The sequence below is a fragment of the Canis lupus genome, chromosome 36 (genome assembly GCF_003254725.2).
Source record: "Canis lupus dingo isolate Sandy chromosome 36, ASM325472v2, whole genome shotgun sequence".
Lineage (NCBI taxonomy): Eukaryota > Metazoa > Chordata > Mammalia > Carnivora > Canidae > Canis > Canis lupus.
This window is the reverse complement of record NC_064278.1, coordinates 6,417,028-6,489,116: the sequence shown is the minus strand read 5'-3', so window position 1 is coordinate 6,489,116 and position 72,089 is coordinate 6,417,028. Positions and strand designations below refer to the sequence as shown.

At 39.5% G+C, this 72,089-nt stretch overlaps 1 long non-coding RNA gene and 1 pseudogene across 1 annotated transcript; one reads left to right on the top strand and one right to left on the bottom strand.

The window, feature by feature from the left end:
• Positions 1 to 35,067: 35,067 nt before the first annotated feature.
• Positions 35,068 to 54,909, bottom strand: LOC112674690 (uncharacterized). The gene is made up of 3 exons (XR_004803539.2): positions 54,703 to 54,909; positions 36,040 to 36,442; positions 35,068 to 35,271 (listed from the first exon to the last, which is right to left on the bottom strand). It is a non-coding gene; the product is annotated as an uncharacterized LOC112674690 (long non-coding RNA).
• Positions 54,910 to 70,259: 15,350 nt separating this feature from the next.
• Positions 70,260 to 72,089, top strand: part of LOC125754413 (actin, cytoplasmic 1-like) — a 9,206-nt pseudogene continuing 7,376 nt past the window's right edge.

Here is a 72,089-nt window from a genome sequence, read left to right as displayed (position 1 = left end):
AATGCCCCGCAGGACCCATCTTGGGACTTGGAAATCTTGGTACAAAACAATTACACTCTGGGCACAGTGTCCTTTCCAGAGCAGCCCTATCAGCATTGTCTTTTCAAAGCATTTATGTAGAGGCAGATGTGAGGGGACGTGCCTAAACTGTCTGGGTTGTATTGGCACTGGGGCTCTCTAGTAGTTGGGATAGTCAGAAATGCTCTTAATTAAGAACATAAGCCCTTGAAGGGGGATGTGAGATTGTTTTCTTCGCTACAGGAATTCCAACTTCTGGGTTCACTCAGTTTTCTACAGTAAGCTAATTAGAGTAAAAATATGAAGAAGTTTCATGTGTCACAAAATATTGTTGTTCTCATGATTCTCTTCAACATTTAGCACTATGAAAACCATCCTTAGCACCATATAAAAACAAGCAGTGGGTCAGACTTGACTCACAGGTCCCAGTTTGCCAAACCTACTGCTCGGGAGTAAAGTCTCCCAGTTGACAAATCCTCCCAGCAGTTGGCTTAAATATGAATGGAAAGCCAGGAATCACTGGACAGTTAAGGAAAATCTCTAAAGGGAGACTCAGAGACCAAAATATAGAAATAGCAAAAAGAAGAATGAACAGGCAACAAAACCAATGCAGAAATCAAGAAAAAACCCACACCTTTTTAAGACCAAGGCACATTGGTCTTAAAAAGGACTCATGAAATAAAATAGAGGGAAAGGCACATACAAAGGACCCACAATCAAAGTGTCATTGGATTGCTCAGTATTAATACTAGAAGCTAGAAAACAATGGAGCAACTCAAATTTTTGGGCAAAAAAACCCTAGAATTAAACCTGTCAATTAAGTGTGAGGATAGAATAAAATCTCTTCAGTCTGTGGGTCTGAGAGACAGAGAATCCAATACAAAAGTGAAGTAGTAGAAATCCAGGATAATGACAAAATAACACTCCTGGCAGCTACGTAGCAGGCGTCAAGAGTCACCAGGCTGTATTGGAACATGAACATGTATTGGTACAAGAGTCACCAGGCTGTATTGGAACATGAACATGTATTGGAACATGTATGAACATGTATTGGTACTAGAGTTCCGAGTTTTCATGGAGAATTAGGAATGTATTAGTAATACATATATAGATAACTAAGCGAACAAAGACTGGGCAATTATTAACAGAGGAAACAAGTCAAACAGGAAAGGAAATACAATAATAGTCTACCACATGACTCAGTTATGACTAAAAATCGCATTCAGAGTAATACAAACCCTGAATTTTGATCTAACTCAAAATTATGATATGATTCCATTAGGAAGATGGGCCAGGGCTGAGAAGAGAGAAAGGGTGGTGTTCAGGAAAGCATGAATTCTCATCATTTCATAGTAAACAGGAAGTCATAAGGTATTATCTGAAACAGAAAAATCATAGCTTCTCAGCCTTTTAGCTAAGATCAAGTGTAATATCTTCTTATCAGTAAAACAGAGAAATTCAAGTTAAAAGGAGTATAAACATGTGACTTAGAAATAGAACGTGAATACTGAACAACTAAAAAGGGGTACCAGTGGTTCCTGCTGGGGACTGAGAACGGAGGAGGAAGAGAAGACAACTCTTTGTTATTAAAATTAGTATAAGAATTGCAGAGTTAGGACCGTCATAATTCTATGCACTTGCATACAAAACTATGCACATGCGCAGCATGGGTGAAACTAAAAATTCACACACAAGATCATATTGGTTGTTCCATATAGAACAGATCGGAAGGAGCAAATGTGAAAGCAGGAAAGCCAGTCAGGGTTATGTCTAAGCAGAAGGTGGTAGCAGTGGAGAGAGGAGTTGATAGACTCAAATGTTCTTTGGAGGTTGACACAGCCATATTTGGTAATGGGTTGACTACAAAGGCGAAAGAAACAGAGCTGTTGAAGACAATTCCCAGGTCTCTGGCATGCACAGCACATGGAGGTATCACTTAATGAAATGTGAAATGTGTTAAAGTTTGAGGATTGCATGAAACTTTCAGCTCTAATATAAGAAAATAACTCCTAAGACTGTATTTTAATGGTGATTGGCTTCTCTGATGTTCATAGGAATTTTTTTCACCCTGCGCATGAATCTAATTCTGGAAAACTCCTGCAAGATTAAATTTCCCAAATAGCAAGGTGAGTCACTTTGTCACTACTCAAAGACAACTATGTAAGTGGTATATCCCAGCGTCATCGGCGTACCACCCACACAGTGCTGTCAACCTGCCTTACATTTTCTATCAGCCCTCTATTTACAAATGACAAGGAAAAATCCATAGAGTGGCTCTGATGTGCTGAAAATATATTAATCTTGTTCCTGAGCAAATTATTGCTGTTTTCATTTGATTTAGCAAATTATTTTAGAATAAACCTACTACTAGAGCCTAATAAACTGAGTGGAAACACTTAAATATACTCCCAGCCAAGCTAAAATCCAATACTCCCTAAAGTTTTGGTGTGGAGAAGAACAGCACCTGTGGCAAATACCCATCTTAGCAATCTTCCCAGAAATACTTTTTGGGGGCATTTTTTGCAGTAGAGACCCTCACTCCTCCACTCAAACACTCTGTAGTAACACCTGAATCACTTCAGACTAACCAGATGCTGAGTCTCTGAGTACCAGTGAACGACAGAAGACACAGATTTAGGTGAAAATAGGAAAGGAAACCAAAAGAAAGAAGCTACTTAGGCAGAAATCCTATGTAGAGAAACAGCTCTATGAGAAAAGACAAGCAAAGTCATTCCATGCGTTGAGCTGACGTCTTTCCAAAGCCAGCCTAGACCTCCAAATGCAAGTTGCATCAGCCTTGACCAGGAATGGAGAGAAAAAGAGGTGGCCCTGAGGTCAGAGTTGTTTTGTTTTGTTTTTTCAGACCTTGTTTTGCCAGCACAAGGGCTGTGTAACTACCCTGGCCCCCACGTGAAGGAACACAGAGCCAATCCGTGAGCAGCACGGACAACATATGTCAGCAGCTTAACAGGTACCAGCCTGCCAGGCCTTTATTACTTCTGACACAAACAATTCTGAATACCACAACTTCTAGAGAAGTGATAAGCTCCAGTGGGTTAGGTTGGTTAGCATTCCTTTCCTGCTTTTCTGGAAGCCTTTTCCATAGCACTTGGGTTTTCTGGGCTGGGCAGTGCCTCAAGTACTTAACAAACAAAGACTCTTGTTCAACAATTAGCTACACAGTGTCTTTTTGTTAGGTGCTTCTCTGTGTATTTTTTTTTTTTTTGTCTTAACTGCATTATCCAGTGAATTGTAGCACTTGGATAGATCTCGCTTTACATCTTTCTAAATCCATCAGATCAACTATTTTGTTCTAAATTTTCTAGACACATCTAGCTAAGCAATTCACCTGATATTGTCTTGTGTTGTCATTGTATTGTTGCTTTATTGTTCCTGATTGGCATATCTTAGCCAAGAATGGGAAAAGGACCATGATAGGCACACCTTCCTACACACACACATTCACGTGCACACCTACAATACTTGCTGAAGTATATGAGAGTCTATATTGGAGTAGATTTTTTAAAAACAGCCTTCCTTTGAAAATGAGTCATTTTTATGTCAAACAACATAATTAATTCAGAATACTTTGATGATTAATTTCAAAAATGCTTATAGTGTTAAATGAAGAGAACTAGATGGTGTCCATTGATAGGCACTGAAACAGAAGGACATGTCTGAGCTTATTCTGTAAAGGAGGTTTGGTAATGTCCTGGTAATTGATGAACCTTTGTGTCACTTAGAAACAGACTTAGAAACAGACTCTTTTATCAAATGGCAAGAAATCTTCCTACCAGTGTGATGGGGCCTTAGTAAAGATTTATGTCTTGTAAGTTAATGAATTCCTTTTAAATACCAATTGTGGATTTCAAAATAGGTAAGTATAGCCTATCAAATTAATTCTGCTAAAGCAAAGGTTATGCAGATGATAAAAGATGGTATCCCAAATCACTGAATATATGCATTCATTTGGGCTACACATAAATTAATGATCATTGCTCAAATTATTAAATTAATATCACCTTTTAGATTAGTGCTTCACCCAGATTGGCCAAAATCACCTAGGTACTTTTAAAAACCACAGATTCCCTGATCTTATTCCCAATGGCAATGTCCAAGACTGAAGTCTGAGCACGTATTTTTAGAAAGAGCCTCAATGATTCTGAGCCAGGTTTGGAATCACTGACTTAAGAAAGCCAAGACAACTGGCTCTTAATTTGTTGTGTCTGGTTACTTTGCCTGTCTTCAAAATCAATATACCTGTCATGTGGTGATCAGTAATGTATATGGTTGAGTCAGTCAATTATTCATGCAAAAATTTCCTAAAATGGAATCTTGAAGAGGTCTATTAATAGTTCTCCAGCCTTCAAACATTGCATTAAAGACTGTTCTCTTGATGTCTTTGTTCAGCTCCAGTCTGCTAAATTTAATTTACTGTCAAGACATAAGGAATCTGGGGGCACTTGGGGGCACCTGGGTGGCTCAGTGGTTGAGCGTTTGCCTTTGGCTCCCAGGGTCCTGGGATCAAGTTCTGTATCAGGCTCCCCACAGGGAGCCTGCTTCTCCCTCTAACTGTGTCTCTGCCTCTCTCTCTGTGCCTTTCGGGAATAAATAAATTAATTAATTTTTAGAAAGACATAAAGAGTCTGGGCAAGTAGTTTAAATTTCACTGGCTAACTTCATGTAGCCTTGTTAACTTTGTGAGTAAATAATAGTGTGGTAGATGACCTTATAGACATTTCCTACTTGCATTTTTCACATTATTTACCCAGTCACCTGTGTCAGGCTCTCCTCCTCTGTAGTTTCATTGCCTGAGGAGGGATGGAGGGGGGCGAAGACAGAGGAAGACCTTCTCCCTGGGGATTTCCAAAGTTCTAACCCCTTCGGAGAATTTACAAGACTTGAGAAAGGGTAAAGGGGACACAAATTTTGAAAGAAGAAACCAAGCAGTCTGGAAAAGAAGGCAGGAGAAAGGGGCCACCTGCTAAAATAGTAAACATTCTCCCAGGACTAGAAGAGGACATGGGGAAGGCAGTACGTCAGGGTGTGTCCAAGCCTTTACTCTGGTCATTGATATATCCGGCAAAAAACTTCAGAGCTTCCTTTCTCCTAAGAAGTACGTGAGTCCCAAGGGTGGTTTTCCACCAGCAGAGACCACCAGGCCTGGGGGGTCAGACAAGCAGGGACAGCAACCTGTTTGTTCAGTGTGTCCAGAAGACCAGAGACCAGATGCCCTGCCACCCCACCCCCCCCGACACCTTGCACAGTGTAAGGACCTGTATCCTTTCCTAGCAAAGCACCATATACCAGGTGACTTAGAATGAAAGACATTTATTACCTCACAGTGCTGAAGGCTAGAAGTCCAAAATCAAGATGTCAGCAGGGCCTCTAGGGGACCTGCCTTCCTCTGGACCTATAGGGGAAAGTCATTCCCTGCCATCTTCCAGCTGCCGGTGGTACTGGCAATCCTTGGTGTTCTGTGATTTATAGATGCAACACTCCACTCTCTCCCCCCATCATCGCATGGCTATCATGGCTGTCTTCACTCAGCATGCTTGTCTTCTCTTATAAGAACACCAGTCATATTGGATTGAAGGCCATATAGCTCCAGTATAACTTTGTCTTAACTAATTATACCCACAATGACCTTATTTTCAAAGTAAGGCCACATTTTGAGGTATTACAGGTTAACACTTCAACATGCTTTTGAGGACAAACAACTCAATCTCTAGCAAGCCCCAACACCTCAGCCTAACCTCAGAGTGAGAAGGAACCCCAGGAATTCCTGAAGTGAGACGCTCCATAGTATCTCCCTGATACTAGTATCAGGACTTGGATACCAAATTAAGCCAACTGAGAGAAAATTGAGAATAAAAATATGCCTGGTGGGCAGCCCCGGTGGCGCAGCGATTTAGCACCACCTGCAGCCCAGGGCGTGATCCTGGGGGCCCTGGATGGAGTCCCACGTCGGGCTCTCTGCATGGAGCCTGCTTCTCCCTCTGCCTGTGTCTCTGCTACTCTCTCTCTCTCTGCATCTCTATGAATGAATAAATAAATAAAATCTTTAAAAAAATATGCCTTGTATACTTGAGTTTATAGACTAAACATTATGTGCACTCTGATTTTCACTCAAATGTTTAATATGTATATGAAGAGCTTCATATCTTAACAATCTGTTGTGTACAATAGATCTGAGACTACTCTGCAAGAGTTCCCTAACCCCACCCTCAGTGTTTTGTACAGTGTAATTACCCATCAAATATGAAATAAATGAATAAATAAATATATCACAGAGGATTCAACAAAGAATATACTATTTACCGCATATTAATACAACCTGATATTTTTCTTTGAAGATATCAAAACTACTTATAATAAAGTCAGTTTCTACTTTAATTTCTGAACCTGATGTTACTTGAATAAGCATTTCAGTTTTTTAAAAAAACGGGTTTCATCAAGGATCTTCTTTATAATTTTTATAGTTACTTTATCTACAGTTTCTTTAATTTTCTTTCTCCTTCAAAAAGTGGATCGCTGGGGAGTTGCAATCCCCCTAAAAATTCTAAATGCAGGTACAACATTTAAAGCTCATTTGATTAAAATCATTCCTTAGAACAGTGGCTTTTTGAAAAGGTTAATTTTCTTCTAATGTAGTCAGATTTTTAAATCAGAATGCTAGTGCTCCAGTAGCTATATTTATTTCAGAAATGTCAACCAAAAATTTAGACTCTAATAACCAACTAGGAAAATAATAGTTACAGAACCCATGTCACTCTTGAATTATAGCAAAAAAGGCCCAATATATTATATAGAAACATTTTTAAAAGATAGGATTTTGATTTAACTGACATAACATATTTAGTGACCTTGTTTCATGGATAAAAATAGGCAAACTTTCCCCTGTGTCCTTCTCATCTTTTTGAGGAAGAAACATAAGAATAAAGTCAGATGTTTGCATTGTTGGGCTTGAGCTCCCCTACAGAGGACATTTAAAGCTTTTTCATAGCCCCTGAATTCAGAATAAAAGACTTATTTTAAAAAAATACTGTGTGTGTGTTCAGAAAAAAAAAAAAAATGTTTGAGGTAACATCAATCCAAGAGACACAAACCCCCTGATCTCTTGCCATGAAGGAGTAATCACCTTTGATGTTACTGTAAAAGATTTCCAGCTGTTCAAAAACAATTCAAGGCCATTAAACTAGTTTAAAAAATTAAATCCTTGTTTTTGAAGTCATAAACATAGATGGAAAGTCTAGCCCACAAATAGATGTGAGTTTAATTTTTGGTATCTGCTCAATCATATCCATCATACCACTACCTTCCACATGTTTTAGTATTATGATGTTAGGATTTAAAATACTTTAGAATCACAGAAAGGTAAGTTTGAAAAGTCATTTATTCATCCATATTTTTTCAAGCTGAAGTCTTAAATTATCCTTAGATATTGAGGCAGGAAGTCTTCCTAAATCATTGTGTAAGTGTATTTTCTTTTGAGAGTGCAATGTTTGGGGGAAACCATGAAAGTATAGTTTTAGAAGTCTTAGCAAATTCTTTGCCTCCCAATGTTGACTGGACAAGGAGATAGGCGAGGAACCCACACAATTTAATCTGTTCTTGACAGAACTCTAGAAGAAATGCTACTGCCTTGGCCTTGACCTAATTCTATATGGCTTAAAGAAATGAAAAGGATTAAGAAAGAAAACAGTGCTATCAAGAAAAAAATTATAGTGCTAAACCAGAGCAGAATTCCACAAGAATCCAATTATTATATCAATTTGATGACCAAGGCCATCCCTTTCAGAAAAAAAAAAAAAAAAAAAAAGATACTAGAACCAAGCAAAAAACTATTTGCCTCAATCTTGTTTGGTCATGACTATGGCCTTGATTAAATGCCCGAGTTACAAAAAAAAAAAAGCCCTAATGAAGTTCTCATATAAAGGAGACAGTTGTGGCTACCATACTATTCCCACTGTGAAGAGAAATTAAGAATAATCTATATTTAGAATACCCTAATTTTTATTTAAATCTTCAAACTCTTTTTGAAATAAAAAAAACTTTGGAGAGGAGAGGACCATAATCAGATAAAATTTTTGAAAGTAGAACTGTGAGGGCAGATTTGAAAATGGTCTTAACATCAGCCATCTATCTATTTAATAAATATGTTAGATGCTAATAACTCCCAAATACTATGCTAGATGTTGGGCATACAAAGATGAAATCTGTCTTCACAATACTTGATGTTTAGTAGAATTTGGCAATAAAAGGAATGAAGTACTAATACCTACTATAACATAGACAGACATTGAAAACATACTGAGTGAAAGAAACCAATCATAAAAGTCCACAAATTATATGATTCTATTTATATGAAATGTTCAAAATAGACAAATCTTTACAAATAGAAATTAGATAACTGATTACAAGGATAGGAGGGAATGGAAAATGGAGGCTTTCTGCTAATGGATAGAAGATTTTTGGGGGGTGGTGATGGTGTACATTGTAGTGATGGTTATAAAACTCTGTGACTTTACAAAGTCAATTTTATAGTGTTTAAATTTAATAGGTAAATTTTATAGTATTCAAATTATATCCTAATAAGTGTTTATAAACATCAGTTGAGAGAGACACACTTAAAAAGGTATAAAAGGTACTATTCTCTCTAAGCTACAAATAACGAAAAAAAGTAGGATGCATTGGGAAAGGGGCAATTAATTTCAAACGTGCGAGATTGATAGTCACTGAATAATCCATGTATGGTAACTCAAAAATAAATTCTACTCTGTGATATAATTTAGTAATTTAGTGTTTCAGAACTAATATGACACTGAACACTCCCAAGTAAGGACAGAAGACTGAACCCATAAAATTATCTCCAAGCATCACAAAAACTTTATGTTTTAAAAGGTTAAAAAGTCATGAAGTTGAAAAAAAAGGACACGAAATGATAATAATGAAGGAATAACGTGAGTACAATGTTGGACTTAACAGCAGCAACACTAAAGATGGAAGACAAGGGGGACAATGCTTTCAAAATTCTGTGAAACCATGATTTCCAAGTTAAAGTTCTATACCCAGCCATGCTATCATTCAAGTTTGAAGCTAGAAAAAGATCTAAAAAATGTATTCTCATAAACCCCTCCCAGGAAGCTAGTGAAGGATGGCCTCAAAAAAAAAAAAAAAAAGAATGAAACAAGGGAAAGGAAAAACATGAGATCCAACCCAAGAGAAAGATCAGGAGATTCTCCATTATGATAACTGTTCAGGAAACTAAAAGAACAGCCAGTCCAGAGAGAAACATGAAATTAAGGATTCCAAGAGAGAGTTTCTGGGAGTGATGTGGTCAGGGGTGAAATTGACAGTTTATTTCATGTGTTTGACCTTATTGGGAAGGATTTTATGTTTTTTTTTTTTCAATTAGAGCTACAACAACAATTTTTTTAAGTGACCAAATGAGCTGTTATTAACTATAAGAAAAAAGTTGTGTATGAAAAAAAGTGTGATCATAATATACTATTTAGTGAATGGTGAATGTATATATAAATATAGTAATAAAAACCCTGAATATTTAGTTTTCCAAAAATTATAATTATCTTAAAAAGAAGGTGAGAAATAGCAGAGGTTAGAGATAATAAGAGAAATAAATTCTCAACCTGAAAGAATTAAAAAATCAAGTAATACTCTTTATATATATTGCATTAAGTAGCTCGACACAAAGCTATAAGACCTGAATAGGATTACCTCTGGGTAATGGAACTCAGGGAAGGATGGAGCAGAAGACTATTATTTTTTTATCTATAAGTCTTATAATAGTATTTGATATTTTCAACTTTATTGATGTATTTTTCTTTTATTTTTTAATTTTTAATTAATTAATTTATTTTTTATTCATGATATACATAGGGAGAGAGAGAGAGGCAGAGACACAGGCAGAGGAAGAAGCAGGCTCCATGCTGGGAGCCCCACGTGGGACTCGATCCCGGGACTCCAGGATCGCGCCCTGGGCCAAAGGCAGGCGCCGAACTGCTGAGCCACCCAGGGATCCCCGATGTATTTTTTCATAAAAACGAATATTTGAAAAAAATATACTCAAGCACTGAAAATACTGCCAAGCCAAGAACATGTACAGTGAAGTGACTTATTCTTCTTTGAGGTTTCCTCACAGCACTAAATAGTGCCTTGAATACATTAAGAGCTCAATAAGTATATACTGTTTAATAATGATCACTCAGATGCTAATTCGGTGGATTTTAGCAGTGGATCCTGTGGGATATAATCTGGAACCTAATTTTCTCTTTATAAAAAGGATCTAGAGGTCAAAATGCGCTGTACAGACCTTGGTCTCAATATTGGAAAGAGAAGTTAAATGCAAGTAGAGGAAAACAGAGCTGATCTTATTTACCATACAACATCTGGCAAACCATAAAGTGCTCAGTCAATTAACCAATACTTTTTATTACAGTCTAACTTAGAGAATCAATAATAAAAACCAGGTACTTCCTTTTTTTCACACTTTTTATGCTCTCTAGAACTTTGTATCCTGTTTCTAAGACTTTCAAAAGGATTTTCTTTTTCCTTCAAAATCAATTTATTTAAGATGCATTTGTTAAGAAGTTATGAAAGATGGCAAATACATGGGGCTCATATCACCTCTGCTCCTTCCCAAGGAAGGTATTGCCATCTAAAGGACATGCTCTATGGGACCCCTGGTGATTCAGTTGCTTAAGCATCTGCCTTCTGCTCAGGTCATGATCCCAGGGCCCTGGGATCAAGTTCAGCATGGGGCTCCCTTTCCCTCTCCCTGCCACTCCCCCTGCTTGTGGTATCTCTCTTTCTCTCTCTCTCTCTCTCTCTTAAATAAATAAATAAATAAATCTTTTTAAAAATTAAAATTTAAATATTTAAATTTTAATTTAAAAAATTAAAAAAAAAGGACATGCTATTTCCTCAAGTAGTAGAAATGGCATGGCATATTCAAGGACAGGGAAGTTGACTGTCTTGTCTGAGCTGAAGCTCACACATTAAGTAATGGAAAATAAAACTCATCACCACGGCAGGAACAGGATGCTAAGATTTAGTGATAGTTGAAGAATTTGAATGGGATTCATTGAGAGTGGAAACCTTTCTGAGCTGGAAAGCAGCTGGGTAAGTGATGACCACACAACAAAGAGGTTCTTAAATTCTATTTATGAAAACATTCATTCAATGGATAGTGGAAACGAAGCAGAGATAGGAAATAGATTATCAAGGCAGAAAAGAATCTGGTGGATTACTAGATGTAAGAACTAAGGAGAAGACAGTATTGTAGATAATGACTAGTAATATCATTATCATTTTTCTTAAGCATTTACTATGGTGCCTGGTTGCTGGGCTAAGCCTTTTCCATACTCCAGTTGGGGAAACTGAGATAATACAAAGTAACTTGCCCCGAGTCCCACAACCAATAGGTGATAAGATCCAAGACTTCAAACCATCAGTCTGTTTCCTGGAATGGTGAATTTGGGAAGGCAGATTGGATATCCAAGTGGAAATGACTAGTAGGTAGATAGAAGTATGGAAAGAGATTTTATGTGAGAAATTAGAGTTTAAGACATTAGGAGGGAGTCAGTACCATTCTGATAAAAGTACTAATTTTGAAAATGGATGAGCACAGGGATAAGAACAAATCCTTGAGCCAATGGCCAAAAGGAGAAAAGGAGGAATTGAAGAGGTGAGGAAAGGATCCCATGTAACAGTCAGAGCCTTGAACACATGTTTAAGGAAAGAAGATAATCAAGCGAGCCAAAGGCCCCCGAGAGATTTAATGGGGGTAATAACTGAGAGGGTGATAAAGGGCTGGTAGAAAAGCACAGATGCAAAACCACACCAGTTGTTCACTAGGAATGGAAACCAGATTGCCAAGGATTCATGAGAATAGGCGATGAAGAAATTAACGCAATCAATAAATCTATACCACCTATTCAGGAATTGTTCAGTGAAAGGTGGTTCTCTCAGAAGGCAACGAGGTAAAGCTCAGCTCTATATCCAAGGCATAAAGGCATAAAGGCATAAAGGCAGGGAATACATACAGGTTTTTTCCATGAAGTCAGTCTTAACTCTAAAGAATACACCTGAAAACACTGAGAAATCCATTAAACTTATCTTTGCAAATGCAGTAGTCAGCCAACATATCATTCCTTCCAGATAACCCTGGGCCTGGAGCCAGGTAAAGTGCAATCTTAAGAAACTCACTAAGAAGTGATGTGCCTCCAACGCCCTGCGACTCCGCCGGGAGAGAAATGCTTGCCAAAAGGGGCCTTTTGAACATTCAGAGGAGGTAGCTGATTCTGCCAGCAGAGGATCAAAGCCAAGAAGCTCACTCCTGGGACTGGAGCAAGGTCAGTGAGGAAACAAGTGTCGGGGTGGGGTGGGGAATGGATCAAACGGAACACTCAAGAGGCAGACATTTCGCAGACGTTTGAGTGGGTGTTCATGTCATCACTTGGCAAAGCTCATAGCAGAGTCAAGACCCAAGTGGCAGTCTGTCTCCACTGAATAGGCCAGCAACTGCCTCGCATGACAAACAGCCCTGCTATCAATGCCCCTTAGACCCATTAAACCAGTTGAAATAGAAGGGCAAAAGCTTGTAGTCAGCCTAAGGTGCCAGTAGACACACAAGTTCGTGCCTTCCAGATACCTAAACCCCCTACATACCTGGAAGGTAAAAGGGGAAACAAATGCACATTTTTCTTTGAAAGAATTTGGAAAAATATTAGTCTCATGCGGAGTTCCTAGTATGACACTAGCTGAAGTTAGACAAGAATCCAGCGTTCTTGTTCCTCTTGTTAGAAATGTTCTCATTAGCTATGCTAACTCTCTGCTCTCTCTGAGTGACCCCCAATGCAACCAATTTGGTTGTTTGACATATATTGTATTTTCAATTTGAATCAGAAGCTACTAATCCAGAGTTAAATCCTTAGGCAATAGGTTTGTCCTTTCTGGGCAGGGTGGTAAAACTCCTCACCTTTTTTGATTGCCCGGAGCTAACAATTAACTTTCCATCTTTATGTCTACATCAAATCTGCCAAAAGGAAAAATCAAAAACACCCTCCGTGAAAACACAAAATTCAAAAGCCAAAAAACATCTTAGGAATTAATCTCTATGCCTTATTCTTCAGCTGGCAGGTTAAAAACTGAATTTGCATAAATCCATAGCAGTCAGCCCTCTCTTGTTTGTAAGAATAAAAGAGGTCTTCACATGCTGAAGGGGAGGGCTGGCTATGCTGTTACAAAGTCATGAAAAATAGTATGAGGGTAGGTGCGATGGAGTCCCTTTAACTGGGACCCTAGGGGTAATTTTAAGACAAACTTCCTACGGGTTGATAAGAGGATAAAAAAAGGTTGACTACCACCCACTGGTATATAGGCACAGTCTAACCCTCAGAGGAAGGGAGAGAAAAAATAAGGTTGCAGTTCAGATGGGAAGTTTACACGGGATAAACTTGCTGGCCCAAGTCTGTAACTCCTCCAGTCTCCAGTAAGTTGTTCACTTGCTCACTCCACCCTACACAATATATCCTAGGCTGGTAGGTACCCTTATAGGTACCACTGGCATCTATGCTGGTTGGCCGATGCCATCTCATTCCTCATGAAATATTTTACAGTTACCCCTGGGTATATCCAAAATTAGACTCATTATCTCCTCTTAAAAGCTAACCTGCTTGCCTCCCTTCTTCAAATTGTTGTTTCTTGTGTGCTTTCTTTCCCTCGTGCCACCTCCACAGTCCTAATCACCCAGTCAGCTTCAGTTAGCTTTTGACTCCTGCGCCACATCTGTCTGCCTCTCCTTCAAATACAAGAAGTTTTCAAACGCAAAATCTTTCTTGAGATTCAGCAGGGTACCGCCAGTTGTTTACTAGAGGGACAGGAAGATCAGACTCAGCATCACTCATGACCACTGGTGCGTGGTTGGGAGAAGAACACAGGTTAGGGGTGTTGTTATTTGCTAGTGGCAGGTGTTCAGCCTAGTGAACAAGTGTGAGATCAAGCGTGCAGAGTTCTCCAACTATAAACCAGGTAGTATACAAAGGTGTGTGTAGCGGGGTGGGTACTCAACAACTAGGAGTTGAGTCATCAGGTGTCTAAAGCAGGTGATACTTGGAAGTTGTCACATGGCCAGTCACATGATTCATAGTTGGTTTATCAACAAGTGGGACGCTAACACTGGCAGATTTCAGGCAGGTCTGGATGGCAGGGGAAAGGGACAGTAAGAGAACGCAGATGAATAGCCCTGTTACATATGGACCGTGTTCCTAAACCATTAGCACAGGAGAAACTCAGAAATGGGGGCTAAGGCAGGAATTCAGTTGTAAGAACTGTGTTATGAAGGAAGGAGGACCGAAGAATAAAGTTGAACAAGAATCAGGAATCTTCGATTATCAGAATTTAACTGTTCAGTAAATATTTTCCACCTACCTACTATGGACCATCACAATGGACGTTGGAAAAGAGTTTAAATGTTATGTGTGATTCAGGATGATAAGTGCCAAATCCAGATTCAAACAAGGTTCAGAAGAATCCAAAGGCGAGGATGGTCCTGTACCACCTGGAAGTGTAGTGCAAGGCTACACAGAGGAGGGATCCCTGGGTGGCGCAGCGGTTTAGCGCCTGCCTTTGGCCCAGGGCGCGATCCTGAGGACCCGGGATCGAATCCCACGTCGGGCTCCCGGTGCATGGAGCTGCTTCTCCCTCTGCCTGTGTCTCTGCCTCTCTCTCTCTCTCTCTCTCTCTCTCTCTCTCTCTGTGACTATCATTAAAAAAATATAAATAAATAAATAAATAAATAAATAAATAAATAAATAAATAAATAAAATAAAGGCTACACAGAGGAAACAGTGCTCAAGCAGTACAATTAAGCCCTGGCAATGTGAAGAGAGAACTTCGGACAGAGAACATAGCAAAGGTGCTGAAGATGAGTGCCTAGAAAGGTGCAATGTAAGTTGCGTTGACAGCAAGGGTGGTTACGGGTGTAGCCATCAGACCCCGCGGTTGGGGTTGGGTAAGCATCTCTTGCATCTGACTGGAAGTGACCCTAGATATTCAAGCAGAGCTGGACTTGGGTGTCAAATTTAGATGGGGCAGAGTGGAATACAAGACCCCTAAGATATATTGAGTGCATCTATCTCCTTTCCTTTCTCTTGGACAACACCCTCCTTCGACCCACCAAAGCCTCTGAACTTTATCTAAACCAATGTAGTGTTCTCTAACCAGCTTCCCCAGTTAGACTCCTCCATTCCTTTCAATCTGCCCTACACACTGTTGCCTTCTTAATCTCCCTAACATACAGCTTTGAGCATGCTATTCTCCTGAAAAAAATTCTTTCAATGGCTCCCTATTGCTGGAAGAATCAAGATTCCTATTTGTATTTTTATATATGAAGTTCTACTGTAGGGCTCAATTAGGTATTTTCTCATTTCTTTTTTTTTTTTATTTTCTTATTTCACAGTATAAGAATAATACAAAAATTTCTGCAGCACAAAGATGTCATTGACAATGGAGATGATGGATGGGAGGTAGAGAGAAGTACAATTAGGTAGAGCAGAAACCGCAGGCTTCCCAGCCCTCATCTTCCTCTGCCCTCCCATCCCTTAGCATCTTTTTTCTCCCTCAGTATTTGGAAGGATGAACACAGAGCCAAGGAGCCACAGCTGATGTGATGACACCTTTGTAGGTTTTGTCATACAATGTCCTCTGTGATACTACCTTGTTTTTTGTTTGTTTCTGTTTGTTTTGATGACTTAGCTCTTATACTTTCTAAATTTAACGAGTACCTATCAGTGTGATTTTCTTATGCTGATTTATTTTCTTTTCTTTTGTATGCCTGTAGAATGAAAGACATTTTGCTTGCAAACTTCACTGGCACATAAAAATAGATTTAGAACAGTATCATGATAAAATGAAGGAAATGAAAGAGGTTAACCACTATTTTCATAATGTCAGCATTTAAAATCTTGACGCTGTAAGTCCAAAACGGCAAGAAGTTACTAATTCCAAAATCTCCACTTTTGTTTGAATGTTAAATGTCCTACACACAAACTGTAACTGCAACTGCAATAATTCATGATTATAGAGAGCCCAAAGTTATCTGTATAAAAGGGGATTAGACTAAATCAAAAAGCAATTTTTGCTATAATAAAAATCAAAAGAAAAGTGGACAGTCGAGATCCACATACCCTCTAATTTATGTTTTACAAATGACTTCTGTGAGTTTCCAAAAATAGAATTGCATCACTTCATAGTTACCACCTTGTTCATAAACACAAATCCTCTTTCATCACAGTATAGTCTAAGGATATGAGCTCAATTTTAGATAATTCTTGTAATGGTGAAAACAATTTATATAAAGGAAGAGGCCTTTATATGTGACATCACTTGCAAAGGACATGAATGGCTCTGTTAATAGTTTGCTTTTAAATTCTATTCCACTCGTATGACTGAAGAGGCTATAGTTTGCACAGGTCATATTCAGAGAAATAAACTTCCCCAAACACCTATCTATCCATGAAACCAAAAGTTCTAAAAAACCACCACTGGTCCCAAACCTGAGACTTTATTACAAATGACACCAGGAATTTGGCACAGGAAGGAAGCAGGATCAGGCTGCTTGATCAGGGATGGCAGTGCCAATTTTTACAGCTTCCACCACCAGTAAGACCTGCTTCCAAGTGCAGCTGGCCACAGCTCTGCTCTAGGCCACCTCCGGAAGAGCTCCAAGAGCACGGCTTACTCTGCCTGAGGTAGTCGGTCACAGCCCCAGGGGCTCTTTTCTAGAAGACTGGGACACCAGTTAGGGTGTTCTGGGCCACAAGGAACACTAAGTGGGGCTGAAACCAAAGAGTTTTAACATTTCACAGAACAAGCTGTGAGGCAGCAGGGGCAGCTCCACAACTGGAGCGAGAACTCTTGTCATGTCACTGAGGACCCCAGTTCTTTTCATCTTTCTGTTCTCCTTACTCAGAGTTTTACTTTTGTCCAAATTCTTTTTCTCTAGTGACTACAAAATGGCCACCTCGGTTCCAGTGTATTCTATCTTCACATAATCAACCCAAAATGTAGAAGAAAGACAGATTTTCCATGCATCTCTTTTTATCTCGGAGGAAGTCCCTTTTCAGAAGCCTCTTGTTCGATGACTTCTGGCTGAGTTGGGTGCATGTTCAAGTCCTAGCTGGAAGGGTAAAAAGCAATATTGGTCATCTCCTTGTCTTTGATTCTTGCCTGTCAAGGTCTGACAGCGAGATACAAGTGGAGGCTGGGGAGGCAGCAGGAGCAGCTATGGGATGCAACTGGGTGGACAGCCAGTCTCACAGCAGGAAGTTAACTGCTTTCAAGGGCAGCTCCTTTTAAATATAAACATTTAAAGTATGCTCCCTTGTACTTACATCCAGCATCCCTTACCAGCATGCACTGCTGTGTTTGCACACTTAGGTAACACATGAGAGGAGCGTTACCACATTCCAGATGCTGCTGATGATGATAAATGCAAGACATACTGGCATTTGCAAAGTATATTTCTAAGTAATGGTCAATAAAACTGGGTATTTCTGAATGGCTGCTTTTTGCTTTTTTCCTTAGATATCAATTAATTTCTTCAGATAAATAAACTCTATGAATCAATGTCCTAATCTGAAGAAAATGGGTATGGCATGAATAGCTCTTGGAGAAGTAGATAGATAGATAGATAGATAGATAGATAGATAGATAGATAGACAGATAGATGATAGTATTCTAAGAATTGTTTATTTATAAACTTGGATAAAGGATTGATTAAGTCAGTTATTGAATCTCTCCCCAAGGGCAGAGTTTGCCTGAGGGCTGCTGTAGGAAGCCCCCCAGTTAGTCTTTGGGAGAAAGGGCATGATAATCACCACACCATTTCAATGGGCTCTGTCAATATTTGTTAGATTTCCCAGAGGGACAGTACTGCCTATTAACAGCTCAATTGCACAAAAAGTTAATCAACATTTTCAACAGGAATATCATGCTGGCACTCAAAACCCACTTTTTATATGAAAGATAGGTTCATAAGAGATGAGCATTCATTAGCCTGCTTTAGGAATTTTGAAACTACAGTGAATTATTTTATTTGCTCGACAACCATACAAGTCAATGGCCATTAGGATATGTGACTTGACCAAAAAAACTTCCTCTTCACTCCCCAACCCCTTATCTCTTCTTACTTACAAATATTAGTCCCTCTTTACAGTTTAAAATTATAAGTGACTCTTCTTCATATGCACAGAAGTGGCAAAGAGAGGGAAACGATAAACTACAGGAAATGATTAAAATGCAAATCTGTCTCCTGAGAAAATCATGAATATCTACTTTTTCTATTCCCACAGTAGCCAAAAACAAGCCTTTGAGGGAATGAGACTAGGTTGGGGGATGGAAGAAGGTAGAGAGGGCAAGTGGTAGAAAGATGGGACCTCCTCCTCGTGTGGAGCTATGGGCCCCAGCCCTGGAGCTCGTTACACATGCAGAAGCATGGGCTCCAGCCCAGACCCACTGAGTCAGGACTTGCATCGTAGCAAGACCCTCAGGGAATTCCTGCACAGGTTTAAATCTCAGGAAGTACTGCTCTAGCCCACCAGGCAGTGCCTTCAGAAAAGAAACCCTGGTATTTGCTCATGTGCTTGGAGCCCTGACTTCTGGGGGCCCTGTAATCGCTGCAAGTGAGGGAAAATTTGGGTGGATGTGACAGGCAAGCCCAAGAGAGGGAAGAAGCTACCAAGAGGGTGACAGTGACAGTGGTGGTGATCGCTAGCTTTAGGTACACACCGACAATGCAGGCACTCTGGTCAGGCTTTTCATGCATTGTTCTGCTCTTCATAACAACCCCACAAGGCGGATAGCATAAGGAAATGGAAGCTCAGGGAGGCTAGCTAACTTGCCTCAGCTTCTGTAGCCAGCAATTGAGGAAATCTGGATTGACTCCTGGGCTTTGGAATTAGAGTTCAAATCCTCTCTCTCATACTGGGTGTGTAACATTGTCAAGTAAGTTCCCTCTCTGTGCTTCTTTTCCTCTTCTGGAAAATTGAGGTAAGAAGACTTATTTAGCTTCTAGGGTACTGTGAGGTTGAAATCTTTTATATGGATATATGTGATATATATTTATGTGTGACAAATACGTGATTATAGTTAGTCACAATATAGATGTGATATATATTTATGTGACTAGAGGTGCTTATCTTTGCATAATATGTAACACATGTGCACTAAATAGTACTAATATGTACTGTTATTACTATTTCCACCAAGAAGGAGGTCTCCAAAAACTGAGCAACTTCTTCACAATTTTGTTCACGTTAGCCCTATTTCATTCAGCACAGTGGAATTGTGAAAAGTGCAAAGATGTGTATGTCCTGCCCTCTTTCAGCTTTCACTTCTGTGATGGATCTTCATTCACTAGGAAAGCCAGTCAATGATTCTTGAAACAAAAATGTTTTAAGTGTCCACCAGGGGCAAATAACAAAAAATGAAATGCAAAGCCCAGCAATGATCCCTGCCCCAAGCAGGTGTTTGCAGCAATGCAATAAATGCATAGGAGAGGCGTGTTCTGCAATGTGGGGTGTGTTATGGGAACTGAGAAGAGGAAGTGCCAGGGACTCTAGGGCCGTCAGGGAAGACCTCATAGCATTGCTGCTCACTCCTTCATGCCATTTATAATGGTTTATTTATCATGTTAAAGTACAATTTTTTAAAGTTTAGACAACATTCCTTCAACTACATAATGAATAGGTCAAAGATTACATTTGGCTCATTAATAAAGGAACCAATGAGATATTAAACCTGGCTCAAATGAGAATTAGAGGAGCAAGTGTTTATAGGCAATTTAATAAAGGAATGTTAGCATAAGATTGCACAGTTATAGGCAAAACTGGCTGATGTCCTACCGGATAACAAACTGTAACCCTTGGGATTATCTTTTTTCACTGGATGGAAATGATCACACTTGCATGAGTGGTGGAAGGGAGGATTTCCTGGTTTCCCAGCCTTACCACTTTTTCAAGAACTGAAAAGAGCTACTTTTAATTATTCCCTATTCTTTGGACTTCAACAGTATTCTTTAAAGATCAAATAAAATGTGAGGTTAGAGAACTTCAGAACTATCTGGCGTCGTATTCTGAGTTTATAACCCCGGTTCTTAGGATGCTCATAACGTTTACCGAAGAAGAACATGAATTCTCTCAGAAGCAACAAGGTGTAAAAAGGAGAGGGCCTGGGAATAGTAACAAACCTGGATCTACTCAAGCTCTGCCACTGAATGTCTGGGTGACCTTCTACAGGTCATTTCCCCTCTCTGGGCCTCAACTTCCTGATCTGAAAATGAGGAAGTGGACTAGATGACCTCTGAGGGAATACGTTTCAAACCTCAGTGAGCTATCAGTGTCCCTGGAGGAAGTCTGGTCAAAAATAAAGTGCAGATTCCGAAACCGCACACCCAGAGAGTCTAGATTAAAGTCCAAATCGCACTCAGATGGGTGCCAGGATCCTGCTGTTGTCACTGTGGCTTTGTTTCCAGTAGCCCAGCTGATGCCACTGCAGGCACAGACCACGCTTTGAGATGCTCTGCTTAGAGATCTCTTCCAGTTTAGCCGCCCACAGCCCCATATCTTGCCCCGTATCCATGTGCCCTGTGCTCAGGATCTGGAAGCCTGGGCTCAGCTGCCTGCTGGTGCTCTTGGCACAAAAAGCTCACGAATATCCATGGCGATTTCCTTTTGTTACCTGTTTCCTTTCAGAAGACTGTGAGGATTAATAAACCAGCATGGGGACAGCATTTAATAGCTCTTGAAAATAACGTACTGTCATTGCAGTGGACCTTTCTGGAAGGCTTTTAGGTTGTATATTGTTGAGCTCTACTTACTATTTTACTTACTTAAGACTTCTGAGTGGTAAATTGGTATATGCATTGTTACAATGTACTATTTTCTCAGCTAATATTATGGAAGGGATTTTTTTTTTTTTTTTTTTTTTTACATCTAACCCATCTGAGCATTTACAATTTTCTGAGAGCTAAAATCATAAACTATCTTGAGTGGGTTTGCCTTTCATCTTTAGTTATATTTTTAAATTGGTTCTTCTAAAATAGCCATTCAGGTCATTTAAGCGTGTATTAACAACATATAAACATCAGTATTAGACCCAGATAAACTTTTATTTGTGCCCCAGTAAAACAAGTTTATTCACTACTTACACAAGTAGAAGCAAGACTTAAATTGACCAAGAGATCAAGAAAACTCAGATTTTGTACATCAAGAACTTTTTTTTATTATCAAAGAAGGAAGGAGAAAATTAATATCCCTCTCTGTTAGTGCATGTACACACACACACATACACACACATATGGTACTCTAATTAGGGGGAAAAAGAAACTGATGGTGAAAACTTGACTGATGTTAAAAGTTACAAAAGCTTATTATTTTCCAAGGCAGAATTTGGGTTTTCTTTTATAGTCTGTTAGCACTTTATGTTATGGCTAAAACACAAGAGTACTTGGAAAGCCAAAATAATAGAACAAGTAAACTAGCTCCTCCTCTCCTGGGGGAAGACACAGTCTTCCTAATGTAAGGTAGATAGGAAATAAACAGATAATCTAGGTTAAAATCTGAGTTAAGATTATTTGACCATCTTCCATCCTCTATGATGGATGATTTCAACCAACTTCTTGACTGCTTTGAGGAACCATTCCCATGCCCCACATCTCAGCGGCATCTCTCTCCAACTGTTACAAAGCTCCAAATGGTGAACGGATAAATTGCTGCAAACAGAGGCCTCACTTCACCCAGAAAGACTCTACCTCAAATCTTTCTTTCCCAATAAGACCAATCTTCCAATTTATCTGTAATTATCTCTCTCTCCTGCTTCACACTACCTTATCCTCTTATACCTCTGCGTGCATAGGATCTGTGGATAAAAGAAGGAGAGCTTTTATTACCCATCTTCCCTTTTTCTCCTTATTGGAAAAGAGTGTCTTGAGTCAACTGAGAGAATTGCTCTTTCTCATTCAAAATCATTCAATATCTTATCTAAGAGCTTCCTTATATCTTTTAAAGTAAACTTTGTGTCAAAGTACAACAAAGGCAAAAAAGGGCACACTATATTCAGCACCAGATCAAGAAATAGAACATAACTACCACTCTAGAATCATCCATTATGTCCACTTTAGTCATTAACTGAAAGAAGACCACTCTCTTCACTTCTAACACCTTGCTTATTTTTGAAATTTATATAAATGATTTCTTGTACTATGTACTCTTCTTTAGCTCAACATTGTGTTTGTGTGATTAATTCGTGTTGCTTGTGTGGCAATAGTTTGTTCATTTGCATTATTCAATTGGCATATGTCAGGCCATTTTATAAATGCACCACAGTGTATTTATCCAGTCTACTCTTGATGAACATTTGGTTTATTTCTAATCTGGAACCATTTTGAATTGCACACAATAACACGTTTAGGATTTTTACTTCTAAATTCTAAGTGCAAGTGGAATATTCGCCAAATTTTTTATGTGCTGCAACATAAAGCAAAGGTTAATAAATTTTAAAGATTTAGTCATTTAGAATATATTCTCTGACCATGGTGGAATGAAGCTAGAAATCAACTAACTAGAAAATTCTCACCTTTTAAAAAATTAAACATTGCATTTCTACATTAAGTCACACATAAAAAATTATAAAATATTGTATACTGAATGATAAGGAAGATCAAAACAATTCATCAAAACTTGTGTGATGCACCCAAAGTATTTGAAGACACACAGTAAAAGGCAGAAAAGGAATGATCTAAGCTCTCATTTCATGAAACTAGAAAAAGAACAGTAATCACCAACAAAATAGAAGAAAATAAGAAAGATAAAACAAATGATCAATGGCATAGAAAACAAACTTACAATAGGAAACAATTTCAATAATACTAAAGTTTATTTGAAAAGACTGATAAAATTAATTAACTCCTAGCAAGACTCTTCACTAAAAAAAGGTACAAATTGCAAATATTAGGAATTAAAAGCAGGCATCACTACAGATTATCCAGACACTAGAGTAATAAAACAAGGATAATTTTACATTCAACTGGCATACAACTTTGTGTCATAAATTTGATGATTTAGAGAAAATCAACAAATTTTCAAACAAATTTAACAATTATATCTGTTACTGAGGACCTTTTAATTTTATTTAAAAATCAAGTCTGTTATTAAAAGCCTTTCCACAAAGAAAACTAGGCATATGTCACTTCAGGGATGAATTATTGTAAACATTTAAGAAGAAATAATACCAATCTTACATAAATTCTTCCAGAACATAAGGAAAAAGGGAGCATTTCCCAACTTGTTTCATGAAGCCACTATAAACTTGTTACTAAGGCCTGGAAAAGAAATTACATGAATAGAAAATTGCAAGCCAATCAATCTCTTTCATGAATTGCACTTGAAAAAATGCGTATTCTGACATTGGTACATTATTCTGTAAATATGAATTAGCTCAAGTTCACTAATTTTATTGTTCAGAACTTCTATAACTTTACCATTTTGTCTATCCAATTACCTATTAAGAAAGGTGAGTGGAAGTTCACTACTATGATTGCAGATTTGTCTGTTTCTTCATTTACTTATATCCATTTTTGCTTTATACTGGGTGGCTACAAATTTAAAATTATGGCATTTTCCTGATGTGTTTTCCCCATTTTCATTATAAAGTATCTCTTTCACTATGTTTTAACACTTATTAAAGAGTAGTTTGCCTGAAATTTGTACATTTCATTTGGTTAGTGTTACATGGCATATCTCTTTCTGTTCTTTTGATTATAACCTTACTGTCCTTACAGTTAAAGTATGTCTTTTTAGTTAGAATATTGTTGAGTTGTGCTTTTATTTTTTTATTTTTTTAATTTTTATTTATTTATGATAGTCACAGAGAGACAGAGAGAGAGAGGCAGAGACATAGGCAGAGGGAGAAGCAGGCTCCATGCACTGGGAGCCTGATGTGGGATTCGATCCCGGGTCTCCAGGATCGCGCCCTGGGCCAAAGGCAGGCGCCAAACCGCTGCGCCACCCAGGGATCCCTGAGTTGTGCTTTTAAATCAAGTTTGAAATTCTTAAATGTTTTGTGATAGTATTTAACCCACTTTTATTTAGTGTAATTATAATAAATTTGGGTTTATAGTTACAATTTTAATTTTTTTATCCAAACTATTTTATCTTCTTTTTTTTCTCTCCTTTCTTTTTGTCTTCTTTCTTTTTAAGATTTTATTTATTTATTTATTTGAGAGAAAGAGAGAAAGGGAGAGAGAGAGAGTGTGTGTGTGTGTGTGTGTGTGCACGCGTGTGCGCAGGAGTAGGGGGGAGGAGCAGCAGGAGAGGGAGAAGCAGACACCCTGCTGAACAGGGAGCCCAACTCAGAGCTTGACCCAAAATTATGACTGGAGCTGAAGGCAGGTGCTTAACCATATTGTCTTCTTTTTAATTAAACAAATCTATTTGTTGTTCTTTCATTTTTCTTTATGGCATCTTGTATTTATACTTTTTAAATAGTCTTTCAGTGGTTATTCTAAAGATTACATCATGTATCGCTGACATCACAATGAGATCAAATTTTTCTCTTATTATCTCCTTGAAAATGCTTGACCTTAGAACACTTTAAGTCCATATAGTTCTCCCACTTTTAAGTTATTGTTATCATGTGTTGTATTTCACTCTATATTATAAACCAAGCAAATATTAATGGTTTTCTAATCAAGATTTATTTATGTTTTACCTTTTCTGGTGTTCTTCATTTCTCCTTATATTTCTGTTTTTGCATCTATAGTGATTTTTCTTCTGAATAAAGAAAAAATCTCCTGTTAGCTTCTTTTGACTACTCTGGTTCTGCTGCTGTTGCTGCTTTTTCTTTTTCTTCTTTTTCTTCTCCTCCTCCTCCTCCTCCTCTTCCTCCTTCTTCTTCTCCTTCTTCTTCTTCTCCTTCTCCTTCTTTCAGTGGAGTTCTGCTACCAGAAATTTCTCTTCATTTGTGTTTCCTGAAAAATACATTCATTTTGGCTTATTTTTGAGGAATATTTATGCTGAGCATAAATTTCTAGGTTGACAGATACATTTTTTTGATGATTTTAAAGATAGCATTCTGTTTTCTTCTGGCTTCCATCATTTCTGTGAAAAGCCAGGTGTGATTCTTTTTGTTATTTCTTTAAAGATAATTTTTGATACTTTAATTTTTTTTCTTACCATCTTTGGTTTTCATCAGTTTTTACTGTGGTGTAACATGGTTTGTTTTTCTTTTATTTATCTTGTTTGAGTTTCAGGTACTTCTTTAATCTGTAGGTTTATCAGTCTAGAAAAATTTTTGATCAATTAATCATGAAATATTGTGTGTGTTCTCACCTTTCTTTATGTATTCATTTGACATACATGGTAGAATTTTTCTTCCATGTGTCCCTCATGCTCTTTTTTATATTTTCTATTTTATTTCTCTCTGTGCTGCAATTAGATATTTTTATAGTGACATATCTTCCAGTATATTAATCATGTCTTCTGCTGAATCTATTTTGCTATGAAACCCTTATAGAGTTCATTGTTTTTCAGTTCTGGAATTTCCATTTACTTCTTTTTAAAAAAATAGATTCAAACACTTTGGTAAAATTTTTCATCTTGTTTTCTATTTTCTTTACCTTTTCTCTATTTGCTTTAGCATCCTAATCATAGTTAAGATCCTTGTATGCTAACATCAATATCTATATCATCTGTAGTTCTGTTTCTGTTATCTTTTTCTTCCTCTTATCTGTGGTCATATGATTCCATCTCTAGCACACTCAGAATTTTTTTTTTTTTTTTACGAAATACTAGAATAGATAGGTAGACAGATATAGAGATATGGTAGTAGAAGCTCCATGTAATGTTAACTGCATCCAGAGAGTTTTACTTTACTCTGTTAGACAAAGAGGGTGAGAACTCATCAACTTAATTTAATCAAGACATGAACTGACTCAGGTTGGTGGCAGTTTTGCTATGACTCAGTCGACCTCAGGTTTATTTCAGTTCCTAAGACATAGTCCTTTTCTCTATGAGTCCTGAACTCTAATTCTTATGTCTCAGCATGGGAAGACTGCTAGGAACTTTCCCCTGCTTTTTGAAGCCTTTCTGCTTAGCTTCTTAGCTTTCTGAACCACGGTTTTATATTTTTAATAAATGTATTACAGAGATATCCAGGCTTATGTCAATCTCAGTTTTCCACCCCAGATTCTCATTCTCTTTCCCCATGCCCATAGCCAACAAATGCCCCCGGGGAAGAAACTGATGCAGACTATTGATTGAAATCTCTGAGATTTCCCCCTTTTTGGAATATTCCCTCCTTACCAAGCCCTGGTTGTTTCAGCAGCTCTCCTATGCCTTGAAACTAGTTGTTTTGTTTTATCTAGTGTTTCTATTTGTTTTTGGCTAGAGAGTGGCTAGTTACAAACTACTTCATTGTAACCAGAAGCAAAGATCCATATTCTTTTTAAAATGGGTTCTGAGACACATTTTCTTTTCTTGCTTCTTTTTTTATGGAATAAAAGAAGAGCTACTGGGAAATACCTCCCCTGAGGATCTTTTGGGGATGTTTTACCTCACTGTATCCAAAAGGCAAAATAACTGGCTGTAGCCACAACCCTTTAATAGCTGGCTGAATAAACACAGGCTAGCCATTCAACTTTCCCCACTTAATAAATGAGGACATTATCTGCTCTTCCTCCTTGATGTAGTTGTCATAAGAAAAGTATTTAAGTGTTTTAGAAAGGTAAATATGATGCACATTATGAGTATGGCTAATTAGTTCTACATGATCAAATATTTTGTCGGTTTCTCTAGCTGGTCATTGGATGAATATTTTCCTCCCCCAACTAGACTATAAACACTCTAAGGACAGAATCTGTGTCTTCTACTTCCATTTTTCATTTTTTCCATTTTTCAGGTCTTGTGTAATTCACAAAATAGACATTCTTTAAATGTGTTACTGAAACAAGTGTCAACTTACCCTGTGTCTATCCATGTTAAAGCATTCTGAAGTGCAAGCTATAAGCTTTATTTTGATTTTTGTCAATCTTTTTTGGTATATCCCAGCTTAGAGATTCATAATGTTATATGCCGACAAATTTGGGGGACAATTTTTTATAATTAGCTTTTTGTATTTCATCCCTTCAGTTAATAAAATCTTAGGATAAGGAACTTTCAATTGTGTAGAAGAGCAGATGACTTCACTTGCTGATAATCATTAGACCCAACTCTTTCTACAGAAATTACTAGTTTGTGTAGAAACGGATCACCTCTCACAAAGATGGGGCACTTAAAATGAAATGCTCTCTACCCATCCATTTCCCACCCCATTGACCCTTCCTTTCATCTAAAAGCAAAGGGAATTGCTTTTTTCAAGGTGGTCTTGAAAATCATCTAGGCATAATTAAAGTTTGCAATATCCTGTAAGTAAGCATTATATTCTAATATTTTCTGCCAAGAATTGAATTTGCTAGGCATGACACATTTATTGCTGGCAGTAGATGTACCAAAATGTACCAACACCAGGGAATTAATAAATACCACAGCCCTCCTATGGAGCAAGTTGCATGAATATTTAATAGGAAATGCATGATGAATTTCTTGCATGATTATGCAGAAAAACATTTGGGAATGGTTGCAGCTGTTACATGAACTAGCTAAGTCTCTTTTCCCCCATCTCTTTTGATCTTTATCAATCTCAATATTGTACTTTAACTTTAGCAGTAAGTATCTCCAATGATGAGTATTGCAGACACCTGTCAACATTTTAGGAAATGTGTGACTCTTTACATATGTTATCTGTGTATGTGTGTACCTTACAATGCTCCGTAGTGCATTTTGAGGGAAAAACTGAGAGGTTGTTGGAGGATAGACAGGCCATCAGGGAAATCTGACTCAAAAGAGAAGGTGAAATAAGCTAAAAGAGTAACAGCTGCCACTCTTATGGGTTTTTCAAATTTTCTCTAACACCTTTACATTTCTACCTAAGCCCCATGAAAATATATTCCAATCTAAGTTTAGGTGAGTTTTTTTGGACTGATTCTTGATGTTTGTAGGATCCCCAAGATTTTTACCTGTAGATATACTTTAACCCCACAAAAGTATGGTTTTCCTTCAGCAGGGGAATATTCATTTATTCTGAAGTTTCTAGTATATTCATAAGGTTGAAAGATCATAGCACAAAATAATTTTTTTTAAATCAAGAGTCATAAAATAAGAAATTGCTCACTGGAATTGTGTGAGCAATGAGGTCTCTTATTGTTGTTTGATCAGATGTTGTGTGTTTCAGATCAACATGTATTGAAAGCCAGTGGGTTTGGGTCCTCTGGAGCTTTAAAGGGCATCTCTCTGAAATAAAAGCCACTCTTTGGTTCCATTAAAACATCCCAATTCATAGTCAATTCATAGTAGATCTTTAGCATCATGCTCCCAGGAAGTGGGGATTCCAGAGAAACAGACTCTGGAATCTTCATAGACAGAACACAATGTTATCAAATGACAGCAAGGAACTCAAACATGCTGTTTTTGACAATGGCCTGTGACCTTTTAATGAATTGCAGGTGATACAATGTTTCTGTCCCCTAAAGCAATTCAGTGCTTACTAGATGCCATTCAAGAGTTGGCACCCCATAAATTATCAAGTGATAATTATATTTTTGGCTTCAAAACAAGAAGAAAATCCTGCTTAACAATATATTTGTTCCCCAAGTGTGAAAGCGAGATGAGTTGCATCTCCTAAAACGGTGACTACATTTACTGCTTTCACATTTTGGAATCTATTTTTGATTAATGCATTTTACTGAATCAAATGTTTCTGACTAGAGGAAGTTTAGACAAAAGAGACTATATAATTAAATCCCAAAGCTCTAGGGTATGCATCTCAGGTAAAAAATAAATAAATAAATCACCAACAATTCTAGAAAGCTACCTTCTTTTCCAAAAGTTTATGCATCATATTGAAGCAAGACAGTTTATATCCTGGTTTCCCTGAGAGTTTCCCATCAGAATCCAAATGTCTGATATATAGGCATTCTTAGATTAGCCCAGGAAAAAGTCAAGTGTCTCCCCCATTCTTGCAAATGTTCAATGCTTCACACCAACGTCCTCACAAATATATAATACCCAGAATGGCCCTGAGCCACACAAAATATATTCCCAGGTCAGGAATTAAACGTTTATCCTTACCCATCATAGAACCTTCACCAGCAACACAGATCCTTGGTGATACAACACAAGGTGAACAGACTCATATCACCTGCTTTTTCCATTTTGCCTAAGTCTAAAATCCAACCAGTTCTTATACAAAATATTAAAAAGAAAAACTGACCACATGTGAATTAACCTGAGTGTTCCATTTATGCCCGTCCATCTTTGGCACTTTTAGAGCATTTATATGCAGGCAAAAGTATGTGTATTCAAGGAGAAGAAAGCTAAAGGGCTTTTGCTGTTCTACAAAAAGATGACGGAAATTCATTTCAGTCTGACCATTAGAATATTATTTATATTGTATGAAAACTTTGGTTTCATAGAAGCAAAGAGTAGAATGGTGGTTGCCAGGGACAGAGTGGTTGGTGGAAGGGTGGAGGGGAAGTGGGGAGATGTTGGTCAAAGGGAACAAAGTTTCAGTTATATAAGATGAATGCCTTCTGGAGATCTAATGTGCAGCATGGTGACTATAGTTAACAATACTGTATTGTATACTTAAAATTTGCTAAGAAGGTAAATCTGAAGTGTTTTCACCACAAAAAGAAAAAAACATTTTAGCCCATGATGATGACTTAGTATAAACTTCAATTAGAACATGATTGTGGAAAAAGGAAAGAGTTCTAGTGCTCCCAAAAGACCTTTTTCTTAACCCAGTATTATCAGTTATAGTCAATTAAAATGGCCAAAACATTTAAAGCAACTCACAAAAGAAAAAATATGGTAAGAAAATCAGCTTCATTTCTTTTTGTATCTCGCAAGTTAGTACAATGGAGCTTCTCACGTGAATGAACATGAAATAAATTTCTTTTTAAGTGAATAATATAGTTTGGAACTAGTCTTCTGTACTTTAATTTTGATGTTTGGAAAGTGATTCACTCTAACTCAGACCTGCTCCGAAAGAGTCCGGTTCAAGCCACCCATCGGGAAGGGACCAATGCACAGCCACCAGCTTCCTGTTGCCTGGATCTTTTATTACCCTGGCTCATTAAAACTCCTTGTTTGTATTTGCATTTTACTCTTGGGCAATTTTACAACACAGAATAGTCATAAGCTTGCAGACTGATCCGACTCATTATGTTTAATCATAACTGCAATAAGGGAGATCATCATATCATGCCTCTATCTCAAATACACTGCCGTGACTTCAGAATAGATTTGGTAGCTTACAATAGCCTTGGTACGTGCCCTCTCTGTTTCTCTTTTCAAGATGAGCTCTCGAAACATAAAATAAAAGGCATACAATAAACTTGGAGAGGCTCCCGTTTTTAATTAGAATGTATGATTAAAACTAGGAAAAAGCTCTGTTTGAAAGTAAATGTGTGGAGAGAAAGGGGGGGGGAGGGAGAGAGAGAGAGAGAGAATGGATGAATATCATTAAAAGGTTAGTTGATCTTCTGTGGCTGTGCCACCCATCCCTGCTCTAAAACATCCATCTTGGTGTGGGCCAAGAGGACCCCCATGTTGTTTTGGGTTGGTCTCCTGCATATTAAGGTTTATATTATAGTTTAACAGAGCCAATGCTGCAGTTTCTGGCATAAGTTACTAATTTTCTTATGCTAATGAAAAACACACATCAGCTCCTTGAAATTCCCCAAAGCAGCATCAGTTTTGCCCTTAATTGCAGCACTGTCAAGGCAGTGGAGGGAGAGGGAGAGTCATCACAACAGCAACAGTTGGGACAAGGCTCTTTGCCTCCCAGAGTGGTCCTCTAAGTGAAAACATTTGAGGCTTGCCCCTCCTGGCCTCGAGTTCTCATGAATTTTAAGAAATTGGAAGCTCCCAGGAGCATCAGAGCGTGTTGAAATAATGGAACCCTGGCCTAGGAGATATGAAGAAGAAAGCCTGGCTCAAACTTCAAACCCCAGCAGAAGGGAATTTGAGACATAACCATTTGATCTTCTGTCTCAACCTGACAAGATATTCCTTTGCAGGCCCAAATGCACTCATACAGGCTCCGCCAACAACTGACACCTTATGCATGAGAATATTCTAATGAATCTGAGCAGCACAAATATCATAAATTGCTTTTCCATGAAACATAATTTCTCAACCAGAGGACTTTGGGGTACTGAAAATTCTTCCCAAATTTAGGAGAAATCACCAAAGGCTTTTCCTCACCCCCAAAGCCCACCTCAGGGCTTATCCTAGGTATCAATGCATAAATAATCCACTTTGCTCAACAGAGTGTGTTCTATGGATAAAAACAGGAATGTCGCAAAAGGGTTGAAGACCCCATTACACACAATACCTCAACTTGTGCATATTCAAAACACACATGCTCTGCAGATATTTTACTAAAATTATTTGCTGCAAAGCGTGAGCCAGGCAGGAAGCCGATGCACAATGAACTGATTTCCAAGTCTTATTTGTGGCTGATTTGAGGTTAAAGAGCATTTCTGTGCTGGGTGGAGTGGTAAAATGGATGTTTATTGTTTAGGATTTAAAAGGCCCATTATCATGCAGACTCAGTAAGGCTCTGCCACACAGAACGGAGTGCCAGGCCAGCAGGCAACTGATTCAAGTGACAAGAGGTGAGCGGCAACAGCCCTTCCAGGGTAATAAAACATGTCCCAGCACTCGAGGGAACCCTAGCCCAGTGTGAGAGCAGATAGGACTTATTAATCAGAAGAACTACTGTTAACTCTAATTACAGGCTTCCTTCCCCCAAGTTACAAAATAAATGGATGGCGTGGCAATAAAGCGATGTTTCGTATATTAAATCCTCTATTTCCACTGAATCCTCTTAAAATTGAAGGTGAGTTTTGATAGAAAAAAAAAAAAGTCTAATCGCATTCATGGGAACCAGGAGGTATATCCCTATCTCTAGTTCTGACCGAAGTGTCCATCCAAGTCGGGAACAGTGATGCCTGGCTCTGGTTACTCATTAGATGTCACACCTTAAGTACATCAGTTTTCTCACCAAAAGAAGGTGTTGAACTAGACTAGTTCAAGGCATAGATAGGGAATCACAGACCCCTATGAATATCTTACAAAAGCTATGCACCCTTCCCAGAAAAATTCACATACACGCATGCAGAGGCAGGAATCCACACACATATGATGGCAGGAATCAATCAACAGAAGCCTATTCAAGAATCCTGGTTTAAATCCCCTGAACCATGGGATGCCTGGGAGGCTCAGCAGTTGAGCATCTGCCTTCAGCTCAGGGAATGATCCCTGAGTCCCGGGATCCCGCAGCCCCGCATCGAGCTCCCTGCATGGAGCCTGCTTCTCCCTCCGCCTGTGTCTCTGCCTCTCTTTCTGTGTCTCTCATGAATAAATAAATAAAATCTTAAAAAAAATTAAAATAAGACCCCCTGAACCCGATAATCTAAGGTAATTTGAGCTTCAAAGCCTGTGATTTTGGTTTCTTGAGCAGCTTCCATATGGAGATAGTAAATTATAGGCATTCAATTTAGGCATATTAAATATATCAAATGCCAAGTCATACCATGAGGAAATAAGAGACAGCTAATATGTGAATAGGTTGGAACTTCCAACAATGTGTAAGTACAGGCAGGCTCCATTCAACCAGGGCCTACGGAGAGATGTCTAGAGGCTCTACATGTAGTAGCCTGGTATCTCACTGCACCGACTCGCACTTCCACCTAGTGTCTGTGCAGGTCTATGCTGTGGAGTTCATGGTACCACCATTTTGAAACTTAAACCTTTGAATTACACCTACAAATAATTAATCTCTTAGCTTTTAAAATTTTCATATTATATACTTTAAAATTCTCATGCTCATCCCTGACACTCCCTTCATCCTTGATACTATAATCCTGACCTTCAATTTACCCGTAGGTAAAGGGCCCCACCACCTATCATAGGTGAGGATAAGAGATCAAGATAAAGGGAGGGTCAGGATGAAGATGAGGATCAGGTGGGAGGGGAAGCAGGGAAAGCTTGATGTTTTTAGCTAAGGACTTTTTATTTCAAGGTCAATGAATCCACACACTTTCTCTTCACTCCTCCTACCAAAATTTGAATCCCAAAAAGTGGTTTTTAGCTTCTGTAAAGCCCGCATCTATGTGAAGAGACCTTTACCAAGAAAAAAAAAATGCTGAGGAAATCAACCCACATTTACTCTGGGAAGTTTAATATGCCTAGTAATGACACCAAAAAAGATAAATACTGAGCCAACTTATGTCTACCCAACACTGGAGCACCAAAATTAGTTCCAGTATTGATGTTACCAACCAAGTGATAGAGCAACGTTATTGCAGTGGGAAAACAGACTCAAAATACACAAAACCAAATATATCCAAAGTTTACAAAGAATTCTACAAGTCAATAAGAAAAACATAGACAACTCAAAAGAAAAATGGGGAAGAGACTTGACATACTTCAAAAAGAAGATATTCAATGACTAAGAAATATAAGAAAAAATACTTCATCTCATTAGTCATCAGGAAAACACAAACTCAGGTCTAATTAAAAACAACTGTCCAGTAGAAGACAAAATGGAAAAAGGCTGATGGTACCAATGTGGTAAAGAGGTGAATACTGCTGGTAGGAAAGATGAGGATACGTTCGGATATAGAAATTTCACTCCTAGGTATGTACTCGAATGAATTGCATGCACGTGTACACCAAAATTACGTGCGAGAAGTTCAGAGTGGTATTAGTCATAATAGCTCCAAACTACAAACAACCCAAATGTTCATCAATAGTACAATGAATAAATATTTTACAGAATATTTGTATAAGAGGATGTCAGATGACAAACTGCACTTACATACAATACAACCAGTAAATTTTATAAACATTATGTTGGGCCAAAGAGCCAGACAAACAAATGTAACTAGGAAATCCTTTACATTTATATTTGCCTCAAAAACAGGCAAAACTAAACTGTGATTTTAGAATTCGGGATGTGGTGTACCTTTGGGGATGGTGGAAGGAAAAGCGATTGACTGGGACTGCAACAGAGGGAGTACTTCTGGGATTTTTCTATTTCTTGACAAGAGTTATAGTTTCACACAACATCATTTTGTGATCATTTATTGCTATCCATATGCGATCTGCATACTTTTCTAAGCATATCATACTTTTTAAAAATTTGAGAGGGAAAGAACATAAGTCTAGGGGCACAGACTAACTCTAAAGGATTTAAATCTTTATTTCTCATTTATGAACCGTCTGGCATTGGGAAATGTATGTCATTTCTCTCAGCCCCAAGTTTTCATCTTTAAAATAAAGAGGACAATACTTACTGACTTTCTATTGCTAAAGGGAAAAATTCATAAAAAATTATTTAGTAGGCACCTGGTGGCTCAGTGGTTGAGTGTCTGCCTTTGGCTCAGATTGTGAGCCTGGGGTCCTGGGATGGAGTCCCATGTTGGGCTCCCTGCATGGAGCCTGCTTCTCCCTCTGCCTATGTCTCTGCCTCCCTCTCTGTATCTCTCATGAATAAATAAATAAAATCTTAAAAAAAAGAAAAAGTTATTTATCGTGGTAAACGTTTGCTTATCTAGTCCATCCCCTCAGTTTACAAGTACACCAAAGAGCCTGAGAAGTGATAGGTCTTATTCAGGATCCCTCAGCCAGCCTGTTGTCAGGGCCAAAATTCAGGCTTGTGTGCAGACAGTACACACAGGCAAGGGCAGCTACTGTACTGCGAACTGAAACTGAATGGAAGACACCCTTTGGGATTTTATGTTTGCTTCTTCTGTGTATGTCAAAAACACAATACAATACAGAATTTCTTCTTCTTTTTTTTTAAGATTTTATTTATTTATTTATTTATTTATTTATTTATTTATTTATTCATGAGAGACACACACACACACAGAGGAGGAGACACAGGCAGAGGGAGAAGCAGGCTCCATGCAGGGAGCGGGATGTGGGACTTGATCCCCGGACTCCAGGATCATGCTCTGGGCCAAAGGCAGGCGCTAAACTGCTGAGCCACTCAGGGATCTCCAGAATTTCTTCTTTGCTTGATCCTTGCAATAGGCACAACTTGGCTAGTCTCTGCAAAGCAGCTCTGGAGAAAAGATAAGAAAAGAAATCAAGGGACGCCTGAGTGGCTCAGTGGTTGAGCATCTGCCTTCAGTTCAGACTGTGATCCTGGGGTCCTGGGATTGAGTTCCACATGGGGCTCCTGCAAGGAACCTGCTTCTCCCTCTGCCTATGTCTCTGCCTCTCTCTCACTCTCTCTCTCTCTCTCTCTCTCCCTCTCTCCCTGTCTTTGTCTCTCATGAATAGGTAAAAAAAATCTTAAAAAAAAAGAAAAGAAATCAAATAAGTAGTTAGTTCAATTTAACATTTACTGAGCATGTACTCCAGCCCAGTCACCGTTCGACACCCTTAGAATCCATCAGTACACCAAAGAAACAAAATGTCTGTCCTCCAACGCATGCTAGCAGGTAGAGGGCAGAAAGGGAAGGAATTAGATCATGAAAATTAATGTGATTAAATCCACTATTATTTTTTAAGATAATAGGTACCTGTTGTAAAATGGAAGTTTTATCCGTATTCAGCTCTAATGAGGCCAGCAGATCAGAGGATGCCACCATTAAAAAGACAGTCTTTGGAGCATCTAAGTGGCTCAGCCAGTTAAGTGTCCAACTATTGATTTCAGCTCAGGTTTTGATCTCAGGATCTTGGGATCGAGCCTGCATCGGGCTCCACACACAGCACAGAGTTTGCTTGGGATTCTCTCTCTCCTCCCTCTGCCCCTCCCCGCCCCCCACTTGCACTCTCTTTCTTTCTCTAAAATAAATAAATAAAATCTTTTTAAAAAGATACTTACTATACTTACAGGCCCTGCTACACCTCAGGGGGCACACAGGGAAGCACAGGCCCATCAGGAGGCAGAGGAAGCAAGGGGAAAATGTGGACAAGAGCCTTTATTGTTGTTTCTATAGGAAGTAACCGGTGAGACAGGTTAAACAGGTTTAGGATTGGCTAGTTTGAATAATTTCAGCAGGTTCTGGGATTTCAGTACCTGGCCCTGGGATGACTAGGATAGAGGAATACCGTCCCAGGTGGGTAGCTGGGCCTGTGGGCTCCGGACTTGGTTTGTGTATGAAAGGCTCACTTACAGGCCAGCTGTTCACTGTCTGCAGGAACTGGCTGGCCCCGGAGGCATGGTCTCTCCAGGGTCAGCAAGGCACCAGATGTCAAAACATCAGAAACACGGTTAATACAGCACTCTGAAAAACAAAGAGGACAGAGATGAGAAAAAATGTTGAGGAACCAACAATCATCTCCAAATCTAGACTATTTATCAAACAAATCATCAAATGGACATGTGCATTTTTCTTAGACGAGGTTTATGTTTCCTTCCACTTTTTTATTCAGTCCTTAGCTGCCAATACAGAATTGATTGACACACAGGTGAGAAAGTCTGGCATGTGAAAATGAAATCACATTTTGTGACTAAGCACGATGTTAGAAAATAAAATAAGAAAGAGCAGTTTGTGTTATCTATGTACTTGTGTAGCACAGAAGCCACACGGACAACAATGGGCTTTAAGTCCTCATTCTGCCAAAAGGCTGCTTACTTAATGCTCACATCCTCATCACTCAAGTATTAATCTCAGCACCCCCATCTCAAGATCCACAGGTAGCTATAGTTCCAGGAACATATGGCACAGAAATGACAAAACAACTTGTCCGTACATACGGCTTACTACACATGGTCCCCGATAATGAACAATGAAAGCTATACAATGATTCTGGCACTAATCTCTAGTCTCTTCTTTCTGCGAAATAATTATCTTTAATCAGTGTCATTCTGAGAATATTTCTGATCTAGGCCTATGCTTAATCCTCTTCACTGTCAATCACTGAGTAATAGTAGCTGCTGGGTGGCGGTGGTAGGCAGACCTGGGTGAGTACAGGAAAGCATAATGGAAGACAATTAAAAGTTGGCAAAGTAAAAGTGAGAGTTATAAGTGAATAACCCAAGCAATAAATGACAAGAAGGAAAACACTTTTGCAAACATTTTAAAAACACTGCTATTTTACAAATAATCAAGGCAATCACAACCTGTTCTAAGTGCACAACACTTCTGAATAGATGGCAGCAGAGACTGGGGAGTTTTAAGAGGCCCCAGAGTGGTTAATGGGGGAATTAGCACAATTCAGAAAAGACATTAATTAGGTCAATCTGCAGTTTTGAAAAACTTTAGCACCTCTCCAATGCTATTAGTGAATTAATGATCCCCGTTACTGAACAATAGACAGAGATTAACACAAAAATTTGGTCTGTTTAAAGCCAGCTTTGAAAAGGAAGTCCAAAGAAAAAGCCAACAAAGTTGGAAAACTGAAGTAAGAATTAATGGAAGTGTGTTTGTGAATTGTAAAAATAGAAGTCTACGAAGTAATGATGTTTTTATCCATAAAGAACTCTGCAGCACAAATCCTACAACTAAAAATAAGAGAATGCTCTGATACCGAGCCTACAAAGAGAGATTGTGTAACTTCTCTAAAAAAGAAATTGTTATCTTGTGTAAAGAGTATAGGATTCACCCGATAATACTTGGGAACAAGAAGCATTCCAAAAATGTGTTGATCTTTAAATTAAATTAATTCTAACACCAAGTTTCCCTCATCAGGGCGGGGTGGCATATTTTAGAAGCCTCTCCTTTGAGCATTATGGAATCCAAGGCGCTTATGTAACGCTTCAGAACAGGGAAAGGCCTGTCTCTCTCTTAATTTCACAATGGTTCTTATGGCCGCTGCTCCTGCTACTACTTACAGCAGAGATCCTGGTCCTTCACTTAGGGTTGAGCAACACTGCTCCACAACGGGCAGGGCTGTCCTTCCCAGTCCCCACCAACAACTACCAAAACCCTAGTAGGGATCCTACATTTATCACTCCGTAGGGCCTCCTGAAGTAAGTGCAAAGATTTTACCAGATAGTTTTGTCATCTGTATGTTGCAAATAACACTGTTTTTTTTTTCTTTTATGCAGAGGCCTGGGATTACATAATTCAAAATGCTAGTTGTTTCGAAACACAGGATACCATCATCAAACTCCCCCAAATTTGAATGATCATTCAAATTCCTGTTATGCAATGATCAATAATCAATCAAATATCAGGAGTCCATGCTCACTTTTGTGTTGAAAAACACATGCCTTTGGCATATCTGCCAATCAATTTATCCCATTCTTCCTTACAATGAGTGATATAAAAATCAGAATTCACCATCAAGAGCTAAAGCTTCTGCCTCCACACAAATAATTCCTGAATGTGTTGTGAGTATTGGGGCTTAAAAAAAAAAGATAATAATTATTTTCCAGAATAACTCTCAGGTTACCATAAAAGGGATCGTTTATGAATGATAAATCATGTTGACTGACTTGAATTCCCCGGAATGGTTTTCTATCTCCTCCATGTCTATTTTAAGATTTGCTACGTGGGATTCCACACAGTTAATCACAGTTTGATCTGCATGAGCACATGGATCAGGGAAGTCTTCTAACACTAAAATTTCCAGTGGAGGTGGCATAACAAGATTTGGAATCTTTGGAGAGAAAGGCCTGAGGGTAAAGATATTTGACGATATTCCTTGCAGATTTACAGACAAGTTTGCAGTAATAAAGATCAGAAAATAGATTAGTAATAAACTTCTTTAGAGGGACATAATTATAGGGTTTGGTTCCTTTCTAGAAGAGAAGCTAAAAGAGAATTACAATCAACACAAATTTTAGAGGCACCTTTAGTGGTAATCATGGCACTTCTCAAGAGCAAGGGCTTTGCAATCAATTTTTGTGTAGTTGTGCTTTATGGACGACACAGTTCTTAAATATTAGGCAGTTAGTGGCTCCACTTTCTTGCACTTGCACCTGACTATGCCCAACCCCAACATCGTGAGATGAAGTGTCAAAAACAAGAAAATAGTGATTATTGATCTTCTTAATGTACTAGTCACATACTAGTGTTGAAATAAGTCCTGCAAATTCGTCAGTCTGTCGATGTCTCGCTTGGTTTGGCTCACTCCGGGCATCCAAACATTGAATTACAAGGTCAGGTACATACAACAACTCAGGAATCACAAATAAACAATTAGGGTTTTAAATCTTATCTTAGGATGAAGAAAACTGAGGGACTTACTAAAAACAACAAAACCACAGTCAGTAATGAGAATTCCATTCCGTTTACTTCACACACTTGTATACACTACACTGTAAGAAAGAGTGATTCTGGAATCAGTCTCCAGTTCTGCCTCACTATGGAACTCATGATAATCTTAACCAGAGAGTTTAATTCTGGTCCAGTTGGCATCCTTGTTAGACCTCTGCGTTGCCCTCATTCTACATTTTCTGACATGTACTAGTCTGATGGTCTAGTCAGTTCTTGAGAATGACAGAGTAATGTTGCAGCTCCTTGTCACCCTGAGAGCTCTGTGCCTGGGGCAAGGAGCATAATAAGTGCTCTCACTTCAATAGAGATTTATGAAAATGTAGGTGGAACAGAAAGAGGGAGTGGGAAGAAGCTGGGTTCTTGTAGAACACCAAGGAGTCCACAGGCCTGCAGCTTACTGACCTTGAACTTGGTTCTCTTACTCCACTCATCTCTGCTCAAAGGCCTTAGAGAGGGTCCCAAGTGCAAGAAAGGGGGCTTATGTTTTTTGCATTATCTTTCAAATTTTATATCTTGTTCTTGCTAAACACTGTTGTGAATCAGTATTCTCTGTACAAGAACAGCATTCTTCTTCAAGCTGTAGCAATAAGAATATTCAAACCTCTTGGGTTTTAAAAAAGGAGACAATATGATACTTTCTATGTAATACTGTTAATCACCCCCCCCCCACAATAATAGGGGCCCCAGGAATTACCAGGATCACTTCTCACTGCAAACCGTGAGGGTTACAGCCACAGAATTCAAAAGCCTATGAATTTTTTTGTTTTGTTTTACACTCCAAATAGTATACTCATGCTCAGAAATTCAAAATTACTGGATTCCTTTTAATCTACAAAATTGAGTAAATCTAGGACCACATTCTTGCTTTATTTGTAGCCTGGGCCTATCACAGATTCCATTTTCTCTTTCTTGACTGAAATTAATATTAGTAGCTTCTTCTGAAGGTAACACCAGATGTTCCTGATGACTTCGTTTCCCCCTTGACAGCTTATTATCATAATGATGTGAGCCTATCTAAAGTCTATCCATGAGTTTGTCCTCTGTCAACTGCAAAAGTAAGGAATCACTAAAATAAGATAATACAACCAAGTTCTAAAAACTCGGTATGTAGTTGAGGTATTAAAAGATTCAGGAGTGATGACTGGGCAACTGTAGAATTTACATCCATAACCTTGGGCATGAGTCATTATTGAAAAGATTAATCCCTCTGATATAGCAGTGAGGAGTTTCCTTACCTATATGTGCTGGGTTGGAGGGGGTAGGAAGGGGGAGGAAAGGAAAGGGGATGCTGCTGAGGTATCTTAGATAGTCTTCATACAACTAGCCAGTTCAAAGACTCTCCAATTCAAGCTATCATCATCATATTGAAGATTTAAAATTTTCAGAGAGAAATAGAAGAAAGAAAAAAACTACAAAAACTAATGTGTAATGACTATATGCTATGTGCCAAGCACTTTGCTAAGCATTTTACAAATGTTACGCCATTTAATTCTTACCACAAACCTAAGAATAGGATGACATTCCAATAACTCCATAGTGACTATGCCACTGGCCTGACAGATTAATGGACACATAGCCTATCCACACCTCCTCCAGTCATTATGCCATACCTCGGAGCACTGGCCAACAGTAAATCACATTGCCCAGAAAACTGAGGTTTAGAGTAGTTAAGTAACCTGCCCAAGACATACAGCTAGAAAATGGCAGAGTCAGGACTTGAACCCAGATCTGCCTGATTTGAAAGCTTGAGATACTTTTCTTTTTACTCTACTACGCTTCCTTCTCTTACAGTGAACCGTACCATACCAAGAGTCTTTTTGTGACCATTAAGATGCTAGATGACAAGTTACCCATGAAGAAATCCTGCTGAATACTCATATCACCCATGAGAGCATTATGCTTTTTACCTTTTGTCTATACTCCTATCACTCCAGACACCACCTAATTCTTCCCCAAATATACTTGGACTAGACTTCTTTCTTGCCTTTGTTCATACCCTGCCCAAGTCAAAAATGTCCTCTAGCCTTCACCCTCCATTTGAAATTCAGTATGTCTTTTAATGTTGAATTACACATTGCCTCCTGTACTAGGCAGTTAATCTGCTTGCCCCTATCACAATTCCTGCAAGGGGCAGCTCAACAGCCATGTGATCCCACCTTTTTGCACACTCATGCTTCCTCAACAATGGCTGACCCAAGGCCAGCCTATCGCTGATTAGCTGCCCATCAGGCCTTTACAAAATATAGGGACTGCATAGAATGATACTGAACACTAGACCCAAAAAGTTCTATCAGGCTAAGGCTAGCAACACTACAAGGCCAAGTGAAAGTGGAAGCTAGCAGAAACAGAGAGGGATGAAGAAAAGCAGAAAGAAAAGGAATCAGAGGGCCTCTGCCATCATTCAACTGCTGAAGGCCCCCTTCCTCCTGAGCCTGGAGTGTGTTTTCATTTTTTGTGATCTTCGTATTATTTCAACAATCTCTACCTGAGTTGGGAGTAGGTCTTAAGTAAAACAACAGCATCTTGCATGGAGATCAGGTTTCTCTGCTCACTATTCAAGATTTAATGTCTTCCTGGTTGGCATTTACTAACCCTTTTGATTTATACTTCAAGTTGTGGTACTTTTATCTCACTTTCAATTAATGTTAATTATGCGTGTATCTGTCTCCTCACTTTTCCTTCAGACCAAGTCCATTCATCTTTCTCTTCCTTAGTACCCAGTAGAATCTGGCACATACTAGATTCTTAACAAATGTTTATTGGATTGGGTAATGCTTGGTGATGTCAATAACCATATCGTTAACTGGGCCTTCTGAAACTGTATTACTGACGTGCCACAAAAGGCTTTACCATCACTACCACCTCCACACGGGAGGCATCTGCTACTAAAAGGTAGCAGAGAAGGAAAAGGAAGCAAAGATGTTTAACTGACCTCCCACATTTGTGTTCCCTTTCTATAGTGTGGCTGTTCAATGACTTCCCGTCCACAGGCCATATTTCCCATCCCCCTTCATTAGTTCATGTCTATTTCTTCCCCACAGAACATGATAGAAGCTTCCTCCAGACCAAAGTAGATATTAAATCATTGTGAGGACCATGTAACATAGAAGGAGCCTGGATCCTTGATTAAACCTATGGAAGGTTGCTGACCAGGGAACCCTTCAATGGACTGTGACAGGAGCAAGAAGTAAGTTTGTATTGGGTTAAATTATTGGGATTTCGGGGTTTAACTGTTAGGGCAACTGGTGTTAATTAAACAAATACAGAAGACCACTGCCCCATTTCTTCTTTTTTTTTTTTTTTTTTTTTTTTTTTTTTTTTTTTTTTTCCATTTCTTCTTTAAGGTTGAAGTATCCCCACTTCTTCTAGTCTTTTGTTGTCTTGTTAAGATATTGATATGATTAATTGACTGACAGACAAAATTTCTTCACCACCGTTTTTTAACCATTAGTAGATCCATCTTACATTTATTCCTACATATAATCGAATTATATTTTGTTGATGTTTACCAGGACATCTTACGGGAAGAAGAGAGTGAAGGGTAAGATGTGGAACTAATAATAATTCCTCTGAACTTGATTTGACTCCTGAAGGCCTTCACTGGCATGTGGACAATTAAGATTACCTGACTCAAGGTGATCTAAAATAATAACGCAGATTCTGGATGTCAGTCTAATGGAAACAAACCTTCACCTCATGAAATTTGCAATCTGCATCCCTAATTCATCAAGCAGAGTGTGGATGCTGCCTTTCTGCTTTAAGTCATTAATATGTTGATTTCGATTGAACCAAAGAGGACTCACTGAAGGGTTTCATCATGAACTACATATACAGGGCAATCCTACAATATGTCATCAAAAACAATTTACAAAATTGTGGTTGTAAGACAGATGGTGCAGCTCTGTAATATAAATAGTAAGTAGTAGTGCCCTTGTCATGGTTAAATTCCTTTTTGTGAAATTTAAACCTTAGAAGGATGATTAAGGGTACTGAAGAGAAGCATGCTTTGGATAAACCCCCGAGTTCATCAGATGCTTTACATGCATTGGCATGTGTCTGAATCCCACAGACCATTAGGAACAGAGTGTGCTTTGGTTCAGGCCACTTATTTGATATGCAGTTAGGCCATAAAGAAAGGCCCTTAGCATATTAAGCTAAGGAGACCCATTCATGGACGTCTCACTCTATAATATGCTTCGATATGCCCCAAAGCCATGATTTCTTTCTTTCTCTTTTCTTTCTTTCTTTCTTTCTTTCTTTCTTTCTTTCTTTCTTTCTTTCTTTCTTTTAGACTGAGAGAGTGTGTGAACAGGGAAGAGGGTGGAAGGGCAGAGGGAAAGGGAGAGAGAGAGAGAGAGAGAAACCAAATCTTAAGCAGGCTCTGCACCCAGCACAGAGCCAGACTCTGGTATTGATCTCTTATTTTCTTAGATAAAGGTTATATTCAAATGTTTGTTGGTGACACTTGCACATAGTAATAACAATTAACATTTTTTAGGCCGTGACTAGGTAATGGACTTTGTGTTATTCACTTTCCATTTGTCATCGCTCTGATCCTCACAGTAACTGTATGAAGGTATCCCAAGATCAGTGCCCATTCAGGCTTAAGAAAAGCAAGGCTTCACAGAAAATATCATTCTCAATGGGGAAGCACTGGGAGCCTTTCCCCTAAGATCAAGAACAAGACAGGGATGTCCACTCTCACCACTGCTATTCAACATAGTACTGGAAGTCCTAGCCTCAACAATCAGACAACAAAAAGACATTAAAGGCATTCAAATTGGCAAAGAAGTCAAACTCTCCCTCTTCGCCAATGACATGATACTCTACATAGAAAACACAAAAGCCTCCACCCCAAGATGGCTAGAACTCATACAGCAATTTGGCAGCATGGCAGGATACAAAATCAATGCCCAGAAATCAGTGGCATTTCTATACACTAACAATGAGACTGAAGAAAGAGAAATTAAGGAGTCAATCCCATTTACAATTGCACCCAAAAGCATAAGATACCTAGGAATAAACCTAACCAAAGAGGTAAAGGATCTATACCCTAAAAACATATAGAACACTTCTGAAAAAAATTGAGGAAGACACAAAGAGATGGAAAAATATTCCATGCTCATGGATTGGCAGAATTAATATTGTGAAAATGTCGATGTTACCCAGGGCAATGTACACTTTTAATGCAATCCCTATCAAAATACCATGGACTTTCTTCAGAGAGTTAGAAAATTATTTTAAGATTTGTGTGGAATCAGAAAAGATCCCAAATAGCCAGGGGAATTTTAAAAAAGAAAACCATATCTGGGGGCATCACAATGCCAGATTTCAGGTTGTACTACAAAGCTGTGGTCATCAAGACAGTGTGGTACTGGCACAAAAACAGACACATAGATCAGTGGAACAGAATAGAGAACCCAGAAGTGGACCCTGAACTTTATGGTCAACTAATATTCGACAAAGGAGGAAAGACTATCCATTGGAAGAAAGACAGTCTCTTCAATAAATGGTGCTGGGAAAATTGGACATCCACATGCAGAAGAATGAAACTAGACCACTCTCTTGCACCATACACAAAGATAAACTCAAAATGGATGAAAGATCTAAATGTGAGACAAGATTCCATCAAAATCCTAGAGAAGAACACAGGCAACACCCTTTTTGAACTCAGCCACAGTAACTTCTTGCAAGATACATCCACGAAGGCAAAAGAAACAAAAGCAAAAATGAACTATTGGGACTTCATCAAGATAAGAAGCTTTTGCACAGCAAAGGATACAGTCAACAAAACTCAAAGACAACCTACAGAATGGGAGAGGATATTTGCAAATGACGTATCAGATAAAGGGCTAGTTTCAAGATCTATAAAGAACTTCTTAAACTCAACACCAAAGAAACAAACAATCCAATCATGAAATGGGCAAAAGACATGAAGAGAAATCTCACAGAGGAAGACATAGACATGGCCAACATGCACATGAGAAAATGCTCTGCATCACTTGCCATCAGGGAAATACAAATCAAAACTACAATGAGATACCACCTCACACCAGTGAGAATGGGGAAAATTAACAAGGCAGGAAACCACAAATGTTGGAGAGGATGTGGAGAAAAGGGAACCCTCTTACACTGTTGGTGGGAATGTGACCTGGTGCAGCCACTCTGGAAAACTGTGTGGAGGTTCCTCAAAGAGTTAAAAATAGACCTGCCCTACGACCCAGCAATTGCACTGTTGGGGATTTACCCCAAAGATACAGATGCAATGAAACGCCGGGACACCTGCACCCCGATGTTTCTAGCAGCAATGTCCACAATAGCCAAACTGTGGAAGGAGCCTCGGTGTCCATCGAAAGATGAATGGATAAAGAAGATGTGGTTAATGTATACAATGGAATATTACTCAGCTATTAGAAATGACAAATACCCACCATTTGCTTCAACGTGGATGGAACTGGAGGGTATTATGCTGAGTGAAGTAAGTCAATCGGAGAAGGACAAACAGTGTATGTTCTCATTCATTTGGGGAATATAAATAATAGTGAAAGGGAATATAAGGGAAGGGAGAAGAAATGTGTGGGAAATATCAGAAAGGGAGACAGAAACTAAAGACTCTAACTCTGGGGAATCAACTAGGGGTGGTGGAAGGGGAGGAGGGCGGGGGGTGGGGGTGAATGGGTGACGGGCACTGAGGGGGGCACTTGATGGGATGAGCACTGGGTGTTATTCTGTATGTTGGCAAATTGAACACCAATAAAAAATAAATTTATTATAAAAAAAAGAAAAGAAAAGCAAGGCTTACAGAAGTAAATAATGTGCCCAAGGTCACAGTATTAAATTAGTACCAGCGCCAGGACCAGAACCAAGACATTCTAAATCCAGTGCTTGCACTCTTTTTTTTTTTTAATCACATTTTATTAATGCATAAGTAGTACATGTGTGATGTGAAAAAAATTCAAATACAGAGAAGCACATATGAAAAATTCAAATATCATATTTCTACTGCTTAGAAATCAGCACTATAACACCTTAAAGCAAATACTTCCAGATCCCATTCTAAATGCACATATTTATTTTCATCAAAATAAGATCATACCTAGCTCTAAAGTCTGCTTTTTCAGACAAGTATTTCAGTAAATTTTTTCTTGTCTAATTCTGGAAACATACTCAAATTTCCCCAATGACCCAACAATGTGTTTTACAATTTTTTTAAAGTTGATTTACTTAAATAAATATTCAATCCAGGGCAACATACTGCATTTTTTCCCCTATGTCTCATCAGATCCTTTTAATGAGGCACTCTCTTTTTTTTCTTTTTTTAAATGACATCCCTTTGTTAAAGAGACTAGACTAGCTGTCCTATATAATGTCCCGTGTTCTGGATGTGCCTCATGGTACCATTTAGCTTATTGTTTTATCCCTTACTAATTGTAAATAAGAGATCAAAGATAGTAACAAGAGTTAGAATTCCAACCCATGACCTAGGATTGTATCTTTAGATAAGATATTTAACTGCTTCGAGCCCCAGTTTTATATTCATAAGAAATTATGAAGACTAAATGTGATGTTAAGTGTCTTGCAGAGAGCTATATGCTCAGCACATGGGCCAAACTCCACAAACATCAGCTAGCACTAGGAAGCAGTCACACAGGGGAGTATACAATAAACTGAGTTTGATTTTAAATCAGTGACATTTGATGATTGAATGGGCAGAAAGAGAGCCTTCAATCAATATTAGCCTGCATAATAATCTGCTTGCTTAGGGCAAGTGCTTAATTTTAAAATTAATTTCATGGTATCATTATATATAGGACCACTTCTCAATTTTTAAAAAGAAAACTTAAAGAAAAGCAGGAGTAGTTGGATTGCTGCCTACCCCCTTTTCTCTAGAAAATGCCTGCCCTGTTCACTGACTGGGGTTCCAGTTCACTGACTGGGGGTTCCCCGAAGGCCTGTCTTCACTGCACACAACTGGGCAGAGCTGATTGGCTAAAAAGCAGACTCCTAACCAATCAGATTCGCTCTCTTGAGGACGTGGAATTGCGATTAAGGAATTCCAGGCCGGTCTGGTGGATGGAGATGCTGTAACTCAGGAACTCTGGGTCACCCATATTCCATCCACCATGTTAGAGTAACAGCTAAAACTATTCTACGGAAAGAGAAGAATAAGACACATCTCCTGAGAGAAGCAAAGGTTAGAGATGAAAAGACTTCCTAATTTTCCAATCCATTTCCAATTTTTTTGTTTCTTATCTCTTCTTACACTTCAGGGTCTGTGAGATGTTCCTGAATATCCACACAATAATACACCCTTTTTGTTTTATGCTTCTTGTTACTTGTAACCAAATACAGCAGCAAATGTCCTTGAAACCATTGGGGAGATACCTATTTATATTTATGTACACACACACACCATACATACATTTCATCCTCTAACTTGATAATGCATGGTTAGCATTACAGTGTTCTTTACAACTCTGTTAAGAGGGCTATCACATTTTCTTTCAGTTTTGGCTAGCAAAGAGTAAGAAAATGAAGACCATATAGGCTAATATGTTTATTTCAAAAGAATGTTTAAATTGACACAAATTTTTATTGACCAAAAATATAATTCATTTGAAATAGAAAAAGGCCAAGATACAGAAAGCTGTTCTAAGATACAAGATCTCACTCAAGCCCTAAGAAAGACCAAAAAATGTTAGTGCTTAATATCATAGAGTGATTTTTAAAACTTCTTTAAAATGGTTAGAGAATACTAATGTCTAAGGAGTAGTCATTGAGGCTAAGCACAAAGTTTTCCTAAAAGAAGCAGAATGGTAATGCTTCCAGAGAGGCAAATACCAAGGATATCAAATTTACATTTTTTTACTCAATACATAATTTAGATGAAAAAAACAAAATAATACCAAAAAGTTATTGATTTGATTTGATCCCAGAAATTGGAATGAAATGAAAATGTTTCTAACTAAGATGAAAATGTTTCTAACTGACATACATCTATACATTTTTAAAATTTGGGAGTTTATTCACTTTATCTTATCTATCAAAGCATCATTTATTGTCGACTGCTCATTAAGGGAGCTTGTGGAAAGAAAAAATTTTTAAGTATAATGCTTTTTTTTTTTTAAAGATTTATTTATTTATTCATTCAGAGAGAGCGAAGAGAGAGGCAGAGACACAGGCAGAGGAAGAAGCAGGCTCCACGCAGGAAGCCCGATGTGGGACTCAAACCTGGGTCTCCAGGATCACACCCCAGGCTGCAGGTGGCTCTAAACTGCTGCGCCACCAAAGCTGCCCCGTATAATGCTTTTAATGATTATATAATATATGCTTTGGTGAAATGCTACAATTTAATATCAATCCCAAAAGCCTTTTGGAAGTTTGAGAATTAACTTTCTGATAACTTATTTGAAGGCCTATGACTATAATTTTGGATAAAATGCCATGTAAGTATATAAAAAGAGATACTGACCAAATTCAAGAAAAAAGTTGTTAGCAAAGCCACCTATACAATCTTTTCTTCTCAATTACTTTACTGAAAATGTGATTCCCTCAAATATTCCCACATGTACCTATCATGTGGTAAATATGTCCACCAAGATAATTATGAACAGAGTAATTCAATGTGTTCATTCAATGAAAAAATATGTATCAAGTATCTACAATGTATCTGGCAAATGTTCAAGGCAATGAGTTTAGAGGAATGAATGAAAAACACCAAGTCCGGACTTTCAGGGAGTTTATATTTAAGAGCAGGAAGAGTAGGTATATACGAATGTATATGAACTCTGAAAAAAACCAAGGCAAAATAAAGCAGATAGAGAGAGAGGTAGAAGGAGAAAAAAATGCTATTTTAGCTACAATGGTCAGGAAAGCCCTCCATGATGAGCAGGGATATAAAGGGTGAGTAAATGAGTCATGTGGCTGTCTGGAGGGAAACTCTTTAAGGTGGAATGACCAGCAAATGTGCATGACCTGAAGTAGCAACATCCCTGTCCTGTTTTAAGAATAGTTAACACAAACATGGCTGTGGTTGAGTACACAAGGAAGAGGGTAAAGAAAGGAGAAAAGAATATGAGGAACAAATTGTGGTGATTTTATATTTGTCTGTAAATTCTGTAATACCTCTCCCTTCAAAAAGAGAAGTCTAATTCTTCTCCTGTGAAATGCAGGCCAGATTTAGGGACTTGATTCTAATAAATAGAATGTGATAAGAGGATGCTGCGTGACTTCTGAGACTAGGTCATAAAAAAGACAGCTTGTGCTTCCCCTCTCTCTTGAGTCAATCATTCTGGAGAAAACTATATGCCATGTTATAAAGACACTCAAGCAACTTACAAAGAAGCATACATGGGGAGTATCAGAGGCCTCCCACCAAGAACTAGCCTGCCATGCCAGTTAGTGTTCAATATAGAAGGTACATTACCTGACTTTTTAAAAAACATCACCCTAGCTGCTCTGTGAATATACTGTGGGAGGAAATAGTGGAAGAAAATGATTACAGGATTCCAGATAAAGGAATATTTTGGCTTATATTAGAGCAGTTACAATGCAGAAAGTGGAGAGGTATTTAAGTTTCAACTGGATCAGATGCTAGTTGAGTAAGATGAAAATTTATTATAGGTTTTAAAAATATGTTTCTTTGATGAGCATTTTCAGTGATAGAATGGGCATGCAAAACCTCTTAGAGTAGGTTAAAGAGAGAATGGGAGTGTTAAGATACATATGGTAAACTTTAGAACAACCACTGAGAAAATAGCTAAATATTATAACTAAATATATATATATACATATACATATATATATATGAGAAATAGCTAAAAGAATTAAAATGCTACACTGGAAACTACTTAATACAAAAGAAGGTAGAAAAGGAAGAATAAGACAAAAAAAGATATGAGACATATAAAAAATAATAATTAAAATGACAGATATAAGTCTACTTATACCAGTAATAATATTAAATGTGAATGGATCAAATAGTCCAATCAAAAAGTGGAGATTGTAAGCCTTGATTTAAAAAAACCAAAAAGCTCCAGTTTATGTTATCTTCCAGAGGCACACATTAGATAGCCAAAGTATGCAAAGAGCCCAAGTGTCCATCGACTGATGAATGGATAAAGAAGATGTGGTATATATAATCAATGGAATATTACTCAGCCATCAAAAAGAATGAAATTTTGGGCAGCCCGGGTGGGCTCAGTGGTTTAGCGCCACCTTCAGCCCAGGGCGTGATCCTAGAGACTCAGGATTGAGTCCCACATCGGGCACCATGCTAGGAGCCTGCTTCTTCCTCTGCTTGTGTCTGTGCCTCTGCCTCTTTCTGTGTCTCTCATGAATAAATAAATACAATCTTAAAAAAAAATGAAATGTTGCCATTTACAATGATATGGATAGAACAATAGTGTATTCTAATAAGCAAAATAAGTCAGTCAGAGAAAGACAATTACCACTGGATATCACTCAAATGTGGAATTAGGAAACAAAACAGATGAATGTATGGGAAGGGGGGAGAAAAGAGAGAGAGAAGCAAACTAGAGGAGACTCTTAGGGATAGAGAACAAACTGATAGATGATGAAGGGAGGTGGGTGGGGAATGGGCTCAATCAATGATGGGTATTAAGGAGGGCACTTGTGATAAGCACTGGTGATATATGTAAGTAATGAATCACTAAATTGTGTTCCTGAAACCAATATTATCCTATATGTTAACTAACTAGAATTTAAATAAACATTTTGGAAAAAAATAAATATTTTCAAATAAAAAAATAAACATAAGTGGGTTGAAAGTAAAAGGACAGAAATAGATATAACATGCACACAACAATCATTAGAAAGCTGGCAATATTAGGGATGCCTGGCTGGCTCAGTGAGTAGAGCATGTGACTCTTGATCTTGGGGTTATGAATTTAAACCCCACATTGAGTACAGAGTTTACTTAAAAAAAGAAATAAAGCTGACAATTAATATCAGGAAAAGATGGACTTAAAATACAGCATTGCTGGGCAGCCTGGGTGGCTCAGTGGTTTAGTGCCGCCTTCAGCCCGGGGTCTAATCCTGGGAACCTGGGATCGAGTCCCGCATCGGGCTCCTTGCATGGAGCCTTCTCTTCTCTCTGCCTGTGTTTCTGCCTCTCTCTCCTCTCTCTCTCTCTCTCTCTCTCTCTGTCTCTCATAAATAAATAAATAAAATCTAAAAAACAAAAAACAAAACAGCATTGCTATATATAAAGAGGAATATTTTAATTTTTTTAAAAAGGTCAAATCATTTGAAAGATACAATTACAAACATACACACCAAAGAGAGCATCCAAAATATATGAGGCAAGAATTGACACAACTAAAGGTAGAAATAGATAATTCAACAATAATAGCTGGAGATTTCAATGTCCCTATTTAAGTAATGGGTAGAACAACTAGACGTAAGATCAACAAGGAAACAGAACACTTGAATAGCACTATAAACCAACTAAATTCAATAGGTATCTGTAGTACACTATATCCAACAATAGTGATATATACTTTCTCAGGTGCACGTAGAACTTTCTATGGTAGGCTATAAAGCAGCATCAACATTTAAAAAGATTAAAATTCCTTTATAATATTTTAATCCTTTTTAATGCTTTAATGCTTTTTCTCAGAGCACTCTGGAATGAAATTAAAAATCAATAACAAATTTGGAAAATTCACAAATATGTGGAAATTAAATAATCCAGTGCTAAATAATCGATAGGTCAAAGGAAAAAAATCACAAAGGAAATTCCATAGGGAATCACACAGAAAATACTCTGAGCTGAATGAAAATATTACATACCAAAACTTATGAGATGCAGATAAAACAGAGCTTAGAGGAAATCTATCCATGTAAAGTGCCTACTTTTTTTTTTTTTAAGACATATTTGTTTATTTGAGAGAGAGAATGAGCAGTACGGACGGGTAGGGTGGGGGGAGTGCGAAAGTAGAGAGGTAGGGGTGGAGGAAGAGGGAAAAGGAGAAAAACAGACTCCCCAGTGAGGGTGGAGCCCAATTCTAAGCTTGATCTCACCACCCTGAGATCATGACCTGAACTGAAATCAAGAGTCAGAAGCTTAACTGACTGAGCCACTCAGGCACCCATGTAAGTGCCTACCTTTTAAAAGAAGAAAGATTTCAAAGCAACAACTTAACCTTCTACTTTTAAACACTGTGGGGGTAGAAAGCAAGAGCAAACTAAACCCCAACCAAGCAATAAGAAAGAAATAATAAGAATTAGAGCAGAGTGAAATAAAGAACAGGAAAAGAATCAATTATAGCAAAAGTTGGTTCCTTAAAAAGGACAAAACTGGCACATTCTCTAGACTGACCAAGCAAAAAGAGAAAAGGTTCAAATTAGTATAATCAGGGACAAAAGAATGATTAGTACTACCAGTCTTAGAGAAATAAAAAGAACTATGGGAATTACTATGAACAACTATATGCCAATGAATTAGATAAATAAGATAGTCAAATTCCTAATGAGACATAAATGAATAAAACGCAAGAAGAAGAAAATCTGAACAGACCTCTAACAAGTAAAAAAAGTGATTTTAGTAGTCAAAAAACACAAATAATTAAGTCCAGGCCCAAACTTTACCAAACACTTAAAAAAGAATGAATGTGAATCTTTCACAAACCCTGCCAAGAAATCGAAGAATATACACTTCCTAACTCATTCCATGAGACTTTCTTTCAAAATCAAAGATAACACAGAAAAAGAAAAATACAGACCTCTTATAAATATAGACACAAAAATCCTCAAAAACCATACTAGCAAACTGAGTCCAGCAACACATAAAAATGACTGTACACCATGACCAAATGAGATTTATCACATCAATGTAAGTTTAGTTTAACATTTGATAATCAATTAATGTTGCACACCATCATAGCAGTAGATAAAAAATAAAAACCATATGATTATCTCAATAGATGCAGAAAAAGCACTTGACAAAATTCAATATCCCCTTCATATTAAAAACATTCAACAAACGGCATAGAGGGAAATTCCTCAATCAAATGAAAGACATTTACAAAAAGCCCACAGTTAATATGATACATAGTGGTGAAAGGCTGAAAGCTCTTTCCCTAGGATCAGGAACAGTATAAGGGTGTCTTGATCTCACCACTTTTATTCAACATTATAGTTTTCTCCACTATATATAGGATCTTTATGCAAAAGAATAAAGTTGGGCCTCTGTCTCACCCCATATACAAAAATTAATTCAAAATAAGTGAAAAACTAAATGGATCAAAGATTATAAAATTCTAAGAAGCAGCATAGGAATAAATCTGATTGCATTGCATCAAGGAATAGCTTTTTTTGGATATGACACCAAAAGTATACAACAAAAGAAAATAGAGATAAATTGGATTTCATCAAAATTAAAAACTTTTGTGCTCCAGAAAACATCATTTAAGAAAGTGAAAAGACAACTCACAGTATGGAAGCAAATACTTGGCAATCATGTATCTGATGAAGAATTTGTGTCAAAAAAAAAAAAGAATTTGTGTCTAAGATATACAGAGAAGTCTTACAACTTGATAAGAAAAAGACAGCCCAATTAAAAACTGGGCAAAGCATATGAATAAACACTTCCCAAAATTAAATATACAAATGACCAATAAACACATGGATGGATGCTCAAAATCATTAGCCATCAGGGAAATGTAAATCAACACCACTTCCTACGCACTAGGAGAGCTATAATGAAAAAACAGATTACAAACAAGTTTTGACTAGAACCGCTGAAACTGGAACCTTGTGCATTGTTCATGGGAATGTAAAATGGTGCAGCCACTTTGGAAAAGTCTGGCAGTTACTCAAAATCTTAAACATATAGATTTATCATCTGACCCAGCAATTCCATTGCTAGGTATGTAAATTATTTATCCACACAAAACCTTGAGAAGTGAAAAAGAAATTAAAATTAAAACTTATGCTCACACAAAAACCTGGTTAGGAGTGTTCATAGCGACATTATTCATAAAAGCCACAAAGCAGAAACAAACCACATGTTCATTAACTGGCAAATGGATAAAGAAAATGTGGTGTATCTATACAATGGAATATTATTCGGCCATAAGAAGAAATGAAGTACTGATATATGCTTCAATATAGATGAGCTTTAAAAATATGCTAAGTGAATAAATAAATAAATAAATAAATAAATAAATAAATAAATAAAAATATGCTAAGTGAAAGAGGCCTTTTCCGAAAGACCACAAATCATGTGATTCTAGTTATATGAAATGTCTACAATACACAAAACTATAGGGATAGAAAGTAGGTTAGGGATTGCTTACGGCCTGGAAGTGAATTGAGGAAAATGGGTAGAAACGGATGGATATAGAATTTCTTCTTGGAGTGATGAAAATATTCTCAAATTGATTCCACAATCAATTGACCAATCAGTTGATGGTTGACAACTCTATGAATACACTAAAAATCACTGAGTGATTTTTGCTTTAAGTGAGGGAATTTTATAATATAGGAATTATATCTCGATGAAGCTGTACCTGAAAGGAGGTGAGAGAAAATGAGAGGAGAATTAGAAAACAACTGAGAAGATCAACTCTTTTGCAGAGTTTGCTATAATAGGGCAGAGAAATGGGGTGGAAGCTGGGGAGAAACGTGGAGTCAAGCTATGGCTAGTTTCTAAGTGGAAGACACTACATGTTTCTATTTTAATTAATGTTCCAGTGGGTGGCGATGGTGGAGAGGGAGAGACCGCTTGCAAATAGGCAGGAGGTGATGAGATCCGTTGCAGAAGTAAAGGAGTTGGTCTGAAGTCAAAGTGCAACCTTGTAGCTCAGCCTAGCAGCACCATGGGGCCCGCACGGAGTCTGGTGGCAGAGGCTGGAAGGGTGGTGCTGTTGCACTGAGGAGATTCTTTGTGAAGGGGAAGACAGAGAGAGGATCCGGGATAGAAAAGGGCAGCCGCCAGGAATCTGGGTGATGAGCCTGAGGGATGGGGGGAGGGGGGGGGCAGGAAATGGTACTGACAGAAACTAGCAACGACCCAAGACCATTGCTCTTGATAAGCCCTCTCTGCCCCCAGATCCCTTGGGACTGTACTTTATTTGCTCAGTGAAGGAACAGCAGCCAAGCTCCCCACTTCAAAGCATTCAGGCCCCATGGGTGGGGGTGTGATAACAGAGGCACCGCCACCTTCCATCTCTAGCCCCATGGCACATTTTACTCATGCTGGTTTCCCTCATCTGGTTTGCTTGTCACCTCATCTACCCTCTCCCCGCCCGACCCCTAACCCAGCAAGATTGATCTGAGAGTCATCCCTATACTTCGAAGTTCAAATCTCTACTTGTCTTTGAAATCCCTCCACTCTGAACTCACTATCTAACCCCAGCCTGGCCTGGACTCGGTTTGCTGTTCCCAGCTTGGCTCTGACAACTCCGAGTGATCTCACCCCACTGTGGAGCCCAGATAGGACTGTTGTGTTCTAAAAGGTCACCAGTCAATGGGGTGTTTGGAACTCAAAGAATTTCCCCATAGAAAAAAATTATTATACATAGTGGTATGGTTCCCAGGCCAATCCACAAAGGCCTATTTAACCAACCGTGCTGCTGGCGTAGCTGTCCTAAGCCATGGGGGCCCCTAAGTCTAGCGAGGTTGACCCAGAGGGGAATAGACCAGAGAGTGGAACCCTTGACAATTTAACAGTTCCCATGGAAACTTGGGGCGGGGGCGGGGGGAGAAGGGGGTTGAACAGTATGTCTCAGCGGGCAGCAAAGCAGAAGCAGAGGGCACCCCTGCCCGGAGGGGGCTCACAGAATGGAACATCACAGACTGGGAAGGGGCCAGTAGCAGGGGAGCAGAGGCCAGCCCCCGGATCTTTCATAAGCAGCATAACATGACAGGTCTCCCTTTCACTGCAGAGTACCTGCCCTCCAGCTAACTCTGTCTCTTTCTGCCCCATTCCTATGAAGTTCTGGACTTTTCTCTGGCCCCCTGACCACCCACCCCATCCTGCTTACTGGAGGGCCTCTGATTGCTGGCTATTCACTTAGTGAGGCTGCCTCTCTTTAGTTTGCATGCTTTTTGGTTGAGGGCAGGGTTTATTTTGGCTGCCTCCCATCTATGCCATTCTATAACCTTACTTTTAGTAAGTGCATCCTGGGCTCCTTGACGGGAATCCCTCTCTTCCACTGATACAGACTAGGGCATTGTTGACCAGGGCACCGTGCCCTCTGCCAGCCAACGGAACTGCAGGAGGGATTCCCAGCCAAAGCTTCAATTCCTCGGGGTCTAGCTCACTCTCTAGGCTTTCCTTCAGTGTGCAAGTGGATTGTTTTGAGTAGGAGTCCGCCAGATTTGTAAACAATGATCTGCAATACACACACGATATCAGAATGTTGTGTTCATCACCTATTTTATATTCCCTACTAAACCCCCCGAATGCTTGCCTGTCTTGGCCCCAGTCTACTTCAGCACAGACTCTTGCAGTTTCCTATGTGCCCTGACTGCCTGGTCCTCCTGCTGCTGCTCAGGACCCACTGTGGCTCTTGCCATGCCCTTCCCGGCAAGCTTTTGGCTGAAATGAAAGCAAATATCTATAGGTTTTCCTTCCTAGCCCCTGCCATGGCTTCCCCTTCAAATTACACAGCCCAGTCTTCCAGGCCCATGTGTCTCAGAATCATCTGTGTGACCGGAAAAAAAAAAAAAATGCAGATCCACGGGTCCCAAACTCAGGAATTCTATTTCAGTAGGTCTGAGCACAGAGCCCGGGAGCCTGATGCTCTACAAACAGCCCAGGCGATCATGATGCCCACGATGTGGGAAGTGCTGCTGTGTGGCACCACCAGTCCTCTCACACGCCTGGCAGCCTTGCCATCCCCAGGGGCTGGTGCCCTGAATGAATCCTTCTGCCATGAAATCTCCAGGCTTTCAGTAAATATTTCTTGGAGTTTTCATGGATAGTGAGAGGGACCCACATCGAGAACTGCTAACAGCAATAACAGATAACAGCTCCAACCCCACAAGTCAATTGGCAAATTTGAGTTCACTTTTGCCAAGTTGAGTCTTGGTTTTAAAAAAAAAAAATGGTTTTGACTGGTGAGGTGGAGGGAATCTGCATATTGATGAAGCTGCAGATATGTTGGCCCAAAGATACACACACTTACCTCCATTCTCTTTTCGCCACCATTTGAGGATCTGAAGAATTGTGCACAATGAGCTGGTAACCATCCCAACCTACCTGATTGAGGAGAGTAGGAATAAAAAAAAATCCGAGGCCTGGATTCATCAGCGCTCAGTATACAACACTGCCCCAGAGAAGGCTTCGTGCCTCAGACCATGGGGAACAGCCTCGCATCAAAGCAGGAGGAGGCCATCCCCAGCACAAAAGGATTTTCTAGCCCTCCGTTCTGTCCTTCTGTGCCATGCAAAATAGCAGACACATTGGCAGCAAGACGGAGGAAATGGTGTCTCAGACTTTTGAAAAGTATTATATTACATGCATCTCTTGATGACATGTAGCGTGGGTCTAGCACTACCACCCAGGCCAACTCCACCGGGGGTTTTATGATTATTAAGTGATACACCGTTCTCAGTGGTGGGAGCAGAGAGTTTTGCATGAGAGGTGGCCGGGATTGCCAGCTAAAAGGCTTGTTTTCTTTGTTTCAACATTTTCCTCTCCAACTTCCTATCACTCCCTTCCTTTAACAGAAAAAAAAAAAAAAAAAAAAAAAAACTATTTGTAGTAGCTGCTCTAGTTTCTGCCCTTAGAAATCTGCTCTATTTATTAACTACTCCTCCGGTGAAGAAATTCCACTGAAATTCCTTCAGGGCCTGGCTGCCTTTCAGCTTCTCTTTGCACATTCCTGCCTCTATGTATGTCACCATCTTAAATAGCTGAGCCTTCTGTGCTTTAATAAGGTCTCTCTATAATCTTTTTTTGAAGAACACAGACCTAGTTTTGCTAAGTTTCTGAATACCTTAGATTGTAAAGCCCCCATAATACTCTAATTAATTTCTGTTCCACCCTGTCTGCGTCCTCACTGGTCGGCTAATAACATAAGGACCAGAACTGACCTCATTACAATAACTTCTTCCATTTCTTACATCGTAATCGAAATGATTCCTCCAGGCTGGTATTTGAATTACATCCCCCACCACCACCACCCTGCTCCCGCCCACAACCCCCTAGAGGTGCCAAGTTAAAGATTTAGATGTGCATTCTTCATAGATTCCAATTTTCTGGGTTCCAAATTTGGGGTACTAAATTTTTTAAAAGGCACATTCTTTTTCTTTGCTAAGTTCCTGACATGTCCAAGCATTGCATTTCTGCATTAAAAAAAAACCTAAATAACACAAAGTGTGGTTCTGAATTACCATCAGCTAGAGTTTACCAGGAGGAAGGAAGGAAGGAAGGAAGGAAGGAAGGAAGGAAGGAAGGAAGGAAGGAAGGAAGGAAGGAAGGAAGAAAGGGAGGGAGGGAGGGAGGGAGGAAGGGAGGAAGGGAGGAAGGGAGGGAGAAAGGAAGGAGGAAAGGAAGGGGGGAAGAAAAAGGGGAAAGAAGAGAGGGAGGGAGGGAGGGAGGGAAAGAGGAAGTGTAGAAAGAGCATTCCCCCTTAGGGTATAAGCACATATTTCATCCTGATTTTACCCAGATGGAGGCTTCAAGGTGTGGCCCTATGAGAAAATCCCCGAAGTCTTCAGGAGTTCACATCAGTGAAGTATTTCATGAATGCCTCTTCCCCCTTCCCCAGTCCTGGCTCAGTCCCCTTCTTCAGTTACTTCCAGACCCTTGGTTGTTCATTGTAGACAAACCAGTATGGGAGCACCGCATCTACTGGCTGTTTCTGCTGATTCCTGACAAAGGCAAAAAGTCCCCTTGTCACTTGCTGAGACCCCTTCAGTCTCCTACTCCAGGGCCTTCTGACGTCTCCCATCAAGCTCTGGGGCACTCTCCAGGCAACGGCGCTCCCTGTGAGCTGTATGTGATGCCATCTTACATGGTAATCTAGCAAATGCTAACTTGGGGCTCGACAAGGCCCCGCTCTGGCTCCTTGTGCCAGGTCTTTCAGCTTTCTCCCTCCTGGGGATGAGCTTTTCCTGCACCTGTACAGAAAAGTCCTACTGATTCCCTGTGATTTCATTTATGGGTTTGCATAGTCATAAAGCTCAATGCGGCTTGGGCAGCACCGTGATTTTCTTGCCGAATCATGTTCTACAGTTTAAATTCAGCGCAAGCCATATCTTAAATCATGTCACACAAATGAAAACTGAATGTTAGGGAGAAAATTATTTAGACACTTTATTGCAGGTTAAGTTATATTCGAGATCTCCCCTACTTATATGGTGCAGTGGCAGAGGCTTTGTCACACAGCATGATTCTCCCTCCGCTTTTTAACAAAGCCCTCCTTCCTTTGAGAAGCTCTAACTCTCCCAGTGAACCTCGAGGCACAGCCTCACCCCTGCTCTGAAACACAGGGGGGAAGCTCACATGGGCTGCGCCAAGGGCAGGCCTCCCAAACTAGGCCAATCAGAATCTTTCTATGAGGGGGACACTCAGATGCTGGATGAAGGAAGCCCTCTTGATGTAGTGTTGCATAAAAGGGGGTGATGCAGCCCTGGCCTGGTGGGGGCCATCTTCTCTGCCATGTGGAGATGGCCAAGCCGTGAAATGAGGCCAAGCAGAGGCAAGAGTCAAGAAATGAGTCCATAGTTCTTGTCTCTGAGACTCTGGTACCTAAAGTTCTATGAGCTACTGTATATGAGCTCACCTCTGTGAGCCTTCAGTACCCTTACAATCTATGAGAAGCCATATATCATTTTATGCTTAAGATCAGTTGACATGGGATCCCTGGGTGGCTCAGCAGTTTAGTGTCTGCCTTCAGCCCAGGCTGTGATCCTGGGGTCCCAGGATCCAGTCCCACATCAGGCTCCCTGCATGGAGCCTGCTTCTCCCTCTGCCTGCATCTCTGCCTCTCTCTCTGTGTGTCTCTCATGAATAAAGAAATAAAATCTTAAAAAAAAAAAAAAAAGATCAGTTGACTTGAATTTCAGCCACTTGCAACCAAAAATGCTCTAAAATCTGTTCCACGGTGAATGGTGGAAATGTCCAGGAGGCTGCCCTGTTGACAAGGCCAGTCTGAGAAACATAAGGCAGCGCAGGTCTCATCTACTTAAGCTGAGCGTGGAATAGACTGGGGACTAGCCGAGACCATGGACATGTTTGTCACCAAAGTATCGAAAGCTTCCAGGTAAAGGAGTTAACCACCAGATCAGTGGCTGCACGAAATGGCTGATGCAAAAAAGACAATGAGAGAAGCTACAGTGCTGCAACCAAAGGAGAATAGAGCAGCCAAGCCGAAAAGACGAAGATAAAAAATGGCTAATGGGTTCAACCTGTAATAATAATGGTAATGGCACACATACCTCACAGAATTATTGCAAAGACTCGATGAGTTACTATTTAAAAAGAGCTTTGAACAATGCCTGATATATAGTCAGTGCCATAAAAGTGTGAGCCGTTACTGTTACTGTCCCTGCCGGGTTGGAAATACGAGAGTGCTGCTTGGCCGTGAGGTAAGAGAGCAGCCTGTCTCTTAACCCCAGACAGGGCCAGCGACATCTTTCCCCTGCCCCCCCCCTTCCTGCCTCAGTACACATCACACACCCCCGCCCTACCTCAGTACTTAGTTCTGAAAATTTTTCAATTTTCTAACAGCAGGACTTTTCTGTTTCAAATGAAATCTGAAATGCATCCCCCCCACCCTCATTGAAAAATGATAAATATTCTTTATTCTCCTCAGCCTCTGATTTATTTCCAGACTGTGATTGGTTATTTGGTTGATTCTTTTATTCATTCATTGGTTTTATAGTCTCAAGAGGATCCAGATTACCAGAGATAACTACTGAATATGGTACTTTTTTTTTTTAAGGAGCTGACTTTACGTTCTTGGGAAATTCTCTAAACAAACACAAATTCAAGACAGTGTTGAAATATGCACAAAAACGGTATAGGAAGGTGTTATTTTTATTATGAATTTCAGCTAAAAGATACTTTAAAATAATTTTAATCCAATGTTTGCAGTACCCTTAATTTACTTCTGTAATCTTGTGGCAGGTAAAATTCTAACATTCTAAGACCCCAAGACTTTCATCCTCTGGTATGCCCACTATATGTAACCTCCTCCCCTTGAGTGGGAAGGACCTGCAGTTATGATAGAACAGCCCTCTCATAATTAGGTTAAATGATATGGCAAAAGTGATGGGGTTTTGTAGCTGTAAACAAGGACTTTATTCAGTCAACTTTGAGCTAATCTAATGGTTACCTTGGGTGGGCCTTACCTAATCATGTGATCCCCTGAAACAGACACAAAGCAGTAGCGAGAGCTACTCTCCATTGGCCTTGAAGATGTAAGCTGACATGCTGTGAGAGGGCCACATGGAAGTGGCCTCTAGGAACTAAGAGTGACTCCTAGCCAATAAACAGCAGGAGAATGTGGGTCAGTACCAAAATCTAGGGAAGTCTGGGTGGCTCAGGGTTTAGCACCTGCCTTCGGCCCAGGGTGTGATCCTGGAGTCCCGGGATCAAGTCCCACCTCAGGCTCCCTGCATGGAGCCTGCTTCTCCCTCTGCCTATGTCTCTGCCTCTCTCTGTCTCTCATGAATAAATAAATAAAATCTTAAAAAAAAAAAAGTACCAAAATATAAAAAGACTGAATTTTGGCAAAACAATCAAGCAAACAAATGACGAAAACAACAACAAAATTGATCTTGAAAAGAACCATGAGCAAGAATCAATTGATCCACACCTGGATTCCTGACACACAGAAACAAGGAGATAAAAGATTTGTTCTCAACCACCAAGTTGGCACTAATTTGTTACTCAGCAATAGAAAACCAATACAAACTGTATGAAAAAGAGTGTGTGCTAAATCTTGGAGGACGCCTGCCTAGCAGTTGGGGTATTCTAAGAGACTTCCCCGAAGTTGATATGGTATCCTCAGAAAAAAAAAGCCACTGGAGGAATAAAATGCTCGGCAAGTGTTAGTACTGTGAGAAGGAAGCCTAAATAATATATAGCAGTGTCTGGAGCCAAGGGACTCATCGATTGCTAGGACCCCAGTGGTGGTGTCAAAAGTAGCTTCTGTGAGCACATAGGTGGGGGGGAAAAAGAATGTAAAACATTAAAGAGGACTATAGGATTATAAATAACATTTATCTTTTGATTCTGATTATTAAAATAATATATACTCATCGACGGAAATTTAGAAATGTACAGCAAAGAAGTATAAAAGAAAATACACGTTTTTCACATAGCTGTAAGCACCACAGTTAGTGTCTTGCTTTCTTTAACCTCATCTGTCTGGGTTATGCTGAGTTCGTGTCCTCTGCATCATTTTTAAAGGTAGCATACTATTCCACCTCATGCTGTGCACTGTGATTTATTTAATCACTCCCTTATTGTTGGAAGTTCAACCTGTCTTTAATTTTAAAGATACTTATTCCGAACTTGGGAAAAGCTTTCGAGCATCAAAATCTGTAGGAAATAGTGTTCATTTATAGAACTTCTTGCTCTGGCATTTGACCATAGTCACCACTTTAAAACAGTCTAAAATCAATCTAGTAGGGGTTCCTGCTATGTAAAATCCTATCTTATCCTTAGAGTTTCCTCTGTCCTCGGGTATTCTTTTTGTTCAAACATGCTCTGGCTTGATCCAGATTACTTGTTCTCATTGCAATTTCCTCCCCTGGGAAATCTGTTCTTTCCTGCCCTCTCTCCCTCTGTCTCCTTTGTAAACATTAAGGTATGATATGAGATTTGTTCTAAGTAATGTTTACTTTCTCTTTTAGTAAAAAGCATCTTCCATTTCTGAGAAAGCCCTATTGTCGCTATCACTGATAACTCATTCCTTGTGCACATGCAAAATAAGCCCTACAAGCCTCCAGGCGATGCTCCCATTCTCCCACTGTATGACTTTCATTTGTCATGTTTTTCTTGCACTCTCTTAAATTTACTTTGTAATCCCTCCTGCTTGCCTCTGTCTGTGCTGTCATATGTTTCCACTCAGCACGGAGAAGCCACAGGACCCCATGGATGGTGGCTTGGTCTGGAAGGCAGGCCTTGGGTTCTGACTCACCTTTGATGGGTGACTGGTACCTCAAATGGGAGAGGGGCTCTCTAAGGGAGATGCCCTGTGCCATGTCTTTGGGCGCTAATGTAGCACAGGTTTTAGATTCGGTCAGACTCAAGGTGAGGTGTCTGAGGGTGAGGTCTGGGTAGCAATGAATTTAAGAGTTTGCAGGTGATGCTAATGAGCAGCCAGGTGAGAACCTTACACCAGCTCTTCTGCAGTGCTGGAGCCCAGAGGGAAGCGACAAGGGATGAGGACCTCCCACAACTAGCTGCTCTTGAGGTCCTCTGTCTGCTGTTTACCTCTTTTCTGGTTGAACTAACCTCAACATCCTCTGGATTTCTTTTAGAGCATCCTTGGGAGTTCCTCAAAAGACTGTAAGTGCTTCCTCACTGCCTTGCTCTGAGGACCCACTCCTGCTGACCCTCCTCACCCCTCCTCAGCTCTCATCACCAACATTTCACCCCCCTTCCTCTTAAAATTCCCTCAACCGACCTTCCTCTCTTGGGTGGAGCAGTAGCCCGAAGACTCCAGCCTAACGATACTTGTGTGATAGTCCAGGTGCGTGGGGAACTCAGGCCAAGATGTGGCAGCTCAGGCTCCTCCCCTGCATCCTCTACCTTCGCCCTGCCACCCTTGTCCCTCCCCTTTTCTCTTCATGGGCAGACAGCAGGTAAATCAACAGATCCTCCGCCTAAGCGGACATCCAACTGGGGTCTTCCAACAAGATTGTGGAACTACACAGAATTAGAGGCCCACTTCCGCTCTGGGCTGGGCAGAGGTCGGGTAGGAAGCACAAATAGCTCTCTTTGGGTGGTGGCGGCAAATAACCTCAGGTGATGAACACTGAGACCCTGATAACTTCTGTTCCCATTCTCCTCTCTCCCCCACAGTATTCTGTATATGTATCTGATTTGGGGTTGAGGATAAGGCTGTTCCCATGGCTTTAGAAGAAGCCCTGGGACAGCATATGGTACCATTTTTTACCAGCTCTCTTTGGAGTTCAAGTGTAGCTGAACATTACAGTCATTTGGAGCACTTTGAACAAAATATCTATGTCCTAAGTCCGAGCCCTAGGGGCTTTTTTTTTTTTTTTCAATTGGTATGGGAGAAATCTGACTTCTGTGGTTTTGTTTTGTTTTTTCTTTCTTAACTTTTTGGTCTTTTTTATTAGAAATGTTTTGAAATTATTTTAGAAACACACACCATTGTAAAAACTAATACAGACAGATCTTATGTGCTCTTTTCCCAGTTCTCACCAACGGTGACATCTTGCAAATCTATAGAACAATGTCACACTAGGATTTTGACAGTGATAATAGTCAAGACACAGAACATTTTCATCAGCACAAGTTGCAACCACTAATCTGTCCTCTGTGTATGTAATTTTGTCACTTTGAGAATGTTGTATAAACAGAATCATACAGTATATTACATTTGGGGTTTATTACTCAGAAGAATTTTCTGGAGATTCACCCAGGTTGTTGCATGTCTCAGTATCAAGAACTTGTTTCCTTTCTATTGCTAAGTAGTATCCCATGGTACATACCTGTGTGTACCATTTGTTTAACCAGTCACCAGTTGAAATTCTAGGTTATTTGTAGTTTTCTACTATTATGAATAAAATAACTATGAGCATTCATGGACAGGTGATTGCATGAACATAAGTTTTCATTTCTTTAGGATAAATGCCCAAGAGTACAATTAGTAGGTTGTACGGGAGTTGAATGTTTAGTTCTATAAGAATTTCATTGCTTCATGGTCCAAGATAGTTCTTTGAATGTCAGAGATTATTGCCTGAATTCCAGATGACAGAAAGGAGGATGGGTCTTCGCCAGTTATGGAACTTCCCAGAAGTTATGCACAATGCTTGTACTGTGTCTTACAGCAAACAGTTATCTGACAATACTTAGCTGAAAAAGAGTCTGGGAAAAGTTATCTCATCTGAGTGTATTGCCACTCTAAATAAAACTGCAGTAACAATCAAAATCTTAAAGTCTTAAAATAACAAAGGTTTATTTTCCTCTTACATTACATAATCATGCTGGATTGTTAGGGCTCTGATCCATGGTGTCTTCACTCTGAAACCCAAAACCACTATCAGAAATATTGTCAGTGATCACAGGAGAGAGAGAGAGAGAGAGAGAGAGAATGAATCTCACTCTGGTTCTTTTTTTTTTTTTAATATTTTATTTATTTATTCATGATAGTCACAGAGAGAGAGAGAGAGGGGCAGAGACACAGGCAGAGGGAGAAGCAGGCTCCATACACCGGGAGCCCGACGTGGGATTCGATCCCAGGTCTCCAGGATCGCGCCCTGGGCCAAAGGCAGGCGCCAAACCGCTGCGCCACCCAGGGATCCCCCTCACTCTGGTTCTTAAAGTTTACATTTTATTGGCCAAAGCAAATCACATAGTGAATCTACCTACAGAGAGACAGAAAAGTGTAGTTTTACCATTTATCAAAAGGAGAGGGATGCCTGGGTGGCTCAGTGGATTAAACGTCCAACTCTTGATTTCAGCTCAGATCATGACCTCAGGATTGTAAAATCGAGCCCCGAGTCCGGCTCCGCACTGGAATAGGCATGGAGCCTGCTTAAGATTCTCTCTCTCCCTGTCCTTTGCTCCTCCCCAAGCCCCCCTCTTAAAAAGCCACCACTACAACAAAAACAAAAGGAGGAGAAATGGAAATGTTTTATAATTATGAATAATAACACCACACTTAAGGAGGAAGGGGAGCATGGATGTTGGGAGAAGACATAGTATCTGCCACAATTTCAATCTTGTATGTGTTTATAATCTGTTTTTGTAAGCTGTTTATTTGTAACCTAATTTTACTTTTTCTCTTGTATATTGATGATTCTAGAGTTTTAATTATCATTACCTAAATACGCTATGCTACTTCATTACTTAGTGTGTATATAAATGGAGGTTATTTGCCACGGAATGTCCTTCATTTTTTAACCCCAGTGTTCTCAAAATTCCACTTAGATTTCCTGAAGCTCCATTCCCTATGCCATAGCACCTTACCTATACTTACCTATTAGGATTAGGTACAGCTATAACAGTTCCATAGTCCCAACCTGATAATCTCTGTTCCACAAAATCCTTGGGGATCCAGGGTCCTTCTACTTTGCACTAGGTCACTCTTTGCATGCCACCTATGTCAGTTTGGCTGCTTGAATTCCAATCATCATGTCTTTACTCCGGCCAATAGAAAGGATGGGAGGTCAAAGAATGAGGCACACAACCCCCTTTCAAAGTCTTCCTCGTTATTGCAGATGCTACTTCCACTTATATCCCATTAACCAGAACTTAGTCACAAAGCTATACCATGCTGCAAGGGAGTATGGAAAAATGTAGACTTTTTCTGGTCACGCAAGTGTTTGAGTCAAAACTGAGGTTCAATTACTAGGGAAGAAAAGATGATACTGAGGGAGATTGAGGGATAAATGGGAGCCTGTACCTCAAAGATGATCACCCCAGTCCATTTTTTCATTCTCCATTTCTGTCTTCATTCAATAAATACTTAACTCTTGAGTTCCTACTGTATAGCAGTAAGCAAAATGGGCATGGTTTCCACACTTCTGAAGCTTTCAAATATCAAACAAATAGCCACCCAGATCAACCTATGATTACAAATTTTGATTAGTGCAATAAAGGAAAATTTTGCTGAGAGAGATTAATGGGGATAGAGGCTAATTTAGATGGAAAGAGGGATCAGGGGAAGGCTTTTGAGGACTATGGATAAGTATAGCCAGGAGAATCAGGAGGCAGGGGATTAAGGACCATGCCAGGAAAAAGGGGAAGATTCTGCAAAAGGCCCTGAAGAAGGAAGGGACCTTGTGTCTTTGAAAACCAGAAAGAAGGCCCGTGTGCTTAGAACCCAGTGACAGACGAAAGAGGTGTTAGATGCAGCCAGAAATGTCAGCAGGAGACCGACCCCAGGACTTTGCAGGTCATACTAAGGATTTTGTTCCAAATGCATTAGGAAGGTGTTGGAAGATTTTAGGAGGAAGAGTGATGTGATTATCAGATACTAAGCAAGTAAGGAAGTTAGGAGATAGTGTTTTTTTATTTTTCATGTGTAACATTTTCCCATATATTATACTGCTATTTTTATCATTCTTTGTATAATCACTTTTGAAGACATTTTTCCTTTTCCTATCCAGATTCATGCAGTAGTATTTGCATTCTTCTGAATTGGCCTTGTTAAAATTCATCATTGGCTTATTTTTATTCTTTCTTAGGTCCCTGTTTTTCATTTGCCTATGATGCAGAAAATGATACAGAAAAACAGAGTGATTCATTCAAAAAAAAAGAAATGGTTCTTTAATGTACCACAATTTAAGACCGATGCCCAGTCTTCCTTCTTATACAACTATTATCAGCCTTATTTTGTTATTTCACAAGCTACAAACTTCTAGATTCATCATTGGCTTCACAGTCCCAAAGATGAGATGAAAAGGACACAGTGGAATTCTTATGGCTACTTCTCCCAGGCTTTAGCTCTGCAGTGGTTCCCATGTTCTGACTTGGATCTTAGCCCTTAACTCCTGATGATGACATACCCTGGCTTGATGCTTTCTGTGACCTCATTAGACTTCCTCCCCAGCCTTTCTCTATAGGCCTAGGCCAGAAACTTGATACTGGCCTGAGGATCTCTGCTTCAAGCCTTGAGTCTCTACTTTGGGAATAGGTTTTTATATTTTTAATAGCTTTATATTTACATCTAGCCATCATGGGTCTAGGCAAATAAGGAAAATAAGGTGACCAGATGAGTACAATGTGGAGACAGATCTCAGGGAGGAGGAGCAACCTGCATACAAGTGTGTAGATAAGAAAGCATAGCCTGTTGTAGAACTGTAACATGTGAGGGCTAGTGTAGAGAATGAAAGTACAAGAAGTAGAGCATCAAGATGAGAGACTGGAGAGCAGCTGGACAGCACCTTGATGTGAAGGGCCTTGAGTCCTGTAGGTGCTGGAGGGCAATTAAAACATTTTAAGCAAAATAAACAAATAAACATCTTAAACAGGAAAATGAAATGAGGAAATCTGTATATCAGAATGAACTTCCTGAAAGTAAGGTGGAAGAAAGATTTGAGGGTATGAGCCTGGAAGCAAGGAAGGCAGTTTTGTTTTGTTTAAGATTTTATTGATTTATTCATGAGAGACACACAGAGAGAGGCAGAGACACAGGCAGAGGGAGAAGCAGGCTCCCCACGGGGAGCCTGATGCAGAACTTGATCCCAGGACCCCGGGATCATGACCTGAACCAAACGCAGATGCTCAACCACCGAGCCACCAAGGTGCCCCAAGGAGGGCAGTGTTGATATATAAACTATATAAGGGCTGGTGAAAATTTGAACTTGAATAATGGTGGTAAGATTCAAGTCATTGAAAAAGACACAGCCAGGAAGGCAGAATGGACACGCCATGAGGACTAATTGGGTAAGGGGTGTGAGTGACAGGGGTCAAAGATGCATCCTCAGTTGGCAGTTGGTACCATTGAATGGTGCTAATCACCATGTTAAGCAACAAAGGGAGAAGAGCAAGTTTGGTAGGAAAGATGATGAGCTCATTTTCAGACATGTTGAGTCAACTAATGTGAATGAGCCGAACACTAGTTGACTTTAGTTTTAACCCATTTCTATTTCATTGGTTATTTGTTAGGTTTTTTTTTTTTTTTCCACTGGATATAAAGGCTAAGTGTAAAGGAGATTAGCAAAACAGAAAGAGATTAGTAAAAGAGGAACTAGGATGTAAGAGCAAGCATTCACACTGCTATAAAACTCATGGCTGGCCATTCATTTCACAGAACATGTATAACCTGCAAGGTAGCATTCTATAGAAAGTACATAGGTCACTAACCTATACATGTAAAACGTAAGCTTACATGTGATAGAAATATACTAATAATCAGTTAGTTTTCAGACAGGGCTACAAAAATGCCAAAAACAAATGCAAAAGTGGCAAATACCCTTATAATCGACTGCTTATAAGATCTAGTAGTCATAATGTTACCTAAGTGATTAAATATTTCATCACATTCTTGCCAAAAAATTTTAACTTGAACTTAATCAAGCCTTTATACCTAACTTCCAGATTATAAAATAATGTATAAAGTTTAGGACTTCTGTCCAGCAACATCAAGAGGGAAAAAAATCAGAAAAAAAAATCTAGAATGTGGAAAAATCTAGAAGACAACTTTTGGCCCTCAAAAAGTCAGTGTCATAGAGGAAAGAAAAATCCTGAAATTGTTCCAGATTAAGAGAAGCTAAAAAAAAAAAAAAAAAAGTAATCAAATGCAATGATTTAACATTGATTGCATTACTTTGAAGAAATCACTATAAAAAGAATTTGGGGGACAAGTGAGGAAATATTAATATGAACTGGAGTATAAGATATTAGGGAGTTATTGATTTTTCTAAGTGATAATGGTGTTGATGTTGATAGAATACTTATTTTTAGAAGAAGAATGTCAACGAATTTAAAGGCTATGTTATTTAGAATCAAGAAAATGGAACTCAGCATCCCTGAGACCCCATCCACCTGGTAAGCATAGGCTTTTAGCCCTCACAGCTTGGCGGGTCTACATCACTGCCCCGCTACCGTGGATGACGATATCACTGCGCTCCCAGTTGACCACAGCTCAGGCAAGTGCAAGGCCGACCTCACAGGCCACAATGCCCCACCCCCAACCCCGCCCAGGCTGTCCTCCCCTCTACCGTGGGGCAGCGGCCCTGGCACCAGAGCATCATGGTGGGCATGGGCCAGAAAGACTCCTACATGGACAGTGAGGCCAGGAGCAGCAGGGGCATCCTGACCCTGAAGGACCCCGTAGAGCACAGTGTGGTCACCAACTGGCACCACACCTTCTGGGCTGAACTGTGCATGGCCTCCAGGGAGCACCACATGCTACTGAGTGGCCACAGCTTCACCACCACTGCTGAGCAGGAAATCGTGTGTGACATCGAGGAGAAGCTGCGCTCAGTCGCCTGGACTTGGAGCAGGAGCTGACCACTGCAGCCTCCAGCTCCTCCCCAGCGAAGAGCTGCGAGCTGCAGATGGGCAGGCCATCACCACCTGCAGTGAGAGGTTCTGCTACCCGGAGGCACTCTTCCAGCTTTCCTTCCTCACCTGGAACCCTGTGGCATCCTGGAAACTACCTTCACCTCCATCATGAAGTGTGACGTCGACAAGCCGAGGACCACGGCTTAACATGGGGCCATCTGGTGGCACTATCCTGTGTCCCTGGCATTGCTGACACGATGCACCAGATCACCGCCCTGGTGCCCAACACGATGAATATCAAGATCACCGCACCGCCTGAGCACAAGTCCTCTATGTGGATGGGGGGCTCCAACCAGCCTTGCCCTCCAGCTTCCAGCAGAGGTGCATCAGCAAGCAAGCAGGTACGAGTCCTGCCCCCTCCATCGTCCACCACAAATGCTTCTAGGTAGACTGTTACCTTAGTTGCCTTGTACCCTTTCTTGACAAAAGCTGACTTGCACAGAAAACGAGATGAGACTGGCATGGCTTTATTTGTTTATTTTAATTTGTTGTTTGTTTTTGGATTTGGGGCAGTTTTGTTTATTTGTTTTATTTTTTGGCACTTGACTCAGGATTTAAACATTGGAATGGTGAAGGTGACAGCAGTTGGTTGGAGCAAGTGTCCCCAAAGTTCTACAATGTGGCAGAGGACTTTGTACATTGCTTTTCAAAAAAAAAAAGTCATCCCAAATATCATGAGATGCATTATTATGGAAAGTCCCTTGCCTTCCCCAAATCAACTTCATTTCTCCCTGAAGAGAAGGGCCAGTCCTCCCCAAAGTCCACCCAGGAAAGAGTGATGGCATTGTAAATTATGTAATCCAAAAATTTTTAAATCATCGCCTGAATATTTGTTCTTATTTTGAATGGTCTACCATCATGGCCTTCGTTTTGTTCCCCCAACTTGATATATTGGTCTACCTACCAGTGGGGTTGAGGCATGGAGGCAGCCAGGGCTTACCTGTACATTGACTTGAATCCAGTACAATGAATTGCACACTTTAAAAAAAAAAAAAGAAAAAGGGATGCCCGGGTGGCTCAGCAGTTGAACGTCTGCCTTCGCCTCAAGGCGTGATCCCAGAGTCTGGTGTTCGAGTCCCATATCGGGCTCCCTGTGAGAAGCCTGCTTCTCCCTCTGCCTGTGTCTCTGCCTCCTCTCTCTCTCTGTGTCTCTCTCGTGAATGAATGAATGAATGAATAAATAAATAAATGAATAATTTTTTTTTCAAGGGAAAAGAAAGAAAGAGAAAAAAGGAGAAAGGAAGAAAACAGAATTCCCAAGAGAGTTCACAAGAGGGGATTCAATAACAGGGGACTGGCTAAAAAAGTGTTGGAAGAGTTGAAAGGCCAAACAAAGAAAAAAAAAAAAAAAAAAGGCAATCCAGGTATTACCAAAAGCAGAAAGCCACTGCTACCTCCTGAGTTGGAGGAACAATGGTAGGAAGTGGTGTCCTCAGAGCCCAGGAGCCAGGGCTGTCTAGTGGGTATTGACAGGGACTCCTCAGTGGAGGCTTAGATTCATGGAGAGAAGGGCTG